We start from the raw sequence: 72,089 nt of genomic DNA on the forward strand, positions 1-72,089 counted from the left end.
GAATCTTTGAAATCCAGAAGATATCTCTGGGATATAAATTCCAATGCCTAGGGATCCTGGGCATCTCTTGCCCACGCCTGGGCAAAGAATGAAAGTCTGCCCCCTATAGGATCCGTTACCGGATAGGGGTCCGTTCCTTCATGCTGCCTTAGAGGCAGCAGCAGGCTCCTTGGCCTGCTTATCTTTGTTCCAGGTCCGATTGTCTCCAGACCGCCTTGGACTGAGCAAAAATTCCCTCTTGTTTTGCCTTAGAGGAAGAGGATGCCACACCTGCCCTGAAGTTTTTAAAAGGTACGAAAATTAGACACTTTTTTTTTTTTTTTTTTTTTTTTTTGCCCTTGATTTAGACCTATCCTGAGGAAGAGCATGACCTTTTCCTCCAGTGATATAAGCAATAATCTCCTTCAAACCAGGCCCGAATAGGGTCTGCCCCTTGAAGGGAAGTTAAGTAGCTTATTTATTAAAGTCACGACAGCTGACCATGATATAAGCCATAGCGCTCTGCGCGCCAGTATAGTAAAAAAAAACCAGAATTCTTAGCCGTTAGTCTAGTCAAATGAACAAGGCATCAGAAAACAAAGGAATTGGCTAGCATAAGCTTGTCAAATATATTCATCCAATGGAGTCGCTTAACTGTAAAGCCTCATCAAGAGACTCAACCCAGAACGCCGCAGCAGCAGTGACAGAAGCAATGTATGCAAGGGGCTGCAGGATAAAACCCTGTTGAATAAACATTTTTTATCCATTGGATCTAAAAAGCACAACTGTCCTCGTCAGAGGTAGTGGTACGCTTAGCTAGAGTAGAAACTCTTCTCTCCACCTTAGGAACTGTCTGCCAGAAGTCCCGTGTGGTGGTAACTATTAGAAAACATTCTTCTAAAAAATAGGAGGGGAAGAGAACAGCACACCTGGTCTATCCCATTCCTTATTAAATTTTTTTTTTTTTTTTTTTTTTTAGTAAACCTCTTTAGGTATTGGAAAAACATCAGTACACACCGGCACTGCATATTATTTATCCAGTCTACACAATTTCTCTGGCCCTGCGATTGTACACATTCATTCAGAGCAGCCAAAGCCTCCCTGAGCAACAAGTGGAGGTTCTCAAGCATAAATTTTAAATGTAGAAATATCAGAATCAGGTTAAATCATCTTCCCTGAGTCAAAAAAAAAAAAAAAAAATCACCCACAGACTAAGCATATTGTGAGGTAGTATCATACATGGTTCTTAAAGCGTCTGTATGCTCTGTATCTACCCCCAGAGCTAACTGCTTTCCTTTAATTTCAGGTAGTCTGACTAATACTGCTGCCAGAATATTATTCACCACCTTTGCCATGTCTTGTAAAATAAACGCTATGGGCGCCCTTGATGTACTTGGCGCCATTTGAGCGTGAGTCCCTGAAGCGGGAGTCGAAGGGTCTGACACGTGGGGAGAGTTAGTCGGCATAACTTTCCCCTCGACAGAATCCCCTGGTAAAGAAACGCTATGGGTGCCCTTGATGTACTTGGCGCCATTTGAGCGTGAGTCCCTAAAGCGGGAGTCAAAAGGTCTGACACGTGGGGAGAGTTAGTCGGCATAACTACCCCCACGACAGAATCCTCTGGTGATAATGTTTTTAAAGACAAAAAATGATCTTTATTGTTTAACATGAAATCAGTACATCTGGTACACATTCTAAGATGGGGTTCCACCATGGCTTTAAAACATAATGAACACAGAGCTTCCTCTATGTCAGACATGTTAGAACAGACTAATAATGAGACTAGTAAGCTTGGAAAACACTTTAAATCAAGTTAACAAGCAAATATATAAAACGTTACTGTGCCTTTAAGAGAAACAAATTTTGCCAAAATTTGAAATAACAGTGAAAAAAAGGCAGTTAAACTAACAAAATTTTTACAGTGTATGTAACAAGTTAGCAGAGCATTGCACCCACTTGCAAATGGATGATTAACCCCTTAATACAAAAAACAGATTAACAAAACGAAAAATATGTTTTAAACAGTCATAACAGCTCCTACTTTTGAAGCCCTTTTGAGCCCTTCAGAGATGTCCTATAGCATGCAGGGGACTGCTGAGGGAAGCTGAATGTCACTGTTTGTAATTTTAACTGCACCAACTGTAACTTTTATACTATAACAGTGGAAATTGTTTCTATGCAAAATTTAAGCCAGCCATGTGGAAAAAACTTAGGCCCCAATAAGTTTTATCACCAAACATATGTTAAAAAACGATTAAACATGCCAGCAAACGTTTTAAAACACATTTTTACAAGAGTATGTATCTCTATTAATAAGCCTGATACCAGTCGTTATCGCTGCATTTAAGGCTTTACTTACATTACTTCGGTATCAGCAGTATTTTCTTAGTCAATTCCATTCCTAGAAAAATATTTTACTGCACATACCTTATCTGCAGGAAAACCTGCACGCCATTCCCCCTCTGAAGTACCTCACTCCTCAGAATGTGTGAGAACAGCAAATGGATCTTAGTTACGTCTGCTAAGATCATAGAAAAACGCAGGCAGATTCTTCTTCCAAATACTGCCTGAGATAAACAGCACACTCCGGTGCCATTTAAAAATAACAAACTTTTGATTGAAGAATAAACTAAGTAGAAAGCACCACAGACTCTCACAACCTCCTATCTATGTTGAGGCTTGCAAGAGAATGACTGAATATGGCAGTTAGGGGAGGAGCTATATAGCAGCTTTGCTGTGGGTGGACTCTTGCAGCTTCCTGTTGGGAAGGAGAATATATTCCATAAGTAATGGATGATCCGTGGACTGGATACACTTAACAAGAGAAATAGACCTTTCCCCTTTTCTGTTAGACTGAAACAAGTAACCCTTTTCTGTATCTACTTTAAACTTTTAAAGGATGATACAATTTTTTTCTAGTCACAATCGATTTTAGCTATATGCAAAAATATTTATGTTATGTTTATTTTGTTTTATCTATATAGATGTTTTTAATATATATATATTAGAAGTGATATTATTTTTAAAGGTATAATACTACCTTAAGTAATACCAACTTAAAAAATCAAGCATTGCATTAAAGTCCAATTAGAGATTAACCTATCAGAGGATCTCTAGGGTTTAAATAAACTAAAGGAAGTGCTGAACTTTATCTTGAAAAAGCTCTGAGAAAGGGTGAAACGTGTTGGCAGTTGTGCAGTTCCTTTGAACTTTAATTTTGAACTTTTATATTGAACTTTTATATTGGAAGAATTTGTGAGTCCCCCATCTGCGTGTTATTACACTGAGTGCAGAAAGTGATGTACTCGCAAACGTTCCAAACCAGTCCTATCTAGTCCTTTGCAATAAGGATTACACCTATAAAGAGCTAATGTCAATATTACTCTATTCAATTGAAGAGGTAATTCATACGGAAAGGTAATGGAGTGTATCGTAAGTGACCGGAGTTATACATTCTGACGTCAACAAAGATCACGTGACCTTCTGTCAGCAGACAGTGCATCAACCGCCAAGAAGGAATAGATGGTTTTGGGGTCCTGCTTCTAAAAGATCCCAAAGAAGGTACAGTACTATCGGATACAGAGAGGGCTTAAAGACGCCCACGGAGTACTGAAATTGGAACAAGCAAATACCATTGCCTAGGTGTGGGTCCAAATCCTAATGCGGCATTAGGGTAACAGACACTTCCAAACAAAGTCTTGCTGTACACATTTAACAGCTTAACTGCTCTAATAAGGATATTCTGACTATTTGAATATAAGTATAAAATACTATTATACACAGTATATATGATAAAAAAGAATTGCTTTTTTCACTGGCCAGTGCAATATCCATAACAGAGTTACAGGACTATACGTTCTCTGATAACTACATGTTTTAAATGTAACATTGTATGCAATGATTTATGCAACATTTTTTCAGCAAATATTTTTGATACATTTTAATTTATTTATTTTAAGGTGGTATCAGTAACACTATAGGGTGTTTTTTTTTAACAATAACACTGAAGGATTCCCATTTTAAGCTACCTATATGTGTGTTATCAAATTATAACTACTGTGATTTTATATTTGTCTACTTTGTACACTCAGAGACTTTGGTATTATTAATAAATTGAGGCCTATTTAAGAAATGTCTTGCGGACCTGATCCGACAGTGCGGATCACGTCCGCAAGACATTGCTGAATGCGGAGAGCAATACGCTCTCCACATGTAACATTGCACCAGCAACTCACAAGAGCTGCTGGTGCAACGCCGCCCCCTGCAGACTCGCGGGCAATGGGCCGCCAGCAGGGGGTGCCAATCAACCCGATCATACTCGATCGGGTTGAATTGTTGCTCTGAGCAGGCGGACAGGGTTATGGAGCAGCGGTCTTTTTGTATCTTAAGCATTTATTTGCACTCTCTATTTTCTCTTGTTATACACTATTTCTAATTTCCAGCATAGAAGTTGCCGGTAATAAGAGTGGTTTGATACTTTCTTTACAATAGCGCAAACCTTTACATCTATACTCGTCTCAATTTAGAACCTTCACATTCAGTTCCCCTCACTGAGGACCCTTACTACTACTGCTGCTGCTAGTCGTGGTAGTGGTGGGCTCTGCATATAGCCTACTTATAGTGGACATGGGAATGCATGCTACAGCAGATAATGAAGATGACCCTGCAGCTGTTGACACAACTGCCACTGCTCCTCTATATGTTTGAGCCGGAGAAGCAGACATTGGCCTTGAAAAATATATTTGACACTGTGAAACAAAGGCAACAGTTCTTGTCTCACTTCCACTCACTAGAAGCAGACACTAACTCTGCACTGGTAATGACAGTGCTGGTACTATTGGTGGGGATTGTGGTGGTGGCGGCAGCCAGAAACAAAGTGTGTACTTACCAACTAACCATTTTATGTCAGAATTGGATATATATATATATATATATATATATATATATATATATATATTTAGCTACAAGGTTATTTTTGGTTGGTGCCCTAATGCGATAACAAATATGGTTTCAATTAGATGAAGGGTACACCATACTACAATATATAGTACTGTACAAAAGTCTAAGGCCACCATTAAATTTGTTGTTTTAGCAATGGTATAATGACCATATATAATTATTTTTCAGTCTCTTTTTTAGAACCAGAAACTACAGGATATTTGTATGCAGTATTAAAAAAGAGAAAAAAATCTGGAGAAAACGGAATGTAACCTTAATTAATATCATTGCTAACACCTGTATTTGTCCTAATATTTCATGTCAAAAGGACTGCTGTGAAAAAGGTCTATTACACCAGGTTTGTGCAAGACATGTTTGAACATTATATAAACATGTGGTATGAGTTTAATTAATTGGAAGCGTGCTAATAAGACCAACTTTCAATCACATTATTCCATTAAAATGCCAGAGATCACAGAAATTGACAGACATAAAATCATAATTTTGCAATAGCAAAGCCACTCTCAAAGGGAAATCAGCAAACAAACTGGATACTCAAGCTATGGTATTCAAGCAGTTATAAAGAAATTTGAAAAATCAGGAGAGGTCAAGGACAAAAAGGATTGGAAGGCCAAGAAAACTTTCAAAATCTGATGCAAAGTTTCTCAGAGTTTCTTCTTTGAGAGACCAGAAGAAGTCCAGCAAAGACCTGGCTCAGCATCTGGCAGCTTCATAGGGATGCCAATTTGACCCTTCTACAGTCCAAATATGCTTGATCAGGAATGGTCTTTCTGGAAGGGTAGCAGCCAAAGAACCACTTTTTTGGAAGGGGGACATAGTTAAAAGGCTAAGACATCTTAAAGCTCACAAAGATTGGAATGAAGATCAGTAAAAAAGATTATTATGCAGTGACAAATCCAAGTTTGAAAATTTTGGGTCCAATAGTCAACAATATGTGAGAAGAAGAGTTGGAGAGAGATAGAAGAATGAGTGCTTCAGTGAAAAAAGGGTCTATCCTGGTTTGAGGCTACATTTCTGCCAGTGGTGTTGGCGATATTGTCCAAATTGATGGGATCATTGTGGTGACATTTTATTACTGGAATATTAAAATATAGCTCACAGATTTTATACCTGGCAATTCAAATAGCTGGTTTTAAAATGGAATATTCAAGTAGTTCTTTGGCCTAGTGTCTGTCTAAGTAGAACACTCCCAATAGCATTTTAGTGGCATTTGATAAACCACTCCCTATTGAATTGGGGTATAAAAAAACTGGAACACTCTCTCTCTCTCTCTCTCTCTCTCTCTCTCTCTCATTCTTATCCTGTTCCTGAAAGGATGGCCGAATTTGGACACATTCGTGAATCTGAGTATATTCCTCACAAATTGGGGTTGTAGTATTGTAGTAAAGTTGCCCTGTCTTAATTATTTGGACTGTTTTGCTGTACAATAGATGTGTATATATAACTATAAATCTTTCTCTTATTATTAACATATATTGATTCCTTATAAACTCTTTGGGAAAAAATGGAGACCTACTTTTTAATTAATAACCACATTTTGGAATACTCAAATAAGTTACAGATGAAAATAAAACAAGAAGAAAAGATAATTAGTGATATTTCTGGGAACAATGCAGATTGTGATCACCTACTGTCACAAAGAAGAGAGCCAAAACAAATATATATATATATATATATATATATATATATATATATATATAATATAGCCAGACACTGAGAATGAGTGTTATTAATTATTGTTGTTGTTATATATTTTACACCAAAAGAAAAATGTATGCTACTTAACTACTATGGTGCTGTAGAGAGGATGTAGCAATCCCATTGTGCCCAAAATGCAATAACAAGTATTGTTTCAATTAGATGAGTGGTACACCTACAATATATGTAATATTGATAGTATACTAGTGACCATATACGCAACAGCTGTGCACTGTGTGCAATATAGCCAGCCACCGAGAAATGGTTGTTATACAATATTGTTATATATATCTTACACCCAACGGAAAAGTGTGCTACGTTACTACTATAGTGCCGTAGAGAGATGGTAGCAAACTGCCAGGTACCTATATATACTAACTATAGAAAGAAAAATTTTAAAAAAATAAATGTAATGAACACTCACTGCAAGAAAAAATCTAATTGTGCACACAAAGAGGCCCATTTATCAAGCTCCGAATGGAGCTTGAGGGCCCGTGTTTCTGGCGAGTCTTCAGACTCGCCAGAAACAGCAGTTATGAAGCAGCTGTCTAAAGACCGCTGCTCCATAACCTGTCCGCCTGCTCTGATGAGGTGGACAAAGATCACCACAATTCAACCCCATCGAGTACGATCGGGTTGATTGACACCTCCCTGCTGGCGGCCGCGAGTCTGCAGGGGGTGGTGTTGCACCAGCAGCTCACAAGAGCTGCTGGTGCAATGCTGAATATGGAGAGCGTATTGCTCTCCACATTCAGCGATGTCTGTCGGACCTGATCCGCACTGTCGGATCAGGTCCGACAGACATTTGATAAATAGGCCTCAATGGGTTAAAGTTAAATTAAAACATTTTTCCCCAACAAAGGGCCATATTAAGAGTGGAGTGCAAAATTGCACTTTCGCAAGCACAATACAGGGAGTGCAGAATTATTAGGCAAGTTGTATTTTTGAGGATTAATTTTATTATTGAACAACAACCATGTTCTCAATGAACCCAAAAAACTCATTAATATCAAAGCTGAATATTTTTGGAAGTAGTTTTTAGTTTGTTTTTAGTTTTAGCTATTTTAGGGGGATATCTGTGTGTGCAAGTGACTATTACTGTGCATAATTATTAGGCAACTTAACAAAAAACAAATATATACCCAATTTCAATATTTATTTTTACCAGTGAAACCAATATAACATCTCAACATTCACAAATATACATTTCTGACATTCAAAAACAAAACAAAAACAAATCAGTGACCAATATAGCCACCTTTCTTTGCAAGGACACTCAAAAGCCTGCCATCCATGGATTATGTCAGTGTTTTGATCTGTTCACCATCAACATTGCGTGCAGCAGCAACCACAGCCTCCCAGACACTGTTCAGAGAGGTGTACTGTTTTCCCTCCTTGTAAATCTCACATTTGATGATGGACCACAGGTTCTCAATGGGGTTCAGATCAGGTGAACAAGGAGGCCATGTCATTAGATTTTCTTCTTTTATACCCTTTCTTGCCAGCCACGCTGTGGAGTACTTGGACGCGTGTGATGGGGCATTGTCCTGCATGAAAATTATGTTTTTCTAGAAGGATGCATACTTCTTCCTGTACCACTGCTTGAAGAAGGTGTCTTCCAGAAACTGGCAGTAGGACTGGGAGTTGAGCTTGACTCCATCCTCAACCCGAAAAGGCCCCACAAGCTCATCTTTGATGATACCAACCCAAACCAGTACTCCACCTCCACCTTGCTGGCGTCTGAGTCAGACTGGAGCTCTCTGCCCTTTACCAATCCAGCCACGGGCCCATCCATCTGGCCCATCAAGACTCACTCTCATTTCATCAGTCCATAAAACCTTAGAAAAATCAGACTTGAGATATTTCTTGGCCCAGTCTTGACGTTTCAGCTTGTGTGTCTTGTTCAGTGGTGGTCGTCTTTCAGCCTTTCTTACGTTGGCCATGTCTCTGAGTATTGCACACCTTGTGCTTTTGGGCACTCCAGTGATGTTGCAGCTCTGAAATATGGCCAAACTGGTGGCAAGTGGCATCTTGGCAGCTGCACGCTTGACTTTTCTCAGTTCATGGGCAGTTATTTTGCGCCTTGGTTTTTCCACACGCTTCTTGCGACCCTGTTGACTATTTTGAATGAAACGCTTGATTGTTCGATGATCACGCTTCAGAAGCTTTGCAATTTTAAGAGTGCTGCATCCCTCTGCAAGATATCTCACTATTTTTGACTTTTCTGAGCCTGTCAAGTCCTTCTTTTGACCCATTTTGCCAAAGGAAAGGAAGTTGCCTAATAATTATGCACACCTGATATAGGGTGTTGATGTCATTAGACCACACCCCTTCTCATTACAGAGATGCACATCACCTAATATGCTTAATTGGTAGTAGGCTTTCGAGCCTATACAGCTTGGAGTAAGACAACATGCATAAAGAGGATGATGTGGTCAAAATACTCATTTGCCTAATAATTCTGCACTCCCTGTATTTGCACTTCACTCGTAATACTAGCGCACACAAATGAGGCAGCGTTTGCATTGCATGGAAGCATTGCATTCACGAGACTGCACATTCATAGGCTCCAATGAGTCACTCACGGCAGAGAACCTAGCGCAGCGAAGGGGGTAAGTTGTGCAGCAATGGGCAGGAAAGTTTAAATATTTATGTATATGAATATATGTATATACACATATTAACACATAAATATATACATGTATATAAGCATATACATATATATTTATAGTTATAACACAGTCCCCCTAGAACGCAATGTAAAGGCACTTTTTAGTGCCGTTTTTTTTTCTAACACCCCACATCCGCACACTTTAACCCCTTAAAACTGCTTTGTGCAGTTATATTTAAAAAAATAAATAAAAAATACACATAAATGTTATTTATAAAAAAGGAACAAAACTCTTTATTTTAGTGGCAATTGGGGAACATTTTTGGTAAAATAATTTTTATTGAGATTTTTATGTTTAAAGTACAATCTTACATGTTACATTTCTGTATGAATTAAACATGATGCGCCTAGTAGAAATTCAACTTATAACTTAAAAGTAACAAGTCTCTTGTCATCTTTGATCCTCTTCTTCACAAACATTTCTGATAAGTCTCTCAGTATTCAAATAATTTTGGGAGGCAGATAATTACATATTTTACAGAAATCTGAAAATCAGCTCAGTAAATTTGTCACATGTATATACTAACTCAACAATTAATACTTAATAAAGAAACATAATTAAAACAATTGGGGGAGATTTTTTAAATTAACCAGAGGTCAAATAACTACCGTAAGCTCGCAGTAGCATTAACTAGTCACTCGTAATGGCTGGTTATTTAACGTGCGCCCGTAAACATTTTTGGGCTCACGTTAAATTTGCGCTCCACTTGTAATCTAGCCCCAAAACAGGAGACATATCTACTAGTCTCAGCTATTCTTCCACTGCAATATCAATGTGCAGCCAGTGTCTTGCACATACTGCAAGAAAAAAAATTAATTCGGACACAAAGGGTTAAACTTTAAATCATTTCCCCCCCGCCAACAAAGGGCTAGATTACAAGTGAGGCGCAAATGGTTTTGCGCTAGCGCAACCTCAAACAGCTATCTTAAAGATGTGGTAAACTGGTTTCCAAAACTAAAATGTTGCACAAAACACTTTGGCCTAGATTTGGAGTTTGGCGGTAGATGGGCTGTTAACGCTCCGCAGGCTTTTTTCTGGCCGCACCATAAAATTAACTCTGGTATCGAGAGTCCAAAAAAATGCTGCGTTAGGCTCCAAAAAAGGAGCGTAGAGCATTTTTACCGCAAATGCAACTCTCGATACCAGAATTGCTTACGGACGCGGCCAGCCTCAAAAACGTGCTCGTGCACGATTCTCCCATAGGAAACAATGGGGCTGTTTGAGCTGAAAAAAAACCTAACACCTGCAAAAAAGCAGCGTTCAGCTCCTAACGCAGCCCCATTGTTTCCTATGGGGAAACACTTCCTACGTCTGCACCTAACACTCTGTTACGGTTGCCTCCAGGCTGGCTGGAAGTTGGACCGTAGAAAAGGATGCTCCTAGCGCTCACCAAAGGAGCAGCAGCACCGTGGACACTATAACTACTGCGTAGCCACCATCAGTAATGCAGACTATATGAACCACCGCTGCTGGGCTGGTATCTCGCCGTCTGCTCTGCACCCTGGACCTACGACCAGGCTCCAGTAGGCGAACCTCTTCCTTCTGTAGCAATCCCTGTAGCTAAGGGAGTATGAAAAACATAGCAATCCCTGTAGTGATTATAAGCTGTCCCCTACAAACATGAGTCAAAGCTTCAAGTTAGAGGGTCAACATAGGTCTGATGTGCTGGAGCACACAGCCTGCTTTTATTCAGGTTACATGCAAACAGTACACTCTCAGGGGGAGGCATAAAATCCCCCATCACACATTTGATATTAGATAGAGAGACACTCCCTTTGACAGGCCACAACATTTACTTCAGCAGATAACATTTTACACACAATAAAACAATGCAGTCCACCTTATCAATACTAGTCTGATTAGACAATGGGAAAGTTGATCACTAAACCTAATTAGAGCTAATCCCAGCAGATTTGTATTTAGAATAGGTTTCTTGAAGCTGAACAAAATTTAACTCTTAATGGCACACAATGAAACTGAACCAAGTGGGAGAAAGCCAGGGACAAGTCATTTCACAGGTCTGGGGACATAGTCTTAAAGGGGCATTGTTCATCAAAGTCACAATATGTCCCCAGATGGTTCTTAAAGGGCCACACACACCCAACAAAAGTCAATATGTCCTCAGGGGCACAATCTTCCAGGGGCCATAGTCATGTGGAAGGAGGCTGGCAAATAGGCTTCTCCAAAATCCAGGGAAGCAGGGCAATTTTTCATTTAAAGGGCCAGTTACAAACAGCAGTTTGTAACATATCTCCCCTTTTGGAGGGAGACTAACCAGGCACCTGATCTTCTGCCGGTCAGTGCCCAAGTTAGTCTCGCAACCCACCCACAAATAATCGCTAGCAGCAAAGTAGCCCCCCCACAATACGTAGTACTGGCCTGTAAGTTCCAGGTTGCAGGATGAAAGTGCAGCATCCTCGGCCTTCCTGGCGCAGCTGGGCAAATAGCTGATGGTACTTGGGGGGCAGAGGCCAGCGGCACTCTGCCCTGGTGCCAGCGCTTCTGCTGGGGTGAGGGGTTTGCAGGTCAGTTCTGTAACAAGGACAAGGTCTGTAGGGCAGAGGCCAGCAGCGCTCTGTCCTGATGCCAGCTCTTCTGCTGGGGGAATTGGGGCATAGTCCTGCCCGGTGGCAAAGGGAACGTGGGGGTCAGTGGGGGCCAACATCTCCACTGTTAACCCTGGGCCCAAGTTAGGAGTTAGCTGGGGAGGGGGAGATTGGCTTACCTCCTCCTCCTGATACTCCGGCGGCCGTTGGGAAGGGAGGTCGATGCTCTCCGCTTCCTGTGGAACATGCTGCGGCTGGGGAGAGAGACCGGTTGTCTCCTCTCCCTGGAAGGCACACTCCGGCTGGGGAGGGAGGTCGATGCTCTCCCCTCCCTGTAGCTGGGTCTGTCGCTGGGGATCTGGGCCGCCTGCCCAGCATCCCTGTAGGGCCGGTAGAGAGACTGCGGTCCCATCTCCACCTGCCTGCTGGGGGTCCTCCCAGGACCAGTCTATGAGGCCTGCTGCCTCTGGTATCTCTGGTTGGGGTTGGGGAAGGAGACCGGTTGTCTCTTCCCTCTGCACAGTATACTGCCGCTGGGGAGGGAGGTCGCTGCTCCCCTCTCCCTGTGGAACATTCTGCGGCTGGGGAGAGAGACCAGGTGTCCATACCCTCAAACTCCACAGTTGGCGCTCAAAGGCTCGTGCCGCTTTGTTCTCCGTATCCAATTCCCGGATGATGCGACTGACTACCTCCTGCGCAGGGTCTGGACCATATCGGACTAGCCGCCTCTTTACCTCTGGAACGAAATCCGCGCCCTCATAGCGACGGATCCGGTTGAGGTGCTCTTCACATGGTTCTGACCAGTATCTTGTCAGCTCCATGCTGCTGTAGGTAGGGACGCTGCGCAGTGGCTAGCGTTGCCCTCAATTACTCTCCTACGATACCAGTGCTGTTGTGGTGCTGCTCCTTGCGCTAGGATGCCAATCCCACCGCTGCCGCCAAATGTTACGGTTGCCTCCAGGCTGGCTGGAAGTTGGACCGTAGAAAAGGATGCTCCTAGCGCTCACCAAAGGAGCAGCAGCACCGTGGACACTATAACTACTGCGTAGCCACCATCAGTAATGCAGACTATATGAACCACCGCTGCTGGGCTGGTATCTCGCCGTCTGCTCTGCACCCTGGACCTACGACCAGGCTCCAGTAGGCGAACCTCTTCCTTCTGTAGCAATCCCTGTAGCTAAGGGAGTATGAAAAACATAGCAATCCCTGTAGTGATTATAAGCTGTCCCCTACAAACATGAGTCAAAGCTTCAAGTTAGAGGGTCAACATAGGTCTGATGTGCTGGAGCACACAGCCTGCTTTTATTCAGGTTACATGCAAACAGTACACTCTCAGGGGGAGGCATAAAATCCCCCATCACACATTTGATATTAGATAGAGAGACACTCCCTTTGACAGGCCACAACATTTACTTCAGCAGATAACATTTTACACACAATAAAACAATGCAGTCCACCTTATCAATACTAGTCTGATTAGACAATGGGAAAGTTGATCACTAAACCTAATTAGAGCTAATCCCAGCAGATTTGTATTTAGAATAGGTTTCTTGAAGCTGAACAAAATTTAACTCTTAATGGCACACAATGAAACTGAACCAAGTGGGAGAAAGCCAGGGACAAGTCATTTCACAGGTCTGGGGACATAGTCTTAAAGGGGCATTGTTCATCAAAGTCACAATATGTCCCAAGATGGTTCTTAAAGGGCCACACACACCCAACAAAAGTCAATATGTCCTCAGGGGCACAATCTTCCAGGGGCCATAGTCATGTGGAAGGAGGCTGGCAAATAGGCTTCTCCAAAATCCAGGGAAGCAGGGCAATTTTTCATTTAAAGGGCCAGTTACAAACAGCAGTTTGTAACACACTCTAACATGTACTCACCGCCTCACTAACCCGATCATAAATAGTATTAACCCCTAATCTGCCCTCCCTAACATCGCCGACACCTAACTTCAATTATTAACCCCTAATCTGACGACCGGAGCTCACCGCTACTATAATAAATGGATTAATCCCTAAAGCTAAGTCTAACCCTAACACTAACACCCCCCTAAGTTAAATATAATTTAAATCGAACGAAATTAATTAACTCTTATTAAATAAATTATTCCTATTTAAAGCTAAATACTTACCTGTAAAATACATCCTAATATAGCTACAATATAAATTATAATTACATTGTAGCTATTTTAGGATTAATATTTATTTTACAGGCAACTTTGTAATTATTTTAACCAGGTACAATAGCTATTAAATAGTTAAGAACTATTTAATAGTTACCTAGTTAAAATAATTACAAAATTACCTGTAAAATAAGTCCTAACCTAAGTTATAATTAAACCTAACACTACCCTATCAATAAATTAATTAAATAAAATACCTACAATTACCTACAATAAAACCTAACACTACACTATCAATAAATAAATTAAATACAATTTCTACAAATAACTACAATTACATAAACTAACTAAAGTACAAAAAATAAAAAAGAACTGTTACAAAAAATAAAAAAATATTTACAAACATAAGAAAAATATTACAACAATTTTAAACTAATTACACCTACTCTAAGCCCCCTAATAAAATAACAAAGACACCCAAAATAAAAAAATTCCCTACCCTATTCTAAATTAAAAAATTTAAAAGCTCTTTTACCTTACCAGCCCTGAACAGGGCCCTTTGCGGGGCATGCCCCAAGAAAATCAGCTCTTTTGCCTGTAAAAAAAAACATACAATACCCCCCCCCAACATTACAACCCACCACCCACATACCCCTAATCTAACCCAAACCCCCCTTAAATAAACCTAACACTAAGCCCCTGAAGATCTTCCTACCTTGTCTTCACCTCAACAGGTATCACCGATCTGTCCTGGCATCCGGTGCTGAAGAGGTCCAGAAGAGGCTCCAAAGTCTTCCTCCTATCCGGCAAGAAGAGGACATCCGGACCGGCAAACATCTTCATCCAAGCGGCATCTTCAATCTTCTTCCATCCGGTGCGGAGCGGGTCCATGTTGAAGCAGCCGACGCGGATCCATCCTCTTCTTCCGGCGTCTCCCGACGAATGACAGTTCCTTTAAGGGACGTCATCCAAGATGGCGTCCCTCGAATTCCGATTGGCTGATAGGATTCTATCAGCCAATCGGAATTAAGGTAGGAATATTCTGATTGGCTGATGGAATCAGCCAATCAGAATCAAGTTCAATCCGATTGGCTGATCCAATCAGCCAATCAGATTGAGCTCGCATTCTATTGGCTGTTCCGATCAGCCAATAGAATGCGAGCTCTATCTGATTGGCTGATTGGATCAGCCAATCGGATTGAACTTGATTCTGATTGGCTGATTCCATCAGCCAATCAGAATATTCCTACCTTAATTCCGATTGGCTGATAGAATCCTATCAGCCAATCGGAATTCGAGGGACGCCATCTTGGATGACGTCCCTTAAAGGAACCGTCATTCGTCGGGAGATGCCGGAAGAAGAGGATGGATCCGCGTCGGCTGCTTCAACATGGACCCGCTCCGCACCGGATGGAAGAAGATCGAAGATGCCGCTTGGATGAAGATGTTTGCCGGTCCGGATGTCCTCTTCTTGCCGGATAGGAGGAAGACTTTGGAGCCTCTTCTGGACCTCTTCAGCACCGGATGCCATGACAGATCGGTGATACCTGTTGAGGTGAAGACAAGGTAGGAAGATCTTCAGGGGCTTAGTGTTAGGTTTATTTAAGGGGGGTTTGGGTTAGATTAGGGGTATGTGGGTGGTGGGTTGTAATGTTGGGGGGGGGGGTATTGTAAGTTTTTTTTTACAGGCTAAAGAGCTGATTTTCTTGGGGCATGCCCCGCAAAGGGCCCTGTTCAGGGCTGGTAAGGTAAAAGAGCTTTTAAATTTATTAATTTAGAATAGGGTAGGGAATTTTTTTATTTTGGGGGTCTTTGTTATTTTATTAGGGGGCTTAGAGTAGGTGTAATCAGTTTAAAATTGTTGTAATATTTTTCTTATGTTTGTAAATATTTTTTTATTTTTTGTAACTTAGTTCTTTTTTATTTTTTGTACTTTAGTTAGTTTATGTAATTGTATTTATTTGTAGAAATTGTATTTAATTTATTTATTGATAGTGTAGTGTTAGGTTTTATTGTAGGTAATTGTAGGTATTTTATTTAATTAATTTATTGATAGGGTAGTGTTAGGTTTAATTATAACTTAGGTTAGGACTTATTTTACAGGTAATTTTGTTATTATTTTAACTAGGTAACTATTAAATAGTTCTTAACTATTTAATAGCTATTGTACCTGGTTAAAATAATTTCAAAGTTGCCTGTAAAATAAATATTAATCCTAAAATAGCTATAATATAATTATAACTTAAATTGTAGCTATATTAGGATTTATTTTACAGGTAAGTATTTAGCTTTAAATAGGAATAATTTATTTAATAAGAGTTAATTAATTTCGTTAGATGTAAATTATATTTAAGTTAGGGGGGTGTTAGTGTTAGGGTTAGACTTAGCTTTAGGGGTTAATCCATTTATTATAGTAGCGATGAGCTCCGGTCGTCAGATTAGGGGTTAATAATTGAAGTTAGGTGTCGGCGATGTTAGGGAGGGCAGATTAGGGGTTAATACTATTTATGATAGGGTTAGTGAGGCGGATTAGGGGTTAATAACTTTATTATAGTAGCGCTCAGGTCCGCTCGGCAGATTAGGGGTTAATAAGTGTAGGCAGGTGTCGGCGACGTTGAGGGGGGCAGATTAGGGGTTAATAAATATAATATAGGGGTCGGCGGTGTTTGGGGCAGCAGATTAGGGGTACATAAGGATAACGTAGGTGGCGGCGCTTTGCGGTCGGCAGATTAGGGGTTAATTATTGTAAGTAGCTTGCGGCGACGTTGTGGGGAGCAGGTTAGGGGTTAATAAATATAATACAGGGGTCGGCGGGGTTAGGGGCAGCAGATTAGGGGTACATAAGTATAACGTAGGTGGCGGTCGGCAGATTAGGGGTTAAAAAAATTTAATCGAGTTGCAGCGATGTGGGGGGACCTCAGTTTAGGGGTGCATAGGTAGTTTATGGGTGTTAGTGTACTTTAGGGTACAGTAGTTAAGAGCTTTATGAACCGGCGTTAGCCCAGAAAGCTCTTAACTCCTGCTTTTTTTCGGCGGCTGGAGTTTTGTCGTTAGAGCTCTAACGCTCACTTCAGAAACGACTCTTAATACCGGAGTTAGGAAGATCCCATTGAAAAGATAGGATACGCAATTGACGTAAGGGGATCTGCGGTATGGAAAAGTCGCGGCTGAAAAGTGAGCGTTAGACCCTATTTTGAGTGACTCCAAATACCGGCGGTAGCCTAAAACCAGCGTTAGGAGCCTCTAACGCTGGTTTTCACGGCTAACGCCGAACTCTAAATCTAGGCCTTTATTTTTTTTACAAAGTACACTTACACCCATAAAAAAACTATTGACCCCTAAACTGCCATTCCCCCACATCGCAAAGTACCTAAATAAACTATTAACCCCTAAACCGCCATCCCCCACATCTCAAAGTACATAAACAAGTTATTAACCCCTAAACTGCCACCCCTACATCTCAAAGTACATAAACTATTAACCCCTAAACCGCCACCTCCCACATCGCAAGGTTTCTAAATAAACTATTAACCCCTAAACTGCCATCTCCCACATTACACATCACATCTAAACCCCCTAAACTAACATCCCCTATCTTAAATTAAAGGGACACTGAACCCAAATGTTTTCTTTCCTGATTCACATAGAGCATGACATTTTCAGCAACTTTCTAATTTACTCCTGTTATCAAATTTTCTTCATTCTCTTGGTATCTTTATTTGAAATGCAAGAATGTAAGTTTAGTTTCTGGCCCATTTTTGGTGAACAACCTTGGTTGTTCTTGCTGATTGGTGGATAAATTCATCCACCAATAAAAAAGTGCTATCCAGAGTCCTGAACTAAAAAAAGCTTAGATGCCTTCTTTTTCAAATAAAGATAGCAAGAGAACGAAGACAAATTGAAAATACGAGTAAATTATAAAGTTGCTTAAAGTTACATGCACTGAACCACAAAAGAAAAAAAATTGGGTTCAGTGCCCATTTAAAATACCCCTAAATTTACTAAAAAGAAAATCCTAACTACCTTAAAAAAATAAAAAACTTAACCTAATCTTACCTTAAAAAAACAAACAAACTAACATTACACAAAATAAAAAACTAACATTACACAAAAAACTAACATTACAAAAAATAAAAAAAACTACCATTATAAAAAAAAATAACAATACAGAAAAAAAGAAATTTCCAAAAATAAAAAAAATGTTATTATTAAAAAACAACAACCCCAAAATAAAAAAAAATCCCTATTCTAAAAAAAAACTAAAAAAAACAACTAAATTACCCATTGCCCTTAAAATGGCAATTGGATGGGCATTGCCTTCAAAATTTTAAAAATAAATAAATAAATAATCTAAACACCCCTCCCAAAAAAAAAAACTAACACTAACCCCATAAAGGTACTCACGATGATGATGATAGCGAAGCTCCATTTTCTTCATGCAGGCAAAGGTCCATCTTCATCCATGTGATGGTCTCTTCATCCCGGTGATGGTGGCAGCAACGTTGGTCCTCATCTTGTGAGAGTCTCTTCATGCTGTCTCCAGACGTGCACTGAATAGTTAGTGAAGTAGCCCTTTTATATAGGGGTACCCTTGCATTCCTATTGGCTATTTTGAATCTTCAAATTCAAATCAGTCAATAGAATAAAGGGAAAAAGCTTTCTTTTTTTATTTTCTGTAATGTTCTTTTTTTTCTGTAATGGAAGGGTTTTTTTTGTGTGTAAGGTTTTTTTTAAAGGTAAGATTAGATTTTTATTTAATTTTACAGGTAAGTTTTTTTTAAGCCATTAAGGATTTTTTTTAGTAAATTTAGCGGTATTTTAATTTTGGTCAACATAGGGGGTGCTAGGTTAGGGGGTTTCGATGTTAGTTTATAACTTTGCGTTGTGGGGAGGTGGCGGTTTAGGGGTTAATAGTTTATTTAGGTTCTTTGTATTGTGGGGGGAGGGTGGCTGTTTAGAGGTTAATAGTTTATTGAGGTTATTTTCATAGTGGGGGGATGGTGGTTTAGGGTTTAATAGATTAGGGGTTTATGGTAGGGTGTTTTTTTCCCTTTTTTTCTCCATTGATTTCTATGGGGAATGCGAAAATGCGAGGTTGTTTGCGCGAGTAGGGTGTCAGGTTTTTTCTCAATTTTTTATCTCCATTGATTTCATGCAAATGCACACACACACACAAAAACTCTGGTTTTGATTTTTTCCGCTTTTTGGGTTAACGCAAGCGCAAAATAAGTTTTTATTTCAACGTAACCGGCGGAACCCAACAAGTGCAAAAAAATTAACGCTAGTGATATTTATAACGGCGCTTGTAATCTAGCCCAAAGGCAAGAGGGACCTACCTACCAGTCCCAACTATGCTCCCATTGCAATATAAGTTTGCAGCCAAAGGGTAAAATTTAAACTCCCACTTCAACAAAGCCAGGAGACCTACCAGTGTCAGCAATGCCCCAACTGCAATATAAATGTGCAGCCTTGGTGATGCACTCACTGTAAGCACATAAATGGCTAAAATTACTACGTGTCACGCAAACTATTGCGCACGAGCGATATCGGGTTTTTGCGCATGTCAGAAATAGCATAGTACAAGCTTAAAGTAAATGCAATTGTGAGAACGGATTCGCATTTTACTCTTGTTAGGTTAGCACGACTGAAACCCTCGCGTACAGGGTAGTGCGTTAAAAAAAAAAGATGTATAACACACAACAAATACATTTAAAATTACAGTTATACTCATATATAAAAAATCTAATAAAAATGATGCATCTAAATATTAAAAAAAAGTTAAAAGGGTTAAAAAGTATATGGTATATGACAAGGTGTTTGACTTCAAAGGGCTATATTGTATATATACATACATATACATGTCTAAATATATGTATGTACACATATATATATATATATATATATATATATATATATATATATATATATATATATATATATATATATAAAACGATAGATACATAGATAGATAGATAGATAGATAGATAGATAGATAGATAGATAGATAGAGATAGATAGATAGATAGATAGATATCAAATTAGCAAGAGTATTGCATTGAGCAATTATACTTTTTTATTGGACTAACCATACATTTATAATATGACAAGCGTTCAGAAGAATGTCCTCCTTTTTCAAGTCTGAAGCAATACAGACCAAGTTGATGGAATTTACAGTGGGATGTTATATTGGAGAAACAAGCCAAAAACTGCACCTTTGGATGAACTTACATAGACACTCTATCGAAAATCACTGTGAAACAAAATACTGTACCCCTGTTGGTCACCATTTCACCCAACCTGACCACTCCATCCAAAACCTAAAAATCAAGATTCTCAGAGGCAACTTCAAAAACACCATGGAAAGAAAGACCTTTGAAATGAAAATGATAATACACTTCAACTTGCTAAATTCTGGACTAAATGGGGACTCTGGTTTCTTAACCCATTATAAAAATATTTTGTAATGTACTTTCATATACTGTAGTCAATTACATTGTATATTCCACTCTCTCTATGCATAGGTACACAGGTAAGCCTATGTCCACACTTTTGTCATTATTATTATTCCCCTTTTTCTTTCTTTCCTTTCTCCTTTTTTGACTATCTTTTATTCCACTGTATACCTAATTTCACATCTTTATACATATTGATTTCATGTTAATATATATAACTTTATTTCAGAATATGCTCTGTGTATAACTTGCCACACACCTCTAAAACAACAATCATAAGTATATTCAATCGCCCATCCCAATATGGAAACAAAATTGTTGCCCAGACACTCATGCACAAGTAACTGACACCCAAAATGCTGCCTGATGGAGGAAAAAGCTGAGCAGATCCATGATCAAATGGCGGGCTGATCTCAGCCATCAAAAGCAAGCGGGGAGACGCCCCCTATATGTCATCCGTAACCCTGGAGACACATAAACAAGAACTCAAAGTAAAGACATACGATAAGGGAAAAAGAATGTTAAGTAAAAGAGAGGTGACACCCCCTTAGGTCGATCGTGACCATGGCAACCAACATGTGTACACACACCAATGGAAGACTCATATTAAGTGATAAATCTAGATATCAGCCTACAAACTTCAGTGTTGGCGAAGACAAAAAAAAAGGGGGTCAAAAGGGGGCCAAATGGTGTAAAAACATACTAACCGAAACAAGAACAAAGCAATAGTTTACAAATAAGATCCAATCCTGCTATGCTGTATGACACTAGGGACACAGACATAATCTAACCAGTAAATAATCCCTATTAATTGAGATTCAACATCGAAAAAAGAAAAAACATCATAAAAGAAGCTAGTGACATAACCAAAGTCACTTAGGAATCCAAAGTCAATGTCGACATGGAGTACAAGGGGACAATGTCCAAAACCTACTGAATACAAAAACAGTGAACAAAGTGAACACCACAAGGGTGAAGGTTAAAAACTTAGAAACATAAGTTCTGATATAATTAAAAACAAATAAAGGAAAAGACTGTCACACAGCAGAATATCATTATGTAGATAGGAAACATGCAGCATAATCAGCAAATGTAGCTAGCAACCAAATAAGAAAACAAATTGCCACATGTGAATATAACAGTATAGCTTACATTCCAAATTAAATAGAAACAATGAATATGAACTCTCATTGAAATAGATCTGAACTCTCATTGAGGAAGACACTAGCGCCTAGATTTAGAGTTCTGCGGCCAAAGGGGTGCGTTAGCTACGCATGCTTTTTTTCTCCCGCACCTTTTAAATACCGCTGGTATTTAGAGTTCACAGAATGGCTGGGTTTTCAGTGCGTTAGGCTCCAAAAAGGGAGCGTAGAGCATAATTTAACGCCACTGCAACTCTCGATACCAGCGGTGCTTACGGACGCAGCCAGCTTCAAAAACGTGCTTGTGCACGATTCCCCCATAGAAAACAATGGGGCTGTTTAAACTGAAAAAAAACCTAACACCTGCAAAAAAGCCGCGTTCAGCTCCTAACGCAGCCCCATTGTTTTCTATGGGGAAACACTTCCTACGTTTGCACCTAACACCCTAACATGTACCCCGAGTCTACACACCCCTAACCTTACATTTATTAACCTCTAATCTGCCGCCCCCGCTATCGCTGACACCTGCATATTTTTTTTAACCCCTAATCTGCCTCTCCGTAAACCGCCGCTACTTACATTATCCCTATGTACCCCTAATCTGCTGCCCCTAACACCGCCGACCCCTATATTATATTAATTAACCCCTAATCTGCCCCCCACAACGTCGCCGCCAGCTACCTACAATAATTAACCCCTAATTTGCCGAGCGGACCGCACCGCTACTATAATAAAGTTATTAACCCCTAATCCGCCTCACTCCCGCCTCAATAACCCTATAATAAATAGTATTAACCCTTAATCTGCCCTCCCTAACATCGCCGACACCTAACTTCAATTATTAACCCCTAATCTGCCGACCGAATCTCGCCTCTACTGTAATAAATGGATTAACCCTTAAAGCTAAGTCTAACCCTAACACTAACACCCCCCTAAATTAAATATAATTTAAATCTAACGAAATAAATTAACTCTTATTAAATAAATTATTCCTATTTAAAGCTAAATACTTACCTGTAAAATAAACCCTAATATAGCTACAATATAAATTATAATTATATTATAGCTATTTTAGGATTTATATTTATTTTACAGGTAACTTTGTATTTATTTTAATCAGGTACAATAGCTATTAAATAGTTAAGAACTATTTAATAGCTAAAATAGTTAAAATAATTACAAAATTACCTGTAAAATAAATCCTAACCTAAGTTACAATTAAACCTAACACTACACAATCAATAAATTAATTAAATAAAATACCTACAATTATCTACAATTAAACCTAACACTACACTATCAATAAATTAATTAAATACAATACCTAAAAATAAATACAATGAAATAAACTAACTAAAGTACTAAAGCTAAGTCTAACCCTAACACTAACACCCCCCTAAGTTAAATATAATTTAAATCTAACGAAATAAATTAACTCTTATTAAATAAATTATTCCTATTTAAAGCTAAATACTTACCTGTAAAATAAACCCTAATATAGCTACAATATAAATTATAATTATATTATAGCTATTTTAGGATTTGTATTTATTTTAACCAGGTACAATAGCTATTAAATAGTTAAGAACTATTTAATAGCTAAAATAGTTAAAATAATTACAAAATTACCTGTAAAATAAATCCTAACCTAAGTTACAATTAAACCTAACACTACACAATCAATAAATTAATTAAATAAAATACCTACAATGATCTACAATTAAACCTAACACTACACTATCAATAAATTAATTAAATACAATACCTAAAAATAAATACAATGAAATAAACTAACTAAAGTACAAAAAATAAAAAAGAACTAAGTTACAAAAAATTAAAAAATATTTACAAACATTAGAAAAATATTACAACAATTTTAAACTAATTACACCTACTCTAAGCCCCCTAATAAAATAACAAAGCCCCCCAAAATAAAAAAATGCCCTACCCTATTCTAAATTTAAAAGGTTCAAAGCTCTTTTACCTTACCAGCCCTGAACAGGGCCCTTTGCGTGGCATGCCCCAAAGAATTCAGCTCTTTTGCCTGTAAAAAAACACATACAATACCCCCCCTTCAACATTACAACCCACCACCCACATATCCCTAATCTAACCCAAACCCCCCTTAAATAAACCTAACACTAAGCCCCTGAAGATCTTCCTACCTTATCTTCACCATACCAGGTTCACCGATCCGTCCTCGGAAGTCTTGATCCAAGCCTCAGAAGTGTTGATCCAAGCCAAAGCGGGGGGCTGAAGAGTGACGTCCATCCTCGGGCTGAAGTCTGGATCCAAGCGGCGGCTGAAGAACTCCATCATCGGGCTGAAGTCGGAAGTCCATCATCGGGATGAAGTCTTCCATCAAGCCGCATATTCAATCTTCTTTCTTCTGGAGCGGAGCGGAGCCATCTTCTTTCCAACCGCCGCGGATCCAACCTCTTCAACCGATGCCTACTCGCCGAATGATGGTTCCTTTAAATGACGTCATCCAAGATGGCGTCCCTCTAATTCCGATTGGCTGATAGGATTCTATCAGCCAATCGGAATTAAGGTAGGAATATTCTGATTGGCTGATGGAATCAGCCAATCAGAATCAAGTTCAATCCGATTGGCTGATCCAATCAGCCAATCAGATTGAGCTCACATTCTATTGGCTTTTCCGATCAGCCAATAGAATGCGAGCTCAATCTGATTGGCTGATTGGATCAGCCAATCGGATTGAACTTGATTCTGATTGGCTGATTCCATCAGCCAATCAGAATATTCCTACCTTAATTCCGATTGGCTGATAGAATCCTATCAGCCAATCGGAATTCGAGGGACGCCATCTTGGATGATGTCATTTAAAGGAACCGTCATTCGGCGAGTAGGCGTCGGTTGAAGAGGTTGGATCCGCGTCGGTTGGAAAGAAGATGGCTCCGCTCCAGAAGAACGAAGATTGAAGATGCGGCTTGATAGAAGACTTCATCCCGATGATGGACTTCCAACTTCAGCCCGATGATGGAGTTCTTCAGCCGCCGCTTGGATCCAGACTTCAGCCCGAGGATGGACGTAACTCTTTAGCCCCCCGCTTTGGCTTGGATCAACACTTCCGAGGCTTGGATCAACACTTCCGAGGCTTGGATCAAGACTTCCGAGGACGGATCGGTGAACCTGGTATGGTGAAGATAAGGTAGGAAGATCTTCAGGGGCTTAGTGTTAGGTTTATTTAAGGGGGGTTTGGGTTAGATTAGGGGTATGTGGGTGGTGGGTTGTAATGTTGGGGTGGGTATTGTATGTGTTTTTTTTTACAGGCAAAAGAGCTGAATTGTTTGGGGCATGCCCCGCAAAGGGCCCTGTTCAGGGCTGGTAAGGTAAAAGAGCTTTGAACTTTTTAAATTTAGAATAGGGTAGGGCATTTTTTTATTTTGGGGGTCTTTGTTATTTTATTAGGGGACTTAGAGTAGGTGTAATTAGTTTAAAATTGTTGTAATATTTTTCTAATGTTTGTAAATATTTTTTTATTTTTTGTAACTTAGTTCTTTTTTATTTTTTGTACTTTAGTTAGTTTATTTCATTGTATTTATTTGTAGATATTGTATTTAATTAATTTATTGATAGTGTAGTGTTAGGTTTAATTGTAGATAATTGTAGGTAGTTTATTTAATTAATTTATTGATAGTGTAGTGTTAGGTTTAATTGTAACTTAGGTTAGGATTTATTTTACAGGTAATTTTGTAATTATTTTAACTATTTTAGCTATTAAATAGTTCTTAACTATTTAATAGCTATTGTACCTGGTTAAAATAAATACAAAGTTACCTGTAAAATAAATATAAATCCTAAAATAGCTATAATATAATTATAATTTATATTGTAGCTATATTAGGGTTTATTTTACAGGTAAGTATTTAGCTTTAAATAGGAATAATTTATTTAATAAGAGTTAATTTATTTCTTTAGACTTAAATTATATTTAATTTAGGGGGGTGTTAGTGTTAGGGTTAGACTTAGCTTTAGGGGTTAATCCATTTATTACAGTAGCGGCGAGATTCGGTCGGCAGATTAGGGGTTAATACTTGAAGTTAGGTGTCGGCGATGTTAGGGAGGACAGATTAGGGGTTAATACTATTTATTATAGGGTTATTGAGGCGGGAGTGAGGCGGATTAGGGGTTAATAACTTTATTATAGTAGCGGTGCGGTCCGCTCGGCAGATTAGGGGTTAATAAGTGTAGGCAGGTGGAGGCGACGTTGAGGGGGGCAAATTAGGGGTTAATAAATATAATATAGGGGTCGGCGGTGTTAGGGGCAGCAGATTAGGGGTACATAAGGATAACGTAGGTGGCAGCGCTTTGCGGTCGGCAGATTAGGGGTTAATTATTGTAGGTAGCTGGCGGCGACGTTGTGGGGGGCAGGTTAGGGGTTAATAAATATAATATAGGGGTCGGCGGTTTTAGGGGCAGCAGATTAGGGGTACATAAGTATAACGTAGGTGGCGGTCGGCAGATTAGGGGTTAAAAAAATTTAATCGAGTGGCGGCGATGTGGGGGGACCTCGGTTTAGGGGTACATAGGTAGTTTATGGGTGTTAGTGTACTTTAGAGCACAGTAGTTAAGAGCTTTATAAACCGGCGTTAGCCCAGAAAGCTCTTAACTACTGACTTTTTTCTGCGGCTGGAGTTTTGTCGTTAGATTTCTAATGCTCACTTCAGCCACGACTCTAAATACCGGCGTTAGAAAGATCCCATTGAAAAGATAGGATACGCAAATGACGTAGGGGGATCTGCGGTATGGAAAAGTTGCGGCTGGAAAGTGAGCGTTAGACCCTTTAATGACTGACTCTAAATACCGGCGGTAGCCCAAAACCAGCGTTAGGAGCCTCTAACGCTGGTTTTGATGGCTACCGCTCTAACTCTAAATCTAGGCCTAGGTCTCCCATAACTGCAAGCATATATAGAACTACAATCTATATATTTCTCATGCATCATGGACACTCATATTGATAATAATAGGTGTAACTTATATCTTATCTCTTGTACCGTGGGCACTCATTAATTGATGGGATTATAAGTAACATTACCACCCTGTGTTGATATTCAGTCCCTTGGGTGACAAAGTACCAAGATCAAAAATCCATCGTGTTTCTTTTTGAAGCAATATCTTCTCCCTATTTCCTCCTCTGTGAAGGATCTTAGATTCTGTATCATTGACCATGTCCCCCCCTTAAGAAGTGTGCTTAGCTTCAAGGAAGTGCCGTGCCACTGGTTGGTCTTCCTTGCCGGATTGTAATGCTTGGCGTATTGTTGAGCAGTCGTTGGCCATCCTTGTGCGTGCATCATCACAAGTTTTTCAGTATAAAACTTGCCACATGGTCAATGGAGTGGATAGATGATGTATACAGTGGTACAGGTGAGGATTGTATTGATTTAGTATTTCTTTTTCTAATCAGGATGTTGGGATGAGGATCCAGTCATCATGATGTTGCACGTGACACAACTCATGCACCGGAAACAACCCTTCTTCTTTTGCAACCATGACCGGGAGTTGTCTTCAATAGGTATATTGGTTTTTACAAGTAGGTCCCTTAGGTTGCGTCCTCTCTTGTATGCAATTCTCGGTATCCCCCGATGGGTGAGTGGTAAGCTAGGGTCAGACTGGATAAGTTTCCATTCATCACTGATAGCCCTAGCAATTCACTTATAGGATGTAACAAAGGTTAGCCATTTCTGGTCATCAATCTTGGTGGGTTCAGTCGCCATCAGGGCAATTTGTTTGCATTTATTAAGTTGTGTTGATTTGTAACCCCTCTGTTTGAATCTCTCAGTCATCTCATCCAGTTGCAGTGTACATTTCTGTTGATCAGTATTATTTCTGATCACACTCTGAAACTGGGCTTTCGGTTGTTCTGTATCAGTGATGTGGATGGCAGCTATCACCCCGATTGAGTTTCTATCGGTGCTTTTCCTATAGAGTGTTGTGCCCAATCTGTTTTCATCTTTGAACATCCTGATGTCCAGAAAATCAATGGTCTTCTTGTTAGCATGGTGTTGGAATCTGATGGTGCTGTCAATGTTATTCAGGTCAGTGACTCATGTGGCAAGAGACTGTTCATCACCATCCCAAACAAGGAACAGGTCATCAATATATCGACAACTAAATCTGATCTGCTTGTTGGAAAAAACTTGCATCTTATTGGTCTCATAATCTGCCATGAATAGATTTGCTAGAGATGGGGCCACATTGGACCCCATCGCTGTTCCAGGGGTCTGTAAGTAGTAAGTCTTCTAAAAGAGAAAATTGTTTTTTAAAGACAATCAGTAAGTAACTCGATTAGCATGTCCTCAATAGGTCCAACATAGGGGATACATCTATTATTATTATTATCAGTTATTTGTAGAGCGCCAACAGATTCCGCAGTGCTATAAACATAGGCGAATACAAGGAAACATTTATAGGGATCAGATGAGTAGAGGGCCCTGCCAAGAGTCGCACTGTTGTAGTCAGCTCTAAAGAAGGTGATATACAAACATCATGGCTTTTAGGCTTACATGCTAAAGGGGGTTCAAGGGGATAGCAATAGAGGAGAGGAAATGGTATAAAGAAAGGTTAGTAGTGTAGGTTGTATGCATCCCTGAACAGTAGAGTCTTTAGGGAGTGCTTGAAGTTTTCAAAACTAGGGGACAGTCTTGTGGAGCGAGGCAGAGCAGGAGGTCATGAGCAGAGCAAAGGGGATGGGAGGGAGAGTATCTGGAGAAAAGGTCTGAGATATAAGGGGGAGCAGTGCAGTTGAAGGCTTTGTATGTGTCATGACCTGTCATGATTCACTGTCTCTTTAAACCACAGAACTCCACCTCCAATTACCTCAATAAAAGGAAAACCTTTCCCATCCTGCCTTGGTTGATTATTAACGTTGTCAGAGAATTTCCCCTTACAGGTCCTCTGATGATTATTCCTATTTGAGCCATTAATCTACGTTTGATTTCAACCCCAGTTCTACTATTCTACTAATGAATCTAACTCACCATCTATGTTTGCAACAGGAGCTAAACATCTTTAACATTGATCCCTGTAATATTGTAAGTTCGCAGCAGCTTGTATTTTCCAGCTGAGTTACGCTGCTACTTTCTAACACTGAACGCTGACCGGAGTGACTTCAAGACGATACGTTCATTCTCCTCGCAGCTCCAGATAGAGAAAGACACTAAGGCCTTAGCAGCTCCCTGAATTTGGTACTTACCTACAAACTGCTCACAGTGGACTGTATTTACACAGGTACGTCAATTCCTTTTATTGATACATTCAAGGTATACAATCAACTGTCTTCATACAACCGCAAGTTCTATAACACCTTTAATACAAAACACATCTAACGTTATGTGAAAATAAAAACGTCTCTGCCTAGTTACATTATTTCTGAATATCCAGTGGCAATTAAAACCTCTCGTTGGAATAACTTAGGTGGATAAGTTCACTAAGTTTTGTACATAATCAAAGATCCGTATATCAACAACCTCTGCATAAGCTATAAAGTTATTGGAGTCTAATAGAATTCAAAGACATTCTTAGAATAAACATTATAGGAATTGCTTTCTCATTATATGACTAAAACCACAAAACTTCAAGAGTCCTGCACAAATTAACTAATTGCTAACTTTGTGCTCATATATTTGCTCCAAATTTTCTGCATCAATCTGCTATAAATCTTTTGCCTTTCACAGGTTGATTTATATAGCAAACACTCAAATTATTGACAACAGTATATTTCCTTACTAGTAGTAAAGAGGTATTACAGTATGTCAGAGTGAGGATGTTTTGTTTAATCCTGGAGGCTAAAGGAAGCCAGTAAAGGGATAGGCAAAGAAGTGCAGCAGATGAAGAGTGACGTGTAAGGAAGATGAGCCTAGCAGAGGCATTCATTATGGATTGTAAAGGAGCTAGGTGGCAGCTGTGGAGACCAGAGAGGACAGAGTTGCAGTTTTCGAGGTGGGAAAGGATGAGAGAGTGGATTAAAATCTTGTGTCTTGTGTAAGGAAATGTCTAATTTTAGAGATGTTTTTAAGGTGGAAGCGGCAGGATTTAGCCAAGGACTGAATGTGTGGAGTGAAAGAAAGATCTAAGTCAAGTGTGACCCCAAGACATTGGGCATGCGGGGTAGAGGTAATGATGCAGTTGTTGACAGTTATAGAGAGATTGGGGTGGACATTTTGGAAGAAGGAGGGAAAATAAGCAGCTCAGTTTTGAAGAGATTTAGCTTGAGGTAGTGAGAGGACATCCAGGAAGAGATGTGAGAAAGACAGTTAGTGACACAGGTTAGCAAGGAAGGAGATAGGTCTGGTGTAGAGAAGTAGATTTGGGTGTCATCTGCATACAAATGATATTGGAACCCATAGGACTTTATTAGGGAACCTAATAATGATGTGTAGATTGAGAAGAGAAGGGGACCGAGGACAGAGCCTTGCGGTACCCAACAGAAAGTGGTGACGGGACAGAGAAGGCCCCAGAGAAGGCTACACTAAAGATACAGTTTGACAGGTAAGAAGAGAACCATGAGAGAGTTTGGAGAAAAAGAGGGTGGTCAACAGTATCAAAGACAGATCAAGGAGGATAAGCAGAGAGAAGTGGCTTTTTGATTTTGATGTAAGTAGGTCGTTGGTAACCTTAACGATTGCTGTCTCTCTGGAGTGATGGGGACAAAATCCAGATTGCAGTGGGTCATGGAGGGAGTTTAATGTAAGGAAATGGGATAGGCATGCATATATTAGCTTCTCGAGAAGCTTTGAGGCAAGAGGGAGTAGGGAAATAGGGCGATAGTTGGATGGGGAGGTTGGATAGAGAAGGTTTTTTGAGGATAGGTGTGACCAGTGCATGTTTCAGAGATGAGGGAAATATACCGGTGCTGAGGGAGAGGTTGAAAATGTGTGTGAGTATAGGGGTAAGGGTAGAAGAGAGGGAAGGGAGCAGATTTGAGGGGATAGGGTCAAGAGGACAGGTAGTGAGGTGAAAGCTCAGTATAAGTGCCGAAACTTCTTCCTCAGTAACAGGGGAGAAGGCGCTAAATTTATGGCTATATGGGTTGTGGTTGATTGCGAGCATTTGAGGGGGTGAGAGAATGGAAGTATGTTGAGAGTTGATTTAGTTTCTGATGGAGTTGATTTTGTTATTGAAGTGACTGACAAAGTCTTGAGCTGACAGTGAAGTTGTATTAGGGGATGGGGGTAGACAGAAAAGAATATTAAAAGTGAAGAACAGACGTTTTGGGTTTGTAGAAAGATTAGAGATAATAGTAGAGAAGTAATGCTGCTTATAGAGATTAAGGGCAGAATAGTAGAAATTCAAAATGAACTTGTAATGAAGGAAATCAGCTGAACTCCGAGATTTTCTCCAGTGCCGCTCAGCAGTATGGGAACATCTGCTTAGGTACGGTGTCAGAGGAGTATGCCAGGGTTGAGGATGAGTATGTGATTTCTGAACAATAGTAATTGGTAATTGGGGCCAGATTGTCAAGGAGCGATGTAAGGGTGGAATTATAGTGGCAGATAGATTGGTCAAGAAGAAGGAGGAGATGGATGAGAGGAGAGGTTCGAGGAAATTAGCAAGCTGTTGCTGATCTACTGACATAATGCTTCTGTGAAGTTTGGTGTGAGGAGTATAAGGAGGGAGAGTTGTAGGGATGGATGAGATGTTGCAAGTGAGGAGATGGTTGTCAGAAAGAGGAAAAGGAGAGTTTGTGAATTTTGAAATAGTGCATCGATAGCTAAAGATCAGGTCAAGAAGTGATTATCTTTGTGAGTGGGAGAGTCAGTCCATTGTGAAAAGAGGAAGTGAGTTGCAGAAGTTATTTTGCAGAGGAGGCAGTGGGATTGTCAAGAGGGATGTTGAAATTGCCAAGAATGAGGGCAGGGGTGCCTGAGGAGATGAAATAAGGTAGCCAGGCAGCCAAGTGATCTAGAAATTGAGTTGAGGTGCCAGAGGGTCGGTATATGACTGCATCTCATATAGAGAGGGGAGAGAATAAGCAAATAATGTGGGTTTCAAATGAGGAAAATGTGAGGGAAGAGATGGGATGTATTTGTTGGAAGGTGCAACGAGAGGAAAGTCAAATACCTACACCACCTCCTTGTCTATTATCAGACCTAGGAGTGTGGCTGAAGTGGAGACCCCCATGTGACAGAGCAGCAGTGAATGCTGTGTCTAGGGGAGAGAGCCAGGTTTCTGTTAGAGCCAGAAGGTTGAGGGAGCGGGAGATAAAGAGGTCATGTATAGAAGTGAGCTTGTTGCAAACAGAGCGAGAGTTCCAGAGTGCACAAGTGAAGGGGGTAGCGGCTTTAGATGCAAGAGGAATGTGAGTAAGGTTACCAGAGTTTTGTTTTCTGAGTCTTTGGAACAGTACACATGGATGTACACGGCTAGGAGGTTGTTGGGGACCAGGATTAGGGGAGATGTCACCAGCAGCTAGTATAAGTAAGAGGGAGAGTGAAATGAGATGAGATACAGATTTGTAGTAATGTCACTGTTTTTTAAGGCAAGGTGCAGGGGGGAGAGAGAGTGTTTAGGAATATATAAAGTTCATGAGTACAAAAGTAAGGTGAGTTTAAGAGATATGGGCTAATGAACAGTGCAGGTGGTGAAGGGGAAGGAGTAATTGAATAAAGTAGTTTGTTATAGAGACAAGAGGTAGCAAAAAGGAATATGAAGATATTGAGAATTGTTACAAAAGTGGGAACCAATCAAACACATAAGACACATTATTAAGGCAGCACTTGGAAACAATGAGATACATAAAACACAATATTACAAGAGTACTTGCCTTATTTCTTGCCCCTTGTCCAACCCTTGTTCAATACTTGGTCAGGTCAGGGTGAGATAATTTAAGATAAACAATACAGTAAAATTTTGTGGGGGTGGGAGCTATGGCATATAACAGCTATACATTTAACAATAATAGCAGGAATTGATAAGGATTGGACATCACATGGCAATTAACAAAACATTAGAAGTAAGATATTGGGATAACATTACAATAAATGCAGGACTAAATTAAAATCAAAATCAAAATCATTTGCTTGATATACTTATACACATACCAAAATAGAGTTATAGGAGAGGAGAGAGCACTAGAATACAGTGAATAGGTTGCAGATGAGCTGGGATACTATTCACATATCAAAAGAGAGTTCAGGAGAGGAGAGAGCACTAGAATGCAGTGAATAGGTTGCAGATGAGCATGGATAATATTCACGTACCAAAATAGAGTTACAGGAGAGGAGAGAGTACTAGAATGCAGTGAATACGTCTGAGACATCTTCTGACTGTAGCAATCCCACAATCTTGTGGGATTAATGTATACAAGCTGGAGACATCAAGAGTCACTAGAAGATCTGTGGCTTCGATATTAGAGAGTTGTATGATCAATTTAATGATGGATGCTGAATCCTTAATGTATGACTCCATTTGTTTAACCCATCGTTGAAGGTGGAAGTCGACAAATTGTGCCAGTGGCTGTAGAAGGGACCATCTTGCCGAAACGATGGGTCTACCTGTGGTCTGCGGGCATCCTTATGTACCTTCCGCAGTGTGTATAGCACTAGGGTAATTGGATGATCTTGTTTCAGAAACTTCAATTCATGGTCTGTAATCAATATCAATTGACACCATGTTGTAATCTTACAATCAATCTCTTCTTTAAACACCAAGGTAAGATCTCTAGGAAGTAACCACGGAACCGCCTTTATCTGATCACTTTGGACTTGTCAATACTCAAGGAGTCAATGGCCTGTCTCTCTTGTTTGGAGAGGTTGTCATTCCAAGGGATCTTTTTTCTCTCAAATATCTGTTGTGTCAAAAAGTTAGTTAGAGTGTCTTTCTTGTTTGGAGAGATTGTCATTCCAAGGGATCTTTTTTCTCTCAAATATCTGTTGTGTCAAAAAGTTTATTAGAGTGGATATAGAGGGATTTTTTGTATTTGGGTCGAAGGTGCCTTTCACGACGGATCAGATGTTTGAAACTGAAAGAATTCTTTGAGTCTCATATTCCTTCCAAAACTTTGTACATCTATGTACGTGTTGAAGGAGTTCATACCTGTTGAAGGTACGAAGGAAAGTCCTTTGTTTAGGAGGGATACCACTGATGGTGTGAGTACCCTGGAGCTGATATTGAATACAATGTCATCTACCTTCTTTGCAGTGGGGGGCAATGGGCAGTGCCCCCCCACCGTGTGTGCAGCCTCGGCTTATGCCTAAAAAAGGCAGTGCTGTGGGATGTGCTGATGTTGGAGGTAATGCAGCTGTGTTAGCAGATTGACTGTTCCATTGTTGGTTCCCTCTGTTGCCCCTAGAGCGAGTGTTAATACCTCGAAATTCAGAGCTGGAATTGTCAGTCACCATGTACACCTCAGGGTCAGAGCTCTCACCTGAGCTGGAATCCACTGTATTCAGAGCTTTTTTGCTGTATCATATTTCTCTTCTTGGTCTGAAGTTCCTCCTCTCATCGGGAGTTAGCATCCTCCTATTTACACTCTTATAAGTATAGTCTTGTAAAACCGTTTGTAACTTTCGATTTTTAAAATCTATAAGCTTTCTTTTCCCTTAGCATATGTCTTTACTTTATGTTCTTGTTTATGTGCGTCTCCAGGATTATGGATGACGTATAGGGGGCGTCACCCTGCATGCTTTTGAAGGTCGAGATCGGCCTGGTATTTGATCATGGATCTGCTCAGTTTTTTCCTCCATCAGGCAGCATTTTGGTTGTCAGTTAATTGTGCATGAGCGTCTGGGCAGCAATTTTGTTTCCAAATTGGGATGGGCGATTACATATACTTCTGATTGTTGATTTAGAAGTGTGCGGCATGTCCTGCTTATCAGATCGCTATGATACTGGAGGGAGTGTTTTAGGTGGCCAATTAGGTCACAACTTTCATGGTCATAGCTTATGATTGTTTGTGTTGTCTCTGTGAGTATACTTAGTGTCTGTTGTTTGTTCAATTTGGTAGTTCTGGGGCATTGTTCATGAACCACTGAATTCTTGATTTATATTCTATATATACACTACAAGATGATCAGTTTATAAGCTGTTTTGTTTACTATTTTTGCACATGCTCTGTTGTAACCTTTTGCACATGCTATCTCCTGATTGGAAGACTGTAGTAGGAGTGCCTATCAGGTCTTTAAAAGTTTGGCTTGTACACTGTTTTGTTTGTCAGAGGAAGGGGTTCTTTTGCCCTGAAACATCACAGATCAATAAATTTAATTTGGATTTACTGTCGACTAAAGCCCAGAGAGTGCTTCATTTGTGCCTATTATCTTGTATCCTTGAACAGCACCCTAGCAGATGCTGACCTCCCGGTGAGAGTGCAACCACATTGTTTATATATATATATATATATATATGTGTGTACATATTTAACGTTCCAATGTTACAGATAATGTAATTTTTATTGTAAATATATATGTATAAACCTATACCTGTATATCTATTCCTATAGATATAAAGGTATAGCTATCTATTTTACATTAACTCTATCAGATATAGAAATATGTATTTAATAATAAAAAGTACATTATTGGTGAAGACCATAGGAATGTAAATTATGCGTATTGCGGCTCTCGTTTTGTGCTTTAGGTCTAACATGTGTCAGGATAGCGCACATAAAATATTGCTAATTTAAATAACGTGCATTGAGGAAAGCTATTCTTCATGTGCGCAAACCCAACACCATTTTTGTGCTAAAGTGCAAAATGCGACACGCAATGCACATATTTTACATTTTTATGTTCGTCACATAGAAAATAATGTACTTTATTATATATATATTTCTATATCTGATAATGTTAATGCAAAATAGATATCTAAACCTATATATCTATAGGAATATACAGATATAAATAGAAATATCTATTTACAATAAGTGAAGAACGTTGGAATGTGAAATATTCATAAGTCCTGTCGGGTAGCACGAGAAATAGGTGCTAGGTTTTTTTTCTTCTGTGCTCTCCAATGACTTCTATAGAAAGAATATGTTAACGTGGTTAGTGCGTGTCGGTTTTCATTTGTGAGCAAACGTTTTACTTTCAACCACAAAGATTACTTCTAGAAAAGTTTACACTCAAGCGAAAGGGCTAAATAATGTTCCACTTGTAATCTGGTCCACCTACCTACTAGTTCCAGCTCTGACCCTCCCCCCATAGTGAAAAAAATGCAGTATGTACAGTTACACTTCACTTCAAAAAAAACATTTGATTCTGCACAATCCCCCCCACCCAAAAAAAAAAAAAAAAAAAACAAGCACAGCAAGCTAGATACACACCACTGCACTCATTAGAAATTGAAGAGAACAGCTGGCTAACAGATGGCTTCAAAATGTCATAATTTAATCACAGTTTGCACTATTTTAATAGGGCAAATAAGTAAGATGGACTGCTGGGCTAGGGGTCTTACCTAATTATATGGCCACTACCTATATCCACCATCACCCTCTAACCCTCTAGTATTTCTGGGAAGACAGCTGACAACAGTATGACAGGATAAAACAAGAGTTGGAGCAAATGATCCCCAGCAACAACCTGGGCAGTTTGTGACAGGGGTTAGTGTGTTCCTGGTGGAGTTTCAGTTGCATTTAAGGCAGAGAAAACGGAGGTGGGGCACCAATTAAAGACAATAGTGCAAACTGTGTTTTAATTATGACATTTGAAATAAATAACAGAATGTCTAATTGGATCTATTACAAAATAACTCTTCATATATGATTTAATATTGTATAGTGTGTGCTAATATGCATACAGTATATCATGTCCAACTACTCACATGAAGTTATAATGGGTATTTTGGAGAAGACTCTGAATAATGTGTCACACTGTCAGAGCATTAAAAGCACTAAAAACGTTTGGAATATTACTCACACTTTACAGGAGCTAATCGTAAGCTCCACTTAGAATGTAGACCTGATCTTTGGCTGTCAGGTAAAGACACACTGAATGATTCAGGAACCGCTTCCAAAATAATTATTTATTAAAAACTTTAAAACATATCTAAATTATAAAATTCAACCTGGATAACGCAGTCATTCAGGGCTACAGTGCAAAAATGTTACAATTTACAAATGCATCTTTAAGTGTCCCCCATTCCAAGAAGGTATACCCCCATTTTTTGAAAAATGTCTCTGATAGAGGGTCTGATCTCAATTGTATTTTTCTTTTTAGTCTCTTTCACAAGCCTTGCTCCTTTTGATGTAACAAAGGGTAGTAATGATTGCTCTTTGAGATTACTTGTCTCAGCTAGTTCAGATTCTAATCTACCCCTTCCAAAAACAGACAGCAATCAGTATAAGAACAATACAAAATTAGAGCAGAGCCACATATCACACTTAAAGTTTAATTAAACTCTCACGATTCAGATAGAGCATACAATTTTAAACAACTTTCCAATTTGCATCAATTAAAGGGCCAGTAAACTTAGGAAATAATGTTATATAATTCTGCACATAGTGCAGAGTTATATAAGATTAGCTTAGCTCCAGATTTCAAAAGTGAATAGTTAAAATAATATCACGCAAAGAAAACAGAACACAGCTCTTGGCTCTACTGAGCGGGTCTCTTTTCTTCTGCTAAGCGCATCACAGGCTCGCTGTCTATTGACAGCAAGCCCGATCGCGCTATTAATATCAATGTAGCTCGCTCCCACTCTGGTCTGGTAGCAGGAGCGATCTACATTGATTTTAATAGCGCGATCGGGCCAGCTGTGATTAGACAGCGTGCCCAGATGCACTTAGGAGAAGAAAACAGACCCTATGTGCAGAATGATATAACATTATTTCCAAGGTTTACTGGCCCTTTAACAAAATGTGTACAGTCTTTTTATATTCCACTTTTTGAGTCAACTCCTACTGAGCATTTGCAAGAATTTACAGAATATACGTATATGCATTTGTGGTTGGCTGATGGCTGTCACATGATACAGGAGGAGTGGAAATAGACATAACTTTGAAATTTCCTATGTTGCTATTGATGCTGCTGTTTGTTCCTGGCAGACTGCTTCTCATTCTGTTTTGCATATGTAAATATGACCCTGGGGATAGTCTCCCTATGGGTGATGGGGGAAACCAGACGTGGACTCCTTGCCCAATGTGCTTAGAGGGATACGGCTGCACCTCACTGACGAGGCCCACAGAAGGCTGAAACGATTGTCTGGGGTTGCCTTTTCCTTGTTCAGAGCAGAATTACCTGGTATTTCGGGGCTGGACTGACCATGTCGGCGGGATCAGACTGATATACTAAAGGAAAGTTTTCCTCTGTGAAAAGCACAATTGGGCAGAAAGAAGCTACTCCCAGGTGGTAACCGGGCCATAGAACAAGCTATTGATGCTGCTGTTCGTTCCTGGCAGACTGTTTCTCTTTCTGTTTTGCATATAACTTTGAAATTTGTCAGAAAAAAATCTACTACTCATATGAAGTTCAGACTAAGGGGCTGAATTATCAAGCTCCGAATGGAGCTTGATGCCCCGGTTTCCGCGCGAGCCTTCAGGCTTGCCGGAAACAGTAGTTATGAAGCAGCGGTCTAAAGACTGCTGCTCCATAACTTGTCTGCCTGCTCTGAGGCTGCGGCCAATCTGCAGGGGACGGCATGGCACAAGAAGTTCACAAGCGTATGCTGTCGGCATTTATCGATGTGCGGCAGACATGATACGCTACATCGTATCATGTCCCTCCGCACTTTAATAAATCAGCCCCAATGTACTATTGCATTGTTATTTTATCATGCATTTGTTGATTATGCAAAGCTACTGTATTTACTTGTCCTTTAAGTCACCAATCTCAATATATAATGTTAAGAATACTGTTTATTACATGAATTAATAATACAAATTAAAACAAAAAAATCCAACCATAAAATCCAATACTAAAAACACAATATATTAGAGCGATGTGTACCTTAAAAATCCCAACTCTGTGCTCTTTTCTTAATAGCAGTTTATGGATAGTTAAATGGACATAAAACTCAAATGTTTTCATTCATGATTTAGATAGAGAATACAATTTTAAGCAACTTTGCTTAGTACTCTTGGAATCCTTTGTTCAAAAGCATGCCTAGGTATGCTCAGGAGCTGGAACTAGCTGTTGACTGGTGGCTGCACATATATGCCTCTTGTTATTGGCTTACCAATGTGTTCAGTTAGCTTTTAGTAGTGCATTTATGATTCTTCAACAAAGGATAACAGGAGAATGAAGCAAAATTGATAATAGTAGTACATTGGAAAGTTGTTTAAAAAAATATTGGGTTTCATGTTCCTTAAATTTAGATTTATATCCAATAAGTAATTTCTATAAAAATGTCTTCCTTAGCCTTTAAAACAATTCCTTGAATATCTGTGCGGCTGCCTGAACTATTCCCCATTGTTCGTATCCCGTCTGGTATCAACCGTTGTCCAGCTCTGTGTAGCCTTCCGTAACTTGAACTCTGTGACATCACTGTGAGGGTGGATTGGTTCCGATATCTCTGTTTCAAATGTGAAAGCACCACTCCTTCCATTATTCAAAATATCCCACAGTTACTTTATGGTAGCAGCTTGAGTGGACTGATATGCTACAGAAAAGTTCTTCTCTGTGGAAGGCACATGTTAAGCAAAAAGAGGCTGCTTCTTGGGTGGTAACTAGCCATACAACAAGCTATTATTCTTTTGTTCGTTCGTAGGTTGAACACTTCTCTCTTTTTATTTAAGCAAATTATGACACTTAGGGGCCTATTTATCAAGCCATCAACTTACTTGCATTCGACGGCACCAATACACTCGCCTAACATCGCTGCTGCGAACCTGAATACGTTCTCCAAAGTTACCAAAAAAGCTGTCAAAAAGCCGCGCACCATGTACGGGGCGATGAGCAGCATTTAGCTCTATTGCACCCAAACACTAATCTAAAAATAAAACTCACCCAATAAACCCTTAAAAAAAAACTAACACTAACCCCCTGAAGATCGACTTACTGTTCTGAAGACCTGACATTCATCCTCAAGGAAGCAGCAGAAGTCTTCATCCAACCGGGCCGAAGTCCTCAACAAAGCCAGGAGAAGTCTTTATCCAAGCCGGGCGAAGTGGTCCTCCAGACGGGCAGAGGTCTTCATCGAGACAGCATTTTCTATATTCATCAATCCAACGCGGAGCGGCTCTATCTTCAAGACATCCGATGCGGAGCATCCTCTTCATCCGTAGTCTTCTTACTGAATGACGGTTCCTTTAAATGATGTCATCCAAGATGGTGTCCCTTAGATTCCGATTGGCTGATAGAATTCTATCGGCCAATCAGAATTAAGGTAGAAAAAATCCTATTGGCTGATGCAATCAGCCAATAGGATTGAAGTTCAATCCTATTGGCTGATCCAATCAGCCAATAGGATTGAGCTTGCATTCTATTGGCTGATTGGAATAGTTAGTTAGCAGGTTGTTAGGTTTAGGGGTTAATTGGTTAATTTGGTTTATGGCGAGATGGAGGCGGCGGTTTAGGGGTTAATAACTTTATTTAGTTATAGTTATAGTATAGTAGTTGTAGTTATAGTTTAATGTAATTTTAGTATAACAGTTAGGGTAGATTAATTATTAGTTTAATATAGTTTAATGTAATTTTAGTATAACAGTTAGGGTAGATTAATTATTATTTTAATATAGTTTAATGTCATTTGAGTATAATAGTTAGGGTAGATTAATTATTAGTTTAATATAGTTTAATTTAAAACTAAAGGTAAGTTTAAATTTATTATAAGATAGGGATGAGTTAATATTTAATATAGTTAGTGGGTTGTTAGGTTTAGGGGTTAATAGGTTAATTTAGTTTATGGCGAGGTGGGGGCGGCAGTTTAGGGGTTAATAACTTTATTTAGTTGCGGTGGGCTCCTGGAGTGGCAGGATAGGGGTTAATAAGTATAATGTAGGTTGCTGCGGTAGATTAGGGGTTAATAAGTATAATGTAGGTGGCGGCGGTGGCGGGGCGGCAGATTCTGGGTTTTTAGACTCGGAATCAATAGGATATCGGGCAGCAGCGAACATGAGCTTTACTGCTTTCAGACTCCCATTGTTTCTTATGGCAATCGCCGCCTCTAGGGCGGCGGATTGAAAACCGGGTATGCTGCGCTGGAATAGCTGCGAGCGTACCTGGTAGAAATTTGATAACTAGCAAAAGTAGTCAGATAGTGCCGAATTTGCATTCGGAATATCTGTAGTGACGTAAGCATTGATCTGTGTAAGATTGAGACCGGCGGTTCGTATGTTACGTCACAAAATTCTACTTTTGCCGGACTGTAGGGTTTGATAACTAAGGGGAATCAAGCTCGCCACAATTACGCTGCGGAATTCCAGCCTATTTGCGGTTGACGGCTTGATAAATAGGCCTCTTAGGGAAGTCTCCCTAAGCATGATGCGGGAATCCAGATGTGGACCCGTTGGTCAGAGTGCCTAAAGGGATATTGCTGCACCTCACTGACAAGGACCACAATAGGCCGAAACGTATGTCTGGGGTTTTGCCGTTTCTCTCGTTCAGAGAGGGATTGCCTGGTATTTCAGGGCTGGACTGCACTGTTAAGTCAGGATTGGACTGATATGCTACTAGAAAGTTCTTCTCTGTGAAAGGCACATATTGAGCAAAAAGAGGCTGCTTCTTGGGTGGTAACTAGCCATAGAACAAGCTATTATGTTTTGGTTCATTCCCAGGTTGAGCGCTTCTCTCTTTTTCTTTAATCTATATACCTATACCTGTATATATTCATATAGATATATAAGTATAAATACATATTTTGCATTAACATCATCAGATACTGTATATGTAGAAACAAGTATTGTATTTAAAATAGGTCTAACACATAAAGAATAAGTTAGGTTAAGGCGCGTTATATAAAATTAAATATTAATAATAATCACCTAGATTACGAGTTTTGCGTTCATGTTTTAACGCTGAAAATATGGCCATTTCAGCGTTAAAACAGCAACGTAGCCATTACGAGTCTTGTCAGTATAGCTGTACCACAAGCCTTTTAGCCTATAATGCAATGTCAGTCCCGCACTCGAAAAAATTAAGTTTTTGCATGGGATTTCCATAGCACTATCATTACAAGTTTTGCATAGAGGCTAAAAAGCTTGCGTTACAGCCTATATCGACACGATCCGTTTCGCAATCTGAGACCAGTAGTTATGAGTTTTATGCAACAAAACTGTTACACAAAACTCATAACTAAACTGTTACAAAGTACACTAACACCCATAAACTACCTTTTAACCCTTAAACCGCCGCCCTCCCGCATTGCAAACACTATTTTAAAGTTATTAACACCTATTCCGCCGCTCCCCAACATCGTTGCCACTATACTAAGGTTATTAACCCCTATTCCTCCGGAACCCAACAACGCCTACACTATAATAAAGATATTAACCCCTATTCCACCGCTCCCCGACATTGCCGCCACTAAATAAAATTATTAACCCCTAAACCTCTGGCACCCACATTACTACCACTAAATAAACCTATTAACCCCTAAACCGCAAGCCCCCACATCGCCAAAAACTAACTTAAACTATTAACCCCTAAATCTAACAACCCCCTAACTTTAAATTAAAATTACAATATCCCTATCTTAAAATAAATAAAAACTTAACTGGGAAATTAAAAATAAAAATAAATTTAAACTATAAATTAAACTAACATTACTAGAAACTACAAATTAAAAACATTAAATTACACATTAAAAAAACCTAACCCTATTAAATAAAATTAAATCTACAATTACAAAAAATAAAAAAAAATAAAGTACAAAAAATAAAAAAATACTAAAGTACAAATAATAACAAACACTAAATTACGTAAACTAACAAACAAAATTTATAATAAAAACAATTACACCTAATATAATAGCGCTATAAAAAAAAATCCCCCCCAAAATATAAAGAAAACCTTAGCCTACAATAAACTACCAATAGCCCTTAAAAGGGCCTTTTGTAGGGCATTGCCCTAAAGAAATCAGCTCTTTTCCCTGTAAAAAAATACAAAGACTCCCCAATAGTAAAACCCACCACCCAACCAACCTTCCAAAATAAAAAACCTAATTCTAAAATAAACCTAAGCAACCCATTGCCCTGAAAAGGGCATTTGTAGGGGCATTGCCCTTAAAAGGGCATTCAGGTCTTTTTAATTTCCCTTAAAAGGGCATTTAGCTCTTTTAAGAAAGCCCAAAACCCTAAGCTAAAAAAAACCCACCCAAAAAAAGTTTAAAACAACCTAACACTAACCCCGACGATCCACTTACAGTTTTTGAAGTCTGGACATCCAGACGGTGAGAAGTCTTCATCCAGGTGGCGAGAAGTCTTCATCCATCCAGGCGGCGCCTTCTATCTTCATCCAGGCGGCACGGAGCGGCTCCATCCTGAAGACATCCAGCGCGGAGCATCCTCTTCATACGGTCGCCGCTGTATACTGAATTTTCAATGCAAGGGAGCCTTTTCAAAATGGCGTCCCTTGCATTCCTATTGGCTGATTTGTTTTTGGAAATTCAAATCAGCCAATAGGATGAGAGCTACTGAAATCCTATTGGCTGTTCAAATCAGCCTATAGGGTGAGAGCTACTGAAATTCTATTGGCTATTCAAATGCATGATTTATTTAAAAATACAAAGAACATTTTCCTGTATGTGAAGAACATTGGAATGTGAAATATTTACATTAAATACATAGAAAAACATTATGAAATATAAAAAATGTTTTGATTTTTTTTGTAGTTTAAGGTATTTAAACTTCAAAGTGTACTAACCTAATGAGCGTTTGAACTTGTGCGATCGCGTTTACTTTCAACTTGTAATACTGTGTTAAAGTTAGCGCTGTTGCGATATTGTTGGCGTGCTACTTGTAATCTAGCCCATTATGTTTTTAGAATTGGATTTTATATTTTTATTTTTTATTTGTATGATTAATTAATGTAATAAACTAATAAACAGTATTTTTAACATTGTATATGGAGATTAGAATGTGAGCTATTTGGGCAATTGATGATTTAAATGTGGTGTCTCTCATTTTGAGCTCTGCTTCTGTGTTGTGCTTATTATAATTGCTCCTTTTGATTTCATGTAATGGAATAACTGTAGGTAAAGCTTATTTTGTATTAGATATAGACTCTTATTCCCATAAGTATTGTATTGATATATATGTGCATATTACTTGTTCATTATAATTCTTGTTTGCTTTATACAGGTACAGTTCATTTGTGTGTTCACATAGATATTGAGCAGAATTTTATTCTACAAATTTGATGATCATTTCAGTCATGGTGTACATTAATTATATATATATATATATATATATAGATAAGTTTCAAGCTGGTATAAAAAGATAATAATAAATGTTTGAGGTTTGTAGCCCGTCATTGCAAAGAAACTCCAGACTAAATGATGATTTCTTTAATTCTCTTAATATTAATTCTCGTCAATATACATTTAATTACAGTGTCATCTGCAATGTAATGTTTTCCTGTTTCTAAGAACATCAATAAATAAAGATTTTTAAAAAAATATTCCCAGATATAGCCCAGCCCTCCTTAAAATCTGTGTGTTTCTTAAGAATGTGTAGAAAAAACCCCATATGAATATGATGTGTATACATTGGAGATTAATCTTTATATCTTTGTTCAGTATGCTGTGCTCTTTACCTTTCTATTACCTGACCAATAAAAAAGGTTTTTGCATTATATAGCATATTATTTATTGTCCCACACACAGAATCTCATGGTGATGCAACTCCAGATTATTACTTGTGTCATGTAATATTAAAATCAATTAACTCAACTCAACTTTTTTTAATTTCTGCATTTTAAATATAAAACTATTATATAAAGAATAGACTTTCTTTGTAGCGTTCATTTGTTTGTTTATATGGCAATAATAACGTTTGCAGTGATTATATATTTTTTTAATGCATGTCCCAGGATTATTGTCATTTTCTTTCATTCTAGAAATAATCTTTCTCTGTTTTATAAATTCTTTTTATAGAGAAAAATGGTGATTATAACAGAATTCAGAATAATTTGAGCATTCTTTGTTTTCTAGTACTTCCTCATTTTATTTTTTTCTCTTTATGGGGGCAGTGGAGTTTTAATGCCAGATGTGCAATTGTGTAATTCCTGCACATCTGGAGTGGCCAGTACAGCTCAAAAACAAATTGCAGTATCCCAGATGTAAAGGGGTTAAGGTGGTAGCAAAGCAGAAACACTGGGAAATGTCTTTATGTGAGAATAAATATGGAGTTGCAATAGAACTTACATTGGCACAAGGACCATACCTTTCAATTACTTTGAGTCTGGTTAGTGTTACTTGCTGGTGAACTGGGAATTAATTCACTGGAAAAGATTGTTAGTTGTCACTTTGACAACTAATATATCTGGCTTAAATTATCTGAATAGTTATCTGCATAATCGTTTAATGTTATTTTAATAGGGATGTTGTAATATGCTACACGTTTTGTTCTTCGTACAAATTGTTTAATCTTCCTCATATACATTAAGGACCAGATTACAAGTGGAACGGTATTTAAAGTTCCCACTCAAGTGCTAAATCCGCTAGAACTAAGCTTTTTGCACGCTCGTATTATAAGATAGCGCATAAAAAGCCAAACTTAGAATATTGCGTAATAACGTATTCCCCCATAGAAGTCAATAGAGCAAAAAAGTGGAAAAGAATCTAACACCCTACTCGCGCGCTAAATTGATCTCATATTTTCAAGTGCGCTAACCCGACATGAAAATATTTCACATTTCAATGTTCTTCACATAGAAGAATATGTTCTATTTATTCATAAATACATTTCTCTATATATAGCTGATTGTATTTTTTTACCTGCTATCCTGTTGGTGACCTCTGCTTGGGCACTGACCTGAATTTGCATATTCCTTTGGTACCACCATCTGCCTGTTATTCTGTTGCTGGCCTCAGCTTGAACACTGACCTGAATTTGTCAATTCCTTTGGTACCGCTATTTGCCTGTTATTCGGTTGCTGAATTTAGCTTGGTCTCTGTCCTGTGTTTTCTTATTTTTCTGCCTCCTATATCAGTGGCAAGTATAAACTGTCTAATTCTCATCATCTGGATGCCTGGATCCTGGGCTGCAGAGGGTTCTACCTGCCACTCCACCTGATGCTGGGATAAGAAGACTACTGGACAGGAAATTGGGGTGGTAGGCCATGTCTGTGGATCCCAACGAAATTGTAAGAGCAGTCACGTACTAAGGCCAACTGCTAGGAGGTCATTCGGACCATAAGCAGGCTTTAGAAGAAAAATTGGAATTAATTTCAGTGCTGTCAAAATTAACTACCTCTCTTAGACTTACGCCTAGTGATCCTGTTGTGCAGGGTGCTTCTGCAAGTGTGCCAAAATATATGCTCCCCTTGTATCTCCTCTTCCTATATCCCCAGAAAAGGAGCCTATGGATGAAAAAGTGTAACAACCTCATCACCTGTTCTTATCAAATGTACACTGTTCCTTTAAACAGTGTCACGCCTCCAGCTCAATACTGCTATAAATGCTTTAACTAATCATCCAGTCCTTGTTGGATTATTGAAGCCTGAAGTAGCTCTTACCCTCTATCTTCATTTTCAGCCTATTGAAGCCTCACAGTGTTCCTCACTATCAGCATTACGGATCCATTCCGTTTCTCTGCATACGTCATCAGCAGCAGACGCAAGTTCCTGCTGTCAGTTCCTCACGCCGCTGCAAGGTTGTTTGTACCGCTTCCTCCTGCTTCCACAAGTTCCTGGAGGTTTGTGCCAAGGATCTAATTGCTACTCGCTCCTATCCTGCTGGACTTTACTAAGGTACTCTGTGTTATCAATTATACCTACACACAAGTGATATATTGTGTTCCTAGTGACTGCAAATTCTATGTATAACTATATTATAACTCTAGCTGTGTTTAGTTACAGTCTGCTAATTTCTGATCTACACGCTACTTGTTTATTATGCCATTACGTGTGACTCATCGAATCTTAACAAATTGATTCTGATATAACTTTTCCTGGCTATATAAAGACAGAGTGGTTAACCTGTGAAAAACTTTATTGGTTACCACACTGTCACAAACCTCCTATTATAGTTTTGTGATAACCAACATTAGTTGTTAAGCCCTGAACGTTACATAATAATCCAGCCTAAAATAAAATGTTTGCATATATAGGGTATTTTTATATATATATATATATATATATATATATATATATATACATATATATATATATATATATATATATATATATATATATATATACAATTGTTACTATTTTACCGAATATGGATCTTGCTCTCATACCACAACAAATACAGTGCTTATCTGACAGAATGGATATATTATCAAACTCAGTTCATGATTTGCAAGTGGAGAATCAAGCTGGTAAAGCATGCCTTAGAGAAGTGCTTACAGCAAAGGCTACTCCCACAGAACAGCACCCTGAACCAATGTTTCCCCTCCAGAAAAAAATTCTGGGAACCGCTCTCAGTTCAGGGAGTTCAAGAATGCCTGTATGTTGATGTTTGACTTAAAGCAAAAGACATATCCAACTGACAGGATCAGAGTTCTGATATCCTATCTTAGGGGTAAACCATGTGCTTGGGCAGACTCCTATTATGAAACAGGGGATCCCATACTGGACTCATTGGATGATTTTCTCATTGCCATGTCTGTGCTCTATGATGACCCTTATAGACAGGTCACTGCCGAGAATACACTCACTTAAGCAAATGAGAAATTCCGTTGAGATATACATATCAGCAAAATATTCTCTCTGGAACAAGATTTCTCTGAAGAACCAGTTTTGTCTAGGTCTGTCAGAAGAGATAAAGGATGAACTTTCAAGAACTGGCATTCCTGAATCTTTAGAAGAATTGTTTGCGCTATCAACTAGTATAGATAGACGTCTCAGAGAATGAAGATCTGAGAAATGTTCCTTTAGGAGGCTCGTTCAACCAACAACCCTACTGCTAGAGAGACATCACAGCCAATGGAGATTGGTTTCGTCAAAGGGCCGCTTACTAGTCAAGAAATAAATAGGAGATCCCTTAACTTGTGTATGTACTGTGCCTCCCCAGGACATGAGGTGAAGGACTGTCCCAAACATAACAAGAATAAGTTTGGTAAGAACCTCAATATTATACCTTGTTGTACTACAAGTAATCGCACTGATACTTACTTACTTATTGTTACCTTTACTCCTACAGTGGGAACAATACAAAATGACTACTGAAGCACTTATTGATACCAGTGCTTGTGGGAATTTTATCGATCATAATTATGTTAAACTCAATAAAATTCTTATAATACCAAAACATAGTCCTGTCTCACTGAAGGTAATTGATGGTTCTTTTCTTCCTTCTGGTCCTATCTCATGCCAAACTAATCCTCTGCTTCTTACTAGAAACACCGGTCACATTGAAACTCTCACATTTGATGTTTAAGTTAGTCTTGGGTATAAACTGGCTTAGGCTCCACCAACCCACTATAGATTACATGTTTACAACTCTCTTATTTACTTCAATTTATTGTAAGGAACATTGCCACCATTCGACTACAATATTACACACTTCGTTACCACAGTTACCATATCACTATAATGATTTTGCTGATGTTTTCGATAAAAATGAAGCAGAATCCCTGCCACCTCACAGGGCCTATGACTGCCCTATTGACCTTCTACCTGGAGTTTCCATTCCTTGTGGACATATATACCCTTTATCCAAACCAAAGCTAGAACACCTTAAAATTTACATCAACGATAACCTTAAGAAGGGTTTCATAAGACCTAGTACTTCTCCGGCAGGGGCAGGTATGTTTTTTTGTAACAAATAAAGATGGTTTGTTACGCCCTATCATCGATTATAGAGAGTTAAATAAGATCACGAGGAAAAACAGATACCCGTTGCCCCTTATACCTGAAATTATAGAAAGGTTGAGAGGTGCCACGATTTTACTAAGCTGGATCTTAAAGGTGCTTACAACCTGATAAGCAGGTGACGAATGGCTTACTGCATTTAGGACCAGATATGGGGGCCCATTTAGCAAGCTCCATAAGGAACTTGTGGGCCCGTGTTTCTAGCGAGTCTTCAGACTCGCCAGAAACACAAGTTATGGAGCAGCGGTCTAAAGACCACTGCTCCATAACCCTGTCCGCCTGCTCTGATGAGGCGGACAGGAGTGGTCGGAAATCAACCCGATCGAGTGGTGAAAAACTGTTAAAATGCATTCTGAAAAGAGGTGGCCTTCAAGGTCTAAGAAATTAGCATATGAACCTCCTAGGTTAAGCTTTCAACTAAGAATACCAAGAGAACAAAGCAAATTTGGTGATAAAAGTAAATTGGAAAATTGTTTAAAATTACATGCCCTATCTGTATCATGAAAGTTTATTTTGGACTAGACTGTTCCTTTAAAGAAACACAAACTATACGTTAAATTAGAAAAATGTACTTTTTTATGTTTCCGAATTTTTTTGGGATACCGTATTACTCCTGAAGGTATTATCATGGAGAACAATAAGGTTGTTGCAGTTAAGGAATAGCCTACCCCTACATCAAAAAAGGAGGTGCAACAATTTTATGGTTTTAGTAAAGTTATTTCCAACTTTGCTACCTTAGCCAGACCTCAAACTAAATTAACAAAACTTCACAAACCGTTTATTTGGACTTCAGAAACCCAGTTGGTGTTTGATCAACTTAAGAATAAATTCTGTACTGCTCCTATATTACAGTTTCCTAACACTGATCATCAGTTTATATTGGAGATAGACACCTCAGACTACGCCATTAGCGCTATCCTCTCTCAAAAGAAATCTTTTCTAGAGCCGTTACACCCGGTTGCCTATTTGTCTAGATTAATGACACCAGCTGAAATAAACTACCCCATTGGGGAAAAGGAGTTATTGGCAATAAAATGTTCATTTGACCATTGGCGCCACTTATTAGAGGATGCCACTCATCCTATAGTGATTTATACTGATCACAAAAACCTCCAGTACCTTCAGTGTAACAGGACATTGTCCTCTAGGCAACTGAGGTGGAGTTTATACTTCTCCCGCTTTCGTTACCTTACCTCCTATCGTCCTGGGGAGAAGAATTAAAAGGCTGATGCCCTCTCAAGAAAGGACATCAGACCTATTTTTTTCCATAAACCTTCCACAGTACTTTCCAAAGATGCTTTTATAGGTTTACTTACTGACCATAGTCCTATAATAAAAAAGGCTCAAGCATCTGATTCCAATAAACCTCTTGAGGTTATAATACAAAATTCAGAAGGTTTACTATATTACAATCAACGTTTGTATATACCTAAATCCTTGAGATCTCAAATCCTTAAACAAAACCACGATTTACCTCTTGTTGGTCACATGGGTAACCAGAAGACATGAACTGATTTCACGTTCTTACTGGTAGCCTTCTTTATTTAAATCTGTCAAGAACTATGTCAGCAATTGTTCGATTTGTGCCATCTCCAAGTTTTCACACCAAAATCCTGTAGGGTTACTACACTCTCACTATCCCTAAAGGACCTTGGAAAACTCTCACTATGGATTTCATAGTAGATCTGCCTACCTCTTCTATTTTCACCACCATCTTTATTGTTGTAGATGTTTTTTCCAAAATGGCACACTTTGTTCCCTGTATGGGACTACCATGTTCAAAACAGACCGCTCAGATGTTTATTAAACAAATACTATGCCTCCATGGCCTTCCAACCACTGTTATCAGCGACTGGGGAACACAGTTCACCTCCAAGTTTTGGAGGGAATTGTTTTCAGCTTTAGGTATCGATCAGAAATTGAGTACTTCATACCATACACAGACAAACGGCAGACTGAGAGGACAAATCAATGGATAGAACAGTATTTAAGATCTTACTGTTCCCATTAACAGGATTCCTGGTTTTCCTTCCTCTATCTAGCCTAAGTCTCTTATAACAATACACTAAATTCCTCCACTGGTCATACTCCATTTTACATCAATTATGGTTTCCATCCTCAATTCCACTTCCTCCCTAAGTTTGATTCCAAATGCCCAGAAGTGAATGAGATAATCAATAACATTAATCAAAACTTCGACTCTGTTCTTTCCCATATCAAGTATGCTCAGTCTTCTCAACAAAAGCACTACAACCTCCGACATAATATACAACCAGAGTACAAGATAGGCCAGCTTGTCTGGCTATCAGCTAAATACTTGAAGATCCATAATCCATGTAAGAAGCTAGGCAAAATGTTTATAGGACCATTCCCTATTCTTGCTATTAAGAATCCTGTTACGGTCACACTTAAAATTCCACCCAGTTACAGAATCCATTCAACATTTCACATCTCTCTTGTTAAAACGTGCACTTCCTCCTCAACTTCATCCTGCACAGCTTCTATACCAGCTGCTTTGGATTCTGATAAGACTTATGAGGTTCATGGCATCATCGACTCTAGACGTAGATATGGTCGTTTTTTTCTATTTGGTGCACTGGACCGGTTTTGGGCATGAAGAGGATTCCTGGGAGCCAGCATCTAATTTATCTGCTTCCAGGTTGGTATCCTTGTTCCATAGACACTTCCCAGACAAACCTTGACCTTAGAACCTCGCTGTGGTTCTTTCGGGAGGGGGTTATGTAACAACCTCATCACCTGTTCTTACCAAATGTACACTGTTCCTTTAAACAGTGTCATGCCTCCAGCTCAATACTGCTATAAATGCTTCAACTAATCATCCAGTCCTTGCTGGATTATTGAAGCCTGATGTTGCTCTTACCCTCTGTCTTCATTTTCAGCCTATTGAAGCCTCACAGTATTCCTCACTATCAGCATTACGGATCCGTTCTGTTTCTCTGCATACGTCATCAGCTGCAGACACAAGATTCTTCTGTCAGCTCCTCATGCCGCTGCAAGGTTGTTTGTACCACTTCCTCCTGCTTCCACAAGTTCCTTAGAAAACAAAGAAAGGAAAGAGGCGCCGTATGTGTGAATCGATTACCCACTACGTGATAAACAGAGAAGATGCTGGGTAATCACATACTATAGCGGCACTCCGGTGTGCCAACAGTTGCAGGCTGGTATTCAACAGCAAACCAGCTGGCTGATCCAGGCAATCACTGGAATCACAAGTATAGTTAGGCCTGGCCGAAGGTTCAATCCAGGTGTTATATTAGCCACTAGTCAGGATGATAGTCCAAACAATGGATAAGGGAGGGAAACCACCCCTTCCCCTCAGTAGCATAGAAAGTAGCACACAGCAATTAGGAGTTGTTAGTTAACTAGTTGAGTGGTTAACCTGTGAAATAACTTTATTGGTTACCACACTGTCACAAACCTCCTATTATAGTTCTGTGATAAATTACATTAGTTGTTAAGCCCTGAATGTTAGAAAAGGTGGTTCATCTGCCTGAAGCAGAATATGCCAGATGCAGATCACAGGGGCTCTGTTTATACAATGAGAAAAAGGGACATCTCCTTCTTCAGTGCCCTGTACAGCCGGGAAACCATTGGGCTTAATAGTCAATTGAGATGCCCTATTAAGCCTCTCTACTCCTGAATCTCCTCACAACAGTCTACTTTTACCGGTCATCCTATCTAGGGCAAATCAGTCCTACTCCATTCATGAATTCTGGAGATAGAGGAGTGTCCTTAGGTGAAGCATTTGTACGGCAACATCATATCCCATAGAGGCTAAGGAAACTCTACTCTGTGTGACCACATTAGGAGGAGAATGTACTTGTTCACAAAACCAAACCACTTTCAGTTTTGGTGGGAGCTTTTCACCAAGTGGCATTTTATCTTTTAATGTCATCTCTTCTGCTAGGCATCTGATAATTCTGGGATACTCATGGCTCTGTAACCATAAACCATCTATTAACTGGTCTGCTGGTCAAATTACTGCCTGGAGTTCTGTTTGCCAAACTCTTCAAAAGATTTGTCCTAATCCTTTTCCTGTAAAACAGAAAATAAGGGCATGGAATAACAAGCTGCTAAGAAGAGGTGCAGATAACTCTAAATAAAAAATATATAAACAATGACATGAGTATATTAAAACAGTAAATTTATTAAAAACAATCAATAAAACTACTGGTGGTAAAATAACAGTTAATCCTAAATGGCCATGTTTCTATTAAAAAATCTCAATGGCTAAATCCTATGTAGATCGGACCATCTAAATGTGAACAGTCCTGAGTGGATGGGACAATCTTAGGTGGGTAAGACAATCTTTGTATAAACAGTCCAACACTTGGTAAGTTAAAAAAGTCTAAATCATTGGTGGGTGTGGGTTTAAGAACAATAGTGGAACAAAACCTCTTTAGACCCTCCGGTTCGATTACACGTATTGACATCTACCCTGGACCATGCTGTGATTAGTTCCGGGACACATGATGTATCTTTGGCCAATCACGAAGCCGGATTACCAGAGATTGCGAGTATAGACCTTATATTGTGTATAGAGGATACAAGCAGATACAATGTTGCCGAAAACTTACTGCGTGTCCACTGAAATGACTCAAAAAGTCTTACAGAGCGCTCTGTTACCGTGAGTCCAATTTCAACACTGCTTAGAAACAATCCATCAACACGTTTCAGCTGGTGCAGCCTTTTTCAAGATCAAGATAAAGGCTGCACCACCTGAAACACATCAATGGATTGTGACCTGGAACTAACCACGGCATGGTCCTGGGTAGACGCCAATACGTGTAATCAAACTGTAGGGTCTAAACGTGACACAACTGGAGCCAATAGGAAGCTGAGAAATCTGTAAGAAGAGGTTTCGTATTCTGGGTGAGTGCATTTGAGGAGCTTCCCTGAGAATTGCATACACGCACTTTAGTCTGCGGTCCACTATTGTTCTTAAACCCACACCCACCAATGATTTAGACTTTTTTAACTTACCAAGTTTATACGAAGATTGTCTTACCCACCTAAGATTCTCCCACCCACTCAGGACTGTTCACATTTAGATGGTCCGATCTACATAGGATTTAGCCATTGAAATGTTCTAATAGAAACATGGCCATTTAGGTTGTTACTTTACCACTGGTAGTTTTATTGATTGTTTTTAATAAATTTACTGTTTTAATATACTCATGTCATTGTTTATATATTTTTTTATTTAGAGTTACCTGCACCTCTTCTTAGCAGCTTATTATAGCGTGCCCTTATTTTCTGTTTTACAGGAAAAGGATTAGGACAGATCTTTTGAAGAGTTTGGCAAACAGAACTACAGACAGGAATTTGACCAGCAGACCAGTTAATAGATGGTTTATGGTTACAGAGCCACGAGTATTCCAGAATTATCAGATGCCTAGCAGAAGAGATGACATTGAAAGACAAAATGCCACTTGGTGAAAGCTCCCACCAAAACGGAAAGTGGTTTGGTTTTGTGAACAAGTACATTCTCCTCCTAATGTGGTCACACAGAGTAACGTTTCCTTAGCCACTATGGGGATATGATGTTGCCATACAAATGCTTCACCTAAGGACACTCCTCTATCTCCAGAATTCATGAATGGAGTAGGACTGATTGTCCCTAGATAGGATGACCGGTAAAAGTAGACTGTTGTGAGGAGACTCAGGAGTAGAGAGGCTTAATAGGGTATCTCAATTGACTATTAAGCCCAAAGGTTTCCCGGCTGTACAGGGCACTGAAGAAGGAGATGTCCCTTTTTTCCCACTGTATAAACAGAGCCCCTGTGATCTGTATCTGGCATATTCTGCTTCAGGCAGACGAACCACCTTTTGTAACGTTCAGGGCTTAACAACTAATGCCATTTATCACAGAACTATAATAGGAGGTTTGTGACAGTGTGGTAGCCAATAAAGTTATTTCACAGGTTAACCACTCTGTCTATATATAGCCAGGAAATGTTATATCAGAATCAGTTTGTTAATATTCGATGAGTCACACTTAATGGCATAATAAACAAGTAGCGTGTAGATCAGAAATTAGCAGACTGTTACTAAACAAAACATAACAGCAGCAGCAAATGGTCTGCAATGCTTCTAAAAAAAACTTTTAAAAAAAACTTCTAAAAAAAACTTCTATAGACAGGTGTACATCTGCTTTTATGTGAAAAAACTCAATGCATTGAAATGGCTATAACCACAGTTTATCCCTTTCTGACAATGACCTGATCCTCGACCCACTGCAAATACCTTTAACTTCCACTCTGTTCTATTTATTTGACTAACAAAGACTGACAAATTAACATAATGACTGACCTGCATTTTACCATTACTATCAAAAGTGGTTATCACTACATTTAAGAGCCCCCCCTACATTATCCCCTCAAACCCACCAATGAATCTAACCTCTTAATTATTAATGTTTTATGAAATCTACACAGTACCCCTTCATTCGGCTAGATTACGAGTTTTGCGGTAAGAGCTGCTCGGTACTAACTTGCAAGTTATTATCACCGCTCACTTACCTACAGTGCTGGTATTACAGGTTTACAAATACCCGGCGTTAGCAGGCAAGAAGTCACCGTAGAGCAAAATTGAGCTCCATACCGCACTCCAATACCAGAGCTGTGGTGAGATGCGGTGAGCTGGTTTTACGAGCTCAAAAAAAGCCAAACACCTGCAATAAAGCAGCGTAAAGCTCCGTAACGCAGTCCCATTGATTCCTATGGGGAAAGAAAATTTATGTTTACACCTAACACCCTAACATAAACCCAGAGTCTAAACACCCCTAATCTGCCACCCCCGATATTGCCGCCACCTACATTACACTAATTAACCCCTAATCTGCCGCCCCCAACGTCGATGCCACCTACATTATACTTATTAACCCCTAATCTGCTGCCCCTAACATCGCTGACACCTACATAATGTTATTAACCCCTAATCTGCCGCCCCCAACGTCGCCACCACTATACTAAATTTATTAACCCCTAAACCTAACCCTAAGTCTTAACCCTAACCCTAACACCCACCAACTTTAACATAATTAAAATAAATCTAAATAAAAATTACTATTAATAACTCAATAATTCCTATTTAAAACTAAATACTTACCTGTAAAATCAACCCTAAGCTAGCTACAATATAACTAATAGTTACATTGTAGCTATCTTAGGTTTTATTTTTCTTTCACAGGCAAGTTATTATTTATTTTAACTAGGTAGAATAGTTACTAAATAGTTATTAACTATTTAATAACTACCTAACTAAAATAAATACAAATTTACCTGTAAAATAAAACCTAACCTGTCTTTCACTAACACCTAACCTTACACTACAATTAAATCAGTTACATAAATTAAATACAATTAACTAAATTACAAAAAATAAACACTAAATTACACAAAATAAAAAAATAAATTATCAGATATTTAAACTAATTACACTTAATCTAATAGCCCTATCAAAATAAAAAAGCTTCCCCAAAATAAAAAAACAGCTCTTTTACCTGTAAAAAAAATACAAACAACCCCCCAACAGTAAAACCCACTACCCACACAACCAACCCCCCAGATAAAATCCTAACTAAAAAATCTAAGCCCCGCATTGCCCTGAAAAGGGCATTTGGATGGGGATTGCCCTTAAAAGGGTATTTAGCTCATTTTTTCCCCTTTAATTCCGAATTCTATTAGCCAATCGGAATTCAAGGGACGCCATCTTGGATGACGTCATTTAAAGGAGAATTCATTGTTCAAGAAGACGTTGATTGAAGAGGATGCTCCGTGCCAGATATCTTGAAGATGGACTCGCTCCGCGCCGGTTGGATGAAGATAGAAGATGCCGTTTGGATGAAGACTTCTGCCCGGTTGGATGAAGACTTCTGCCACTTCATTGACGACTTCTGTCGGCTTCGTTGAGGATGGATGTCAGGTCTTCAAAAACTGTAATTGGATCTTCGGGGGTTAGTGTTAGGTTGTTTTAAGAGTTTATTTGGTGGGTTCTATTTTTATATTAGGGTTTGGGCGGAAAAAGAGCTAAATGCCCTTTTAAGGACAATGCCCATCCAAATGCCCTTTTCAGGGTAATGGGGATCTTAGGTTTTTTAGTTAGGATTTTATTTGGGGGGTTGGTTGTGTGGGTGGTGGGTTTTACTGTTGGGGGTTGTTTGTATTTTTTGGGGGCAATGCCCCGCAAAAGGCCCTTTTAAGGGCTATTGGTAGTTTAGTTTAGTCTAGACATTTTTTTATTTGGGGGGGGGGCTTTTTTATTTGATAGGGCTATTAGATTAGGTGTAATTAGTTTAAATATCTGATAATTTCTTTTTTATTTTGTGTAATTTAGTGTCTATTTTTTTGTAATTTAGTTAATTGTATTTAATTTATGTAATTGATTTAATTGTAGTGTAAGGTTAGGTGTTAGTGTAAGACAGGTGTGGTTTTATTTTACAGGTAAATTTGTATTTATTTTAGCTAAGTAGTTAGTAAATAGTTAATAACTATTTAGTAACTATTCTACCTAGTTAAAATAATTACAAACTTGCCTGTGAAATAAAAATAGATAGGATTATTCATGGTGTGGGATTCATAAAAGATCTATCTTCCCATGCAGGGTAATGATAGATGGATCCAAATAAGTATATATAAATTACATTAGGAATAGTTCAGGAATTAAATATGTCAGACCTAAAATTTGGATTAATCAGAAGTCTTCTACTAGTCTATATTTAGGACAAACTCACAGTCTAACATGTACCTTAGCAACCATATTACTGACGTCTGAAAAGTAATACCTATCAATAGGTATGCTGGGTCATAATAAGTCTTCTATTCATAGATAACACAATATTTGTAAAATGGTGATCAATCAACGTTCAATGCGCCTATATTGTGTATCCCAGTGAGGGAACCTTTTGATCTATATAGACGATCACATTGTAACTGCTTTCTGACAAGAAAAGCAGCAACACCATAAATATATTTGTTTACATTACAACTGAGATTGCTATCCAATTGGCTACCTACATCACACACCTCTTATGTATTTAGCCCAATCCCATATTCTTGACCTGTATTACGTCCCTGACGCTCTTTGATTGGCTACCCTCTCCATGTGACACACACACACCCCCACTTTGATTGGCTGGCTTGTTGTTAAATGAGCAGGCACGACGGATGTTCTGCGCCTTTGACAAAGCAGTAGGCGAAACGCGTGTCAGGCGCTCGCTCTGCTTCTCTGCAGTTGAAATTATTTCAGATAGATTGAATAATCCTTGTTGGCCGATTATCGGCAATTTAGCTTAAAATAATTGCGGGTAATGAATGGGGTTCAGTATATAAACGCTCAAATTTGTGAGAATTTAATGGGCAGCAATTGCTAACCTAGGAGCTGATTAAGCTCATAGTGCGGGATCCAGATAAACGTGGTCCCGGTGCCCATTATTTAACGTTACTTACATTGTGAAACACTATATTGTTAAACACACCCCACACTTCAACCTGTTTTTTAAGCCAAAGATACTAGACATTTACTTTGGTACGATTTGGGGAATTACTTCCCTCCTTCCTTGCTAGAGAAGCGACATTTTTGCATACAGTGCAAACTTGTGTTTTTTGTGGGATCCACTTCTAGAATAATATGGTTATAAAAGAATTATCTTTGGGGTGATAATATAACGTTGCTACACAGACCTGCTGGCCATACCTAGTAATTTAAATAAAATTTCCAGGCTGCAGCCGTTGGGCACAATATTAGCCTGAGCTATAAAAGTTGGGGCTAACAATGCTGATACTACTGCTAAATTAAACCTCACTGGTAGAGCTCGCCTGAGGGGTGCGCTAGCTATCTAATTGCGCCCCCCTAGTTTTCCACCAGCTTTTGGCCTCTCCTACCATATCTATCTAGATAACACAAACCAACTGTGCATTTACCATACGACTCTCTAAGCCTTACTTATATATGAGAGAATTATTTTCTCCTTATAGTACTAGGAGAGCAATGTTTAACTCCATTTAATTTTGTGTGGCCCCAATTAACTCACAGATTTGTATTCTGATTTTAACCTTATACTTCAAATATTTATGACAGTTGATGTTATTATTAGGGGTATTTGATATTTAACTCAAGTGTACTCACATTGGGACATGAGGAATGTATGTGAACAAATATAGACCCTAATGGTATATTTAGCACTTAATATAAATGCACCTACATTGGGGCATTAGGATCTGTGTGTGAATTAACACAGACCTTATGGTATATCACTTGACCATAGATAACCCATTATCCTCAAACGTGTGATTTATGGTATTGGGCAATTTGCCTTTTTGCACATATGATTAATAACAAATACACCCTATTTTAATTTTCTATGTATATTTTAATTTTTATTTTTGGCAATTTAATAAAAGTTATGTTTTAAATAATTAATATTCATCCTAGTGCCCACTCTGATATTTATTTGGTCACCTAGGCTCTCTAATCAAGTGTGCCACAAGATACCTTCTTTCTTTTTCTTTTATATTTTCCTGAAATAAAAATAAAACCTAAGATAGCTACAATGTAACTATTAGTTATATTGTAGCTATCTTAGGGTTTATTTTACAGGTAAGTTTTTAGCTTTAAATAGGAATTATTTAGTTATTAATAGTAGGTTTTATTTAGATTTATTTTAATTACATTAAAGTTAGTGGGTATTAGGGTTAGGGTTAGGGGGTTAATAAATTTAGTATAGTGGCAGCGATGTTGGGGGCAGCAGATTAGGGGTTAATAAATGTAGGTAGGTGGCGGCGATGTTAGGGGCGGAAGATTAGGGGTTAATAATATTTAACTAGTGTTTACAATGCGGTAGTGCGGCGGTTTAGGGGTTAATATGTTTATTCTAGTGGCAGCGATGTCCGGAGCGGCAGATTAGGGGTTAATAATTTTATTTTAGTGTTTGTGATGCGGGAGGGTCTTGGTTTAGGGGTTAATATGTAGTTTATGGGTGTTAGTGTACTTTTTAGCACTTTAGTTATGAGTTTTATGTTACGGCGTTGTAGCGTAAAACCCATAACTACTGACTTTCAGTTTACGGTATGGATCTTGAAGTTTTAGGCTGTACCGCTCACTTTTTGGCCTCTCAGGCAAACTCATAATACTGACGCAAATGAAATCAGATTGAAAAAGGACTTTTTAAAAGCTGCGGTAGTTACATCGCTTTACGGCCAAAAAAGTGTGTGGTGCTCCTAAACCTGCAAGACTCGTAATACCAGCGATAGTGAAAAAGAGCCTTAACGCTGCTTTTTCACTCGTACCGCAAAACTCGGAATCTAGCCGATTGCAAACAACCAACCCCAATTTACTTCCATTATGAATTTGCTCTGTTTTTTTTATATACACAATTTCTGAGGCACCTGCTGCTACTGAGCATGTGCAAGAGTTCATAGTATATATGTATATCAGTCTGTAATTGGCTTATGGCTGTCACATGATACAGTGGGCAGGGAAATAGAAGCAATCCTTGAAATTTCTAAGAAAAAAATAATAATTTGCAAGTGCTATTGCATTGTCATTTTATAGTCATTTGTGGATTAAAAAATTCTACTGTAATTAATGCTGGTCTGTTAAGATAACAAGACAACGCAATCGCACAGAGGGGCAGATTTATCAAGTCCCTTATGCATCTGTTTCCGCGTGAGCCTTCAAGCTCCAGGAAACAGGAGTTAAGAAGCAGCGGTCTTAAGACCGCTGCTCCTTAACTCGTCTGCCACCTCTAAGGCGGCGGAGAGCAATCTGCCCGATCGGATACGATCCAGTTGATTGACACCCCTGCTTGCGGCCAATTTGCCATGAATGTGCAGGGGGTAGCATTGCACAAGCATTGCTTGAGAAATACTTGTGCAATGATAAATGCCGACAGCGTATGCTGTCTGTATTTATCGATGTGCGGCGGACATGATCCTCTACAGTGGATCATATCCACTCGTACTATGATCAATCGGCCCCTTAGTCTGAACGTCAAACGAGCAGTAGATTTTTATTCTGACAAATTCCAAAGTTATGTCTACAACCCAATTCCAAAAACAAACAAAAAGAGTTATTTGAAAATACAATTCACCCTGTACTATATTGAAAACATTATTAACACATTGAGGGGTAGTTATCAAGCCGCCTACTTTACCTGCCTTCGCCGGTTCAATACGCCCGCCTAAGCTCGCCTACCATCGCCGCCGCGGACCTGCAAAATTTCGCCTAAGTTATCAATAAAGCTATCAAAAAGCCGCGCACCAAGTACGGGGCGATGAGCAGCGGACTGTGAGAGTTATCACTCATCTGATCTCGCTGCTCTTTGGCTTTTTGACAGCTTTATTGCTAGCCTGTCACTAAGCACCCACACTAACTACACTGTTCTACACCCTATACCGGCGCCCCCGGAGCCCCCCGCAACTCAATAAAGTTATTAACCCCTAAACCGCCGCTCCTAGACCCCGCCGCAACTCTTATAAATGTATTAACCCCTAAACCGCCGCTCCCAGACCCCGCCGCCACCTACATGATACCTAGTAACCCCTATCCTGCCCCCCCTATACCGCCGCCCTCTATAATAAAGTTATTAACCCCTATCCTGCTGATCCCGGACCCCGCCGCAACTATAATATATGTATTAACCCCTAAATCGCTGCTCCCGGACCCCGCCGCCACCTACATTATACCTAGTAACCCCTATCCTGCCCCCCTATACCGCCGCCCTCTATAATAAAGTTATTAACCCCTATCCTGCTGATCCCGGACCTCGCCGCAACTAAATAAATAGTTTAACCCCTAAACCGCCGCTCCCGGACCCCGCCGCAACCTATATTAAACTTATTAACCACTAATCTGCCCCCCTACACCGTCGCCACCTATAATAAATTTATTAACCCCTATCCTGCCCCCCACTACACCGCCGCCACTGTAATAAAATTATTAACCCCTAAACCTAAGTCTAACACTAACCCTAACACCCCCCTAACTTAAATATTAATTAAATAAATCTAAATAATATTTCTCTTATTAACTAAGTTAATCCTATTTAAAACTAAATACTTACCTTTAAAATAAACCCGAATATAGCTACAATATAAATAATAATTATACTGTAGCTATCTTAGGATTTATTTTTATTTTACAGGCAACTTTCAATTTATTTTAACTAGGTACAATAGCTATTAAATAGTTATTAACTATTTAATAGCTACCTAGCTAAAATAAAGAGAAATTACCTGTAAAATAAAAACTAACCTAAGTTACAATTACACCTAACACTACACTATACTTTAATAAATTATTCCTATTTAAAACTAAATACTTACCTGTAAAATAAACCCTAAGATAGCTACAATGTAATTAATAATTACATTGTAGCTATTTTAGGATTTATATTTATTTTACAGGTAACTTTGTGTTTATTTTAGCTAGTTAGAATAGTTATTAAATAGTTATTAACTATTTAATAACTACCTAGCTAAAAGAAATACAAAATTACCTGTAAAATAAATCCTAACCTAAGTTACAATTAAACCTAACACTACACTATCATTAAATTAATTAAATAAATTACCTACAAATAACTACAATTAAATACAATTAAATAAACTAACTAAAGTACAAAAAATAAAAAAGCTAAGAAATAAAAAATATAAGTTACAAACATTTAAAAAATATTACAACAATTTTAAGATACTTACACCTAATCTAAGCCCCCTAATAAAATAACAAAGCCCCCCAAAATAAAAAATGCCCTACCCTATTCTAAATTAAAAAGTTCAAAGCTCTTTTACCTTACCAGCCCTTAAAAGGGCCTTTTGCGGGGCATGCCCCAAAGAATTCAGCTCTTTTGCCTGTAAAAGAAAAATACAACCCCCCCAACATTAAAACCCACCACCCACATACCCCTAATCTAACCCAAACCCCCCCTTAAAAAAACATAACACTACCCCCCTGAAGAACATCCTACCTTGAGTCGTCTTCAGCCAGCCGACCATCGATGGAACCGAAGAGGAGATCCGGAGCGGCAGAAGTCATCATCCAAGGGGCGCTGAAGAAATCTTCCATCCGATGAAGTCATCATCCAGGCGGCGCTTAAGAAGTCTTCCATCTGGGTGATGTCATCTTCCAAGCGGCATCTTCAATCTTCATCCATCCGGAGTGGAGCAGAGCCAATAGATCGGAACAGCCAATAGAATGCGAGCTCAATCCGATTGGCTGATTGGATCAGCCAATCGGATTCCTACCTTAATTCCGATTGGCTGATAGAATCCTATCAGCCAATCGGAATTGAAGGGATGCCATCTTGGATGACGTCCCTTAAAGGAATATCCATTCGTCGGTAGTCGTCGGGAAGAAGAGGATGACTCCGCGTCGGCTCGTCTGAAGATGGATAAAGATTGAAGACGCCGCTTGGAAGATGACATCACCCGGATGGAAGATTTCTTCAGCGCCGCCTGAATGATGACTTCTGCCGCTCCGGATCTCCTCTTCGGTTCCATCGATGGTCGGCTGGCTGAAGACAACTCAAGGTAGGATGATCTTCAGGGGGTAGTGTTAGGTTTTTTTAAGGGGGGTTTGGGTTAGATTAGGGGTATGTGGGTGGTGGGTTTTAATGTGGGGGGGTTGTATTTTTCTTTTACAGGCAAAAGAGCTGAATTCTTTGGGGCATGCCCCGCAAAAGGCCCTTTTAAGGGCTGGTAAGGTAAAAGAGCTTTGAACTTTTTAATTTAGAATAGGGTAGGGCATTTTTTTATTTTGGGGGGCTTTGTTATTTTATTAGGGGGCTTAGATTAGGTGTAAGTAGCTTAAAATTGTTGTAATATGTTTTAAATGTTTGTAACTTATTGTTTTTTATTTTTTGTAACTTAGCTTTTTTTATTTTTTGTACTTTAGTTAGTTTATTTAATTTAATTGTAGTTATTTGTAGCTAATTTATTTAATTAATTTAATGATAGTGTAGTGTTAGGTTTAATTGTAACTTAGGTTAGGATTTATTTTACAGGTAGTTTTGTATTTCTTTTAGCTAGGTAGTTATTAAATAGTTAATAACTATTTAATAACTATTCTAACTAGTTAAAATAAATACCAAGTTACATGTAAAATAAATATAAATCCTAAAATAGCTACAATGTAATTATTAATTACATTGTAGCTATCTTAGGGTTTATTTTACAGGTAAGTATTTAGTTTTAAATAGGAATAATTTATTTAAGTATAGTGTAGTGTTAGGTGTAATTGTAACTTAGGTTAGTTTTTATTTTACAGGTAAATTTCTCGTTATTTTAACTAGGTAGCTATTAAATAGTTAATAACTATTTAATAGCTATTGTACCTAGTTAAAATAAATTGAAAGTTGCCTGTAAAATAAAAATAAATCATAAGATAGCTACAATATAATTATTATTTATATTGTAGCTATATTAGGGTTTATTTTAAAGGTAATTATTTAGTTTTAAATAGGATTAATTTATTTAATAAGAGAAATATTATTTAGATTTATTTAATTAATATTTAAGTTAGGGGGGTGTTAGGGTTAGGGTTAGACTTAGGTTTAGGGGTTAATAATTTTATTACAGTGGCGGCGGTGTAGGGGGGGCAGGATAGGGGTTAATACATTTATTATAGGTGGCGACGGTGTAGGGGGGGCAGGATAGGGGTTAATAAATTTATTATAGGTGGTGACGGTGTAGGGGGGGCAGATTAGGGGTTAATAATTTTAATATAGGTTGCGGCGGGGTCCGGGAGCGGCGGTTTAGGGGTTAAACTATTTAGTTGCGGCGAGGTCTGGGATCGGCAGGATAGGGGTTAATAACTTTATTATAGAGGGCGACGGTATAGGGGGGGCAGGATAGGAGTTAATAGGTATCATGTAGGTGGCGGCGGGGTCTGGTAGCCGCATTTTAGGGGTTAATACATATAGTATAGTTGCGGTGGGGACTGGAAGTGGCGGTTTAGGGGTTAACATATTTATTATAGCTTGCGGTGGGCTCCGGGAGCGACAGTTTAGGGGTTAATCAGTTTATTAGAGTGGCGGTGGGCTCCGGGAGCGGCGGTTTAGGAGTTAATCAGTTTATTATAGTGGCGGTGGGCTCCGGGAGCGGCGGTTTAGGGGGTAATACATTTATTTAGTTGCGGCGGTGTAGGGGGGACAGATTAGGGGTGTTTATACTCGGGGTACATGTTAGGGTGTTAGGTGCATACAGCTCCCATAGAAATCAATGGGATGTCTGGCAGCAGCGAACATGAACTTTCACTATGGTCAGACTCCCATTGATTCCTATGGGATCCGCCGCCTCCAGGGCGGCGGTTTGAAAACCAGGTACGCTGGGCCGGAAAAGTGCCGAGCGTACCTGCTAGTTTTTTGATAACTAGCAAAAGTAGTCAGATTGTGCCGAACTTGCGTGCGGAACATCTGTAGTGACGTAGGCATCGATCTGTGTCGGACTGAGTCCGGCGGATTGAAGCTTACATCACTATATTCTACTTTTGCCGGTATCTAGGGCTTGATAACTAAGGCGAATCAGCCTCGCCACAAATACGCTGCAGAATTCCAGCATATTTGAGGTTGATGGCTTGATAACTACCCCCCATTATTTGCTGTTTTACTTTGTGAATTTAATGTGTTTTTGAAAAATACACTTATTTCAAATCTGATGACTGCAACACACTCCAAAAAAGTTTTCTTTTAATTACACTTATTAAGTGTTTGGGCATTGAAAACATCAGTTGGTTAAGTTTAGAAAGTGGAATTTTCCACCATTCATACATTTTGCATGTCTTCAGCTGCGCAGCTGTATGAGCCTTCATTGACTTTCTTCACTCTTCATAATGCACCACACATTCTCAGGCAGGCTATGCTAGCACCCGAACTCTCTGCTTACACAACCATGCGCTTGTAATCCGGGCAGAATGGGGTTTGGTGTTGTCCTGCTGGAAAATGAAGGGACGATCCTGGAAAAGACTATGTCTGGATGACAGCATATGTTGTTCCAAAATGTATAGATATCTTTCTGCAGTACTGGTGTCCTCACAGAGGTGTAAGTTACCCATGCTATAGGCACTGACACATGCCCATACCATGACAGACGCTGGCTTTAGGACCTGACGCTGATAACAGCTTGGATGGTCCTTTTCCTCTTTGGCCCGGAGAACACAACGGCTGTTTTTTCCAAAAACTATTTTAAATGTTGACTCGTCGGACCACAAAACACGATTCCACTGTGCTACTGTCCTGCTCAGATGAGACCGAGCCCATAGAAGTCAGCGGTGCTTCTTAAAGTGTTGGTGTATGGCTTCTGCTTTGCATAGTAAAGCCTCAACTTGCATCTGTGGATGCAGCGGCCAATGGTGTTGACTGACAAAGGTTTACTAAAGTATTTCCGAGCCCATGTCAAAATATCCATTACAGACTCATGACGGTTTTTGAGACAGTGAGATCACGTGCATTTAGAAGTGGTTTTTGGCCTTGCCCTTTACTCTCTGAGATTTGGTCGGATTCCTTATATACTATGATTACTCGATTGCCTCACCTGTTTCACATCATCACCTTATTATTTCAACTTGTCACATCACTATTAGTCCTAAATTGCCCCTGTTCCAACTCTTTTGGAACATGTTGCAGATTTGAAATAAGTGTATATTTTTAAAAAATACATTAAATTCACAAAGTAAAACAATGTGCTAATAATGTGTTTTCAATATAGTACTGGGTGAATTGAATTTTCAAATGACTTTTTTTTTGCATTTTCCATACTGTCCCAACTTTTTGGTAATTGGGGTTATATTTCGACTCCTCCTGTATCATGTGACATACATCAGCCAATCACAAATGCATATACGTATAGTATATTCTATGAATTCTTGCACATGCTCAGTAGGAGCTGGTGGTGACTCAAAGTGTAAATATAAAAAGATTGTGCACATTTTGTTAATGGAAGTAAATTGGAAAATTGTTTAAAATTGCATGCTATATCTGAATCATGAAAGTTTAATTTTGACTTGAGTGCCCCTTTAAGATCCTTTAGCCTTTTTCTTTTAGCAGCAACATAATTGCAATTGGTAATACAGTACTGACTGGCAAAATTTCTAGATTTTACAGGAGCTCTCTTGTACAATGCCACCCCCTACTTTCATGCAACCAATCAAGTGAGAGTAGGGGTTGTCAATAACTCCAGTCTGATTTGTCCAGGGTGTTTTTGTGGCGATGGGGTAGGAAACAGCTAGCAGGCAGGTTAGGTAGCACAAGGGTTCCAAATCTGTGAACACAGCTTAATAAATGAGCCACTAATTCTTTATGCTCATGAAAATATACCATGAGTAGGTTGGATTTTTTCTCTATCTGCATTCATTCAGTGACACACTATGGCATGGTATGATATAGGTAAAAGTCTCTATGGAGTCACATCTCTGATCTGATTGTGTCACATGAAGTTAAGACTGAGTATAAAATCAATATAGAAAGTATAGTCAGTAAGGAGAGATTTAATTTAATTTAGTGTTTACATTACTCTTAGTAAAGGTTACTAATAAATGCTGGACATCATGTTGTATTAAAAGCAATGATATATCTGGAAGCAATATTTAAAAAAATAATAATTGTACAAGCTGTTTAAATATAGAAGAAATGAGAGTGAGTTTTAGTCTCCATAAATAAATGGGATCCATCATGCTGTAATTTAAAGGGACAGTAAACACCAAAAATGTTATTGTTTAAAAAGATAGATAATCCCTTTAGCACCCATTCAACAGTTTTGCATAAAAAACACTCATATATTCATATATGTTTAACCTCTGTGATTACCTTGTAGCTAACACTCTGCAGACTGCCTCCTTATCCCAGATCTTTTGCAGACTTGCATTTCAGGCAATTAGTGCTGACTCTTAAATAACTCCACAGACGTGAGCACAATGTTATCTATATGGCAGACATGAACTAACTAGCCCTCTAGCTTTGAAATCTTTTAAATGCATTCAGATAAGAGGCTGTCTTCAAGGGCTTAGAAATTAGCATATGAGCCTACCTAGGTTTAGCTTTCAGCTAAGAATAACAAGAGAACAAAGCAAAATTAATGATAAAAGTAAACTGGAAAGTTGTTTAAAATGACATGCCCTATCTAATTAATGAAAGTTTAATTTGGACTTTACTGTCCCTTTAAGCTTCCCTAGGTTTAAATACCTGTTAACTCCCAGGCTGAGGCCAGTTAGAGATAGTAAAAAAGGATTTGCTAGAATAACAATTTTAAAGTCTTTATGTCCCTTTACTCTTGTGTTTAAAAATGTTATATCACTTATATCACTGCTTATATGGCATGCTGGGTATACTGTTTTTATTTTCTTGCATACCATTTGCTTAATTCTTGTTGTAAAATCGGTATTTGAAAAGTGATTTATGGGTGTTAAATTATTCTCAGAAACACATAAAGGACTTCATAAACTAACATAATTTAGAAGAGTCTTTTCCTTTGAGACTTCCTCATATGCGCTATGAGGAAACAGTACAAGGCCGTTATGCATGTGTTCAGTGATTATGATGTCACTGTTTATTGCTAATTCCCCAATGGGCCTCCATTAGGAAGAAAACAGAGGTTCCTTAGAAGTTGTCAATTGTAATCTAAAATCACTTATACTTCAAAATTATAAACTCTTACACTTGAAGAAGAATATTTTCTGAATATATATATGTGGTAATTTTGCTGCGTTTCCTTAACATTATTATTATACAGACTTCCCTTTTAACTCTAATTAGATTAGCAGTGTGATACCTGTTTATGGGCTAGATCAGGGTTCTTCAAACTACGGGTCGGGACCCATTACTGGGTCACAACACAATGTTTACTGGATCACGACCTGTGTGTGTGTTGTAAGAGAGTGTTTGTGATGTGTAATATGAGACGTGTGTGGTGTGTCTTATTTGAAAGTGTGTGTGTTGTATGAGTTGTATGAGAGTGTGTGTGTTACCTTTTACAACACTTTCAAGTTTGAATACAATAAGGTATACGATATGCACACATTTTACACACTTTACACATATTACATTAAGTTGAAAGTAAATGGGTGAGCAGAAGAGCAAACAAAATTTGCACTCAAGGGATTAAAAAAAAATTGCACCAAACACAGCATAAATACATTAAAATAAACTATTACATTCATATTTAAAATTTCTGATAAAATATTCCATATAAATATTAATAAATGTTTTTATAAAGGTTAAAAGATGTATGTATATGACTAGGTATTTGACTAGAAATGGCTATAATATATATATATATATATATATATATATATATATATATATATACCTGTATATGTGTGTCTAAATATGTGTGTGTGTGCATATAAATGTGTGTGTGTGTATATATATACTGTATATATGTGTATTTATAGGTATATGCATGTATGTATATACATACATATACACACATATAAACACATATATACATACATAAATACACTTTGGAGCCCTTTCCACTTAAATACATTTAAACACAAAAAATATTTTTTATTCAATTTTATTATATTTTAATATGTTTAACTGTGTTTTTATTGTAAATATTTTACATTCCAATAAACTATACATAGGAGATAATGTTCTTTTTCATTTTAAATATATATTTCTATATATATATCTGTATATATATATATAGAGAGAAAATAACTCATTGTGTAGTTCATTAACAAATCTAGACAGGCCTGAAGGCTTGTTTTCCCACAGAAAACCTCTGAATTACATTGTTTCCAATGCAGCAAAGGATTCTGGGTAAGATATGCAAATCAAGTACACAATGACACACCTTTTTACACTGTGTCATTGTGTGCTTGATTTGCATATCTCACCCAGAATCCTTTGCTGCATTGGAAACAATTTAATTCAGAGGTTTTCTGTGGGAAAACAAGCCTTCGGGCCTGTCTAGATTTGTTAATTAACTACACAATGAGTTATTTTCTCTATATTTTGTGCGTAGTAGAGGATTTCAAACTCACCTTTTATCTCCCCCTAATTTAAAATGTTGTTGTATTCTGACCGAAATCAACTTCACCCAGCAGTGATTCAAGCCTTCTCCCAGCTGATGAGTAGCAACAACTACGAAACAGTCTGTCCTGGGATGGTTATGAATCACTGCACTAACCCTAGCTAAGTTTATAAGCTGTGTGAACAGCGATACTTTGGCGTAAAGGGAATCTGCTGAAAAGCAGACTGAAGTAAAAAGGTGTGTCATACAGGCCCATTTATCAAGCTCCGTATGGAGCTTGAAGGGCCGTGTTTCTGGCGAGTCTTCAGACTCGCCAGAAACACAAGTTATGAAGCAGCGGTCTAAAGACCGCTGCTCCATAACCCTGTTCGCCTGCTCTGAGCAGGCGGACGGAAATCAACCCGATCGAATACGATCGGGTTGATTGACACCTCCCTGCTGGCGGCCGATTGGCTGCGAGTCAGCAGGGGGCGGCGTTGCACCAGCAGCTCTTGTGAGCTGCTGGTGCAATGTTAAATGCGGAGAGCGTATTGCTCTCCGCATTTAGCGAGGTCTTGCGGACCTGATCCGCAGTGTCGGATCAGGTCCGCAAGCCCTTTGATAAATGGGCCCCATTGTGTACTTGATTTGCATATCTTACCCAGAATCCTTTGCTGCATTGGAAACAATGTAATTCAGAGGTTTTCTGTGGGAAAACAAGCCTTCGGGCTAGTCTAGATTTGTTAATGAACTATACAATGAGTTATTTTCTCTATATTTTGTGCGTAGTGGAGGATTTTAAACTCACCTTTTATCTCCCCCTAATTTAAAATTTTGTTGTATTATGACCAGAATCAACTTCACCCAGCAGTGATTCAAGCCTTCTCCCAGCTGATGAGTAGCAACAACTACGAAACAGTCTGTCCTGGGATGGTTATGAATCACTGCACTAACCCTAGCTAAGTTTATAAGCTGTGTGAACAGCGATACGTTGGCGTAAAGGGAATCTGCTGAAAAGCAGACGGAAGTAAAAAGGTGTGTCATTGTGTACTTGATTTGTATATCTTACCCAGAATCCTTTGCTGCATTGGAAACAATGTAATTCAGAGGTTTTCTGTGAGAAAACAAGCCTTCGGGCCTGTCTAGATTTGTTAATGAACTACACAATGAGTTATTTTCTCTATATTTTGTGCGTAGTGGAGGATTTTAAACTCACCTTTTATCTCCCCCTAATTTAAAATGTTGTTGTATAAATATATATATATATATATATATATAAATATAAAACTATATATTTTAAAATAAAAGAACATTTTTTTCTATATGAAGAATATGCATAACTACTTTTGAGTTTAGAAATGCACAATAGATTCAGCACCAATATAACAAACAGTGTGCAGACTGTGTGGGTCACTACAAAAACCCAAACAACAGTAAAAACGTCAAAATCAGCCGCACCACTGTACTTCCAAAAGCCTTTATTCCATTGTTGAAAAAAAGGAGCAGGTACAAAAAAAACAAAGGACTAAGGGTCTCATACTCTTAGCCATGTCCTGTACCTTCGGGTTTAGCGCAGTTGGTCTAATGGATGTCGGGTTCAAAACATTTTTTAATAGAAAAACTTCATTAAAATCTATGAGGAGAAGAAGTTAGCGCGGTCACAATGTTCGAAGTCCTGAAGATAGCGCATATTGGGTTTTGCTATCGAGCTTGCTTTTTATTTTGAACTTGTAATACGCATGCTAACACACCCTCGTTAATGTTTATTTCCAGAGCAAATAGCACACGAGCAAAAAAATGGTTAGTGGGCCACTTGTAGTCTGGCCTTATGATTTTGTGCAAAGAGCAATATAAAGTAAGTAAGAAAATAAAAAAGTCACAAAATAACTTAAGTTTTTATATTGCATTTGAATAACATATTTTTTCGGGTCTGTTGCTTTGTATGGTCCTTTCAATCTTAAAGGGACATGAAACCCAAACATTTTATTTCATTATATACATAGAGAATATCATTTTTAAAAAAGTTTGCATTTTACTTCTATTAACAAATTTGCTTTGTTATCATGATATTCTTTGTTGAAGAGATATCTAGATAGGTGGTGTACACATGTCTGGAGCACTGCATGCCAGGAAATAGTGCTGCAATCTTGTGCTCTTGCTTATGTATAACATTGTAGCACAACCGCTACCATATAGTACTGCAGATACGTGCACGCTCCTTAACTTGCCTGCCAGCTTTTCGACAAAGGACAACAAGCAAACGAAGAAACTTTGATAATAGAAGTACATTTTAAAGTTGTTTATAATTGTATGTTCTATCTGAATCATGAAAGAGAAAACTTTTGGGCTGTATGTCCCTTTAAGCTTCTGATCTTCTTTGCACCATTTTTGATTAAGAAAAATTCAACATTTCTTACATCAACTGTTTCCCAAAGAATAAATGTGCTCTCATTTTCTTGGTAGCCTATTGGATGCTTTCCAGTACTTGTCTATGTAGAAGAGGATTGGAGTGCAGTGTGATTCATTTCTAATTGATTTGGCACCTGCACAGCTTACCCATAAAGCATAATGGAAACCATCTCCATGTTTAAGCAACATTCACAATGTTCTTGTAACATATAATTTATTTAATGAATGATACTTTTAGCAAGGTGACACTTTTTGAGTTGTACC

This window comes from Bombina bombina, chromosome 6, assembly GCF_027579735.1.
Source record: "Bombina bombina isolate aBomBom1 chromosome 6, aBomBom1.pri, whole genome shotgun sequence".
NCBI lineage: Eukaryota > Metazoa > Chordata > Amphibia > Anura > Bombinatoridae > Bombina > Bombina bombina.